Genomic DNA, 55,615 nt, shown 5'->3' on the forward strand with positions numbered 1-55,615 from the left:
ACATTAATTCTGCTAATGCTAAAGCACCGTGCCAACATAACAATTAGTCTAGTGGAAGCTAAAGCTAATGAGCTAATTTCAAGTTAACTGCTATCTGCCCATGAAAAACTACAAACCGTGCGTTCAAATTTAATTTTTACATAATTTTAGATGTTCTAGTTAAATTTGTGTCTTTTTCTCCACAACTGTCTATTTTTTAGTTTGTTCCTGTAAGTTTTAAATAAAGTTGTTTTAAAAGAAGGAGGGGACATGGAGCTGCTGCGTTGTCTTCGCCCACTTCATAATAAGAGCATGAATGTCTAACTACTTGAAGAATTTTTAACCAAATGACCAAAGCTTCAACACAGATGCTGAACTATATTCAACAGAAATGTTTACAAATCAACCAATTAATTTAGCGCTTTAGAATATAGCCGCAAACATAAGCTAGCTGTGCTAAACGGATCCCAAGTTAACAAAAATGCTAAAGCTCGAAGCAAAACAATTAGCTTTGCTATCAGTGCACAGCGCTCAACGCTGATGTTGAGATTTGTGTTTATAACGTGACAAAATGTGAAAAGGTTCTAGTGGAATGAAATCCTTTGCAGGTTTTATTCAATGAAAATGAGCAAAAAACCAGAACTTTCTGGACTTTTCCTCCTCCTGCTGAGACGAATGGAACAGATTATTACTTCGTTTTGCTGCAGGCTACAACTCTGAGAGGTCACTTTCAGGCACAACTCTCCTTCCTCCCTGTTCTCTTAATGCTCCTATTGGCGTGACCCATGAATAGAGACCGGACACATTAAGGATTTATATACTAATGTGTCTGAATGGATGCCGTCAAGATGATTAAACCTGGAGAACGACCCCGAGGCCGACCTACCTAGAGCTTTTAGGATTTGATTGGGCCTAATTGCTTTTACACCACAATTAGGCATCCTGGGAGGACAGCGGCGCAGCTGACGGTGCTTTGGAGATCTAAATCACTTTCAGGACGAGATGAAGGGAGAAAGATGCAAAAGGAGCAAAAGGAATCCCCGTCGGCCAGCACCTTCCCAGCTCCTCCTTCTCCGTGACAGTGCATTAGCAGATCCGCTTCCCCTCGAGGTCAAGCTGTTGTCGGAACACAGCCGAGCTGATTAAGATGGATGCGTACGGCCGGGATGAGGCAGGAAGTGCCCCGCGGTCGCCCTCCCGCGTCTCCGGCCTGACAGCTGTCTATAACGCTGCGCCTTCTACCTGTAAATTACACTAATGCAGACCGACAGGCAGCCTGCCCCGACTGGGCCGCAGCGATGACACTGATGACATAACTGCTGGGGCTCCACGCGACACAAGAGGAAGAAAGCCTCGCGAGCCACACACGCTAGCTCCACAATCCCTGGCACGACCATCTTTGGCTCTCTCCTGTGAATATAAAGTCCACTCCGCCCGCCTGAGGCTTCCAAGAAATGAACCCTCTTCAAGGCCAGATCGATGGGCAATGGCAGACATGCATAATTTAAAAAAAAAAAACAAAAAAAAAACTCCTACGCTCACACAGTTTGGATAAGCACCTGCTCAAGGTTGGACGTCTGAAGGTCTGCTTATGTTAACGGGAAAAAGGCCAGAAGGGCCCCCAATTAAAAAGAAACAAACATCCATCCTAAAAATAAAACTAAATGTTTAGATTTGGCCAAACAGCAGCTTGTTTTTGCCTTATTAAAACTTGGGAGTTTTAATAATGCATTGTTAGCTTTAGATTTTTCGCCTGCTTTTAGAGAACAAGGGGATGTGTTTAGGACCTGACATGTGACGTGGTTTTCCATTAGGATGCTGCTGGAATGCTAACGTTTCCCTTCCCAGGTTTCCAAATCAATCTGAAGCTAAAACTTTCCACCAGACTTTGAAACTCAGCAGAACAAAAGAGCTCAATTTCATTAATTTTCTTGTTGTTTTTGACATTTTAGTGGCAGATTCTGGCAAGTGTTTTTCCCATTTCCAACTCTATGTTCACTAATACGGATACATTGTCTTTTTATTGTGTTTCTGGTTTGGGATATAAATTTCATCCAGAGATCTCTTACAATGTCAGATATGCCCCAGTACAGTTGAAGCTAGCTAGTAACAAAACTTTAGCTTTATTTCCACACATGATGGGCAGTTATTTTGGGTGGAGAGCCAATCGCGTACATGAAAAATAGTGTGCCAAATAGCATTGAACGATTATATTTCAGCAATCTCCTTTGAGTATTACAGATATGCTCTACAAAAAAAAATCTTGAATCCACTGTAGCTCCAAAATATTGACAAGTTTTAACCCCTCCACAGGCTTGGAAAAGAAATGATGACAGAAAGAGAAGACGATGCAGCAGAGACAGACTCAGCTCTTACCTCTGTCTCTAGGAAGCGTCTCAAGGCTCTCTTCTTCTTGATGCTTTTGCGTCGAACGTAAACGGCCACGCTGAGCGCCAGGATGACGATGATGAACAGCCCACCAATGATACCAGCTGCTATCAGCGGCGTCCTGGAAAGAGAACAGTAAAAACTGTTGAAGCAGTCTGACATATTCAAATGAAGTTCAACTAGGGTCAACTTATTCTGCGGATAAAGACCCAAATCTAAATTTCTGTTTCTGTCAGTGCTGGTTGTTTGAGAAGCAGGAACAAGTCAGAGTCCAAAACATGTTTCTGCTCTTTGTTGTGCTAATTTCTGATGTAGAAATACTTCCTACTCTATTTAACTCTGCAAGCGAATCATTTAGAATTAGATTCTCGTGGAGATTCAAAGGGGGTTTTTTTTGTGCGTCTTGTTAGAAACTTGTTGAGAAATTGTTTTGTGCTGAAAAGCCAATTCCCCAAAGGCCTTAAAAACACGCCATTAATATTTAAAGTGAGTTTAATATTTTTCCTTTTAGTCTTTTAAGAATTCAAACAAAGATTAAAAAAAAAAGCAAATGGAGCACAAAGGGAAAGCTAAGGCAGCACAGCCCTATGGCAAGAATCCACCAGCTTGTAAACATTGTTTGCAGCAGCAAAAAGTCCTTCAGATCCGGTTGTGACGGTCGGGTTTGTTCCGCCTGCAGACGGATTCGGGTTCACAGGATCCTGGACCAAACGTACGCCTCCTTTGATTCTCAGCCTAAATCAAAAAGACTCCCTGAGTAGTTTGCTTTTTGACTGTAGTTTATCAGTTAATGTGCATTCAATCTGATGTTTCAGAGAAAAGAAACGTGTTTGAAAAGGACTTTTTAATCTTATGTTTTGGTTTTATTTTGTCCAGTTTTTGTCTACAAACGTCTTAAAACAAACAACTCCACAAGCTGTTCTATTAGTTTTTTTCAGTTTCTTTTAATCTTTGGTTGTGTATGGTAAAGTGTAGACAAGGTTATTTATTTTCAAGCCTCATAAAACCTTTGACTGAAACTTTTTTTTTTAATAATTACTGATATATCCTACAATAAACAACTGAGCTTCAAGATTCAGTTCTATCACTATGGTGAGAAGCTGGTAGATAAATCCTAAACATTTGATCAAAGTCATATAGTTTTAGGGCAATGGTACCAATTATTAATGAAGTGTAATTAATTAAACTTTTTATTTTGAACAAATAAAAAATATTAATTTAAAAATAGCAAACTGAACAAATTTTGATGACCATAATTGACCTAAAACAGGAAAAGTTTATTCTGATTTCACATCAAAGTTTGTGAAAAAAAATAAAAAATCCATACTGCAATAGAAGTTTGCATGCACTACATAGTGCATGCAAACTCCTGGTTTACATACGTTCCCTACAGAAAACTATATAAATTATTATTGCTTAACAGTAAATCAGACTAAATGTTTCCTGTTAAAATAAAGATGAACAGTTTTTGCCATTTGTCTTTGAGTCCAGACTTTATAAAAGTGAAAGAAAATCTTACATATTCTCACAATTTAAACTGTAAGACTCCTGAAAAACTCTTACGATTTGGCGACACACACTGAGGCCAAACAGAGGGCCACAGGTCACCAAAAGGTGTTTGATGCTGTGTGTTTCTTGTTCCTTCGTCCACAGAGGAGGTGCAGCTTTTATTACCCCGGCCTACCCCTCTTCACGACTTAATCAATACCAGGAAACGTTGAGAGTTAAAACTTAAACTTCAGTCATTTTTCTTTCCCTCAGCTGGAGAAACATTCTAATAATTCAGTAATCAAAAATACCTTTCCTTCTCAAAATGCTTTCCCACCATCCGAGGAAGAACCAGCTGTAGGGAAGAGTAAAAGGTTGGGTGCTAAAAGCTCTCTCTCATCCCTAATGACACCGCTAATGCGTTTGCCATTTATATAGCAACTGCACTTGTAGATACTGTTAAGCTACCATTAATTTCCACCCTTGTATTACTCTTTGTCCCGGCGATTCCCCTTCGCTTCCTCCTGTTTGCTCCACATTCACCCCTTTCCGATGCCAGAACTTTCCCTGCTTTGATACTTGAAGTTCAAAAGTCTATCAGCTGTAAAAGCCATTAGCAGCTAATGGAAGACCGGGGTCCTGCTTTGGTACGGCGGAGCAAGGTGCAGCCGCATGCGCCTCGTTGATTGTGACAGACTTAAGGAAGGTGGAGCCTGAAATTTAGAAAGAGGCTCTGAGTTTGGACAAAATTACACAGACGCAGCGATGTGCTGAATAGTAATGCTGAAGTTTGAGGGAATTGATTTGAAAGGAGAATTTTCCAAAACGCAAAATTGTCTGTAAAATCTAAGAGGGAAGAAACGGAAGAGTGGAAAGGGTTTCGGAGAGAAAACAACCTGAGCTGGCGTCAAGACGAATAACAGGTTGGGGCAGCGCTGGATGAGAGAACAGACTCCTTAAATTAGGAGGAAATGGTTTACAGCAGGAAGAGTGACACAGGGTCAGCGGATGAGACCGAGGGGATGATGGCGTTGGAGGAACTCAGAGAAAAGAGTTGCCATAAAATCAACCTCAGGAACAGTTCAACGGTCTGACTCCTGCTTTCTGTATTCATGACTGGCTCATGGCCTCCTGGAAGAGATTTACATATTTCAATCAATCTCACATAATGCCTTAAATTACTTCAGCTGTTACCGATTTATTTTTGACAATAGCAGTGTTTTCATTTGTGTCAATGTAGCAAAATGTAAAAGTTAGCAGGGCTAACTCTAAAGCACTAATCATGCACTACATCAGCATGGTATTTAGCAGAAGCTAATGCTAAAGCACTAACCACCATGTGTCAAGAGGAAAACATGAAGAGGTTCTCAGAACAATTAATACATTTTTGCATATATCTGTTTAATTAATTGTTCTGTATTCCTCATTTGTTTGTTTGTTGCCCACATATTAACAGAACTCCTGCGTCAACAATCTTCACCCATTTCAAAATAAAAGCATGCATGTAAACATTTAGCTATTTGAAAACATCTTAGCGGTCGACAACCTAAACTTCAACTCAGATGTCAAACTTTATTCTGAAAATATAGAAATAAGCCAAGTAAAATTAGCGCTGTAGATTTTATCTGGAAAAATTCACTTTGGGGAAGCTAGATGCGGCTAAGAGAACTCAAAGTTAGCAAAAATGCTAATGGGCTAAAGAAAAAACTCAATTTGCTTTGCTATAAGGTTAGCATTAGTGTTACTACAACAATACCACAAAGGTAATATGTTTTCTTTCGGTATGTAGCTCTAAAGAGCTACATACCGAAAGTTTAGTTAAAACTAAATGTCTTCGCTGTTGTCCATGATAGTGGTCACACAACTATCAGTTTCAACTTAATACTATATAATATTAACCCTTTACTGTCTCCTTTCAGGCTGTTTCTTAAATGGATTTATGGATACAGACATTTAAAGCCAACTTATGCAAAACTATGTTATATTAGGCAACCCGCATTTTTAAGAAGATCCATAAAAACTGTAAAGCAGAAGTCTGGAGGTGTTTTGGAAGAAGTTAATATTCCATCTTCATTGTATTGGATAATCCAAACTATCAGCATTATTACTACAACTGGAGAGGTGATCTATGTCAGTATACAGTATGTCTCTAGTTGGAGGTCATATTTCAAATTGTGAGAAATGATCAAATTTAGGAGACAACACTTGTGGAAGGACTGTTATTCAAAGAAAAGCTTGTTTTGAAAATGCAGAAAGACATCTACTTCCTAACTGGACCACAAGTTTGGTTCACACACACACACACACACACACACACACACACACACACACACACACACACACACACACACACACACACACACACACACACACACACACACACACACACACACAAAATTCTGGGTCACATCAGCCTCTTGTTAATGAGCATCTAGAGAAGCGGGTTTTAACAGGAACTTTAACAAGTTCTGGCAGAACCTGACGGTGGTCTCCCCCCCAGTCCCCGCTTCCCAAAATGCACCAGGAGACGGCTCACCTGTCCATCATTCCCACGCAGTCCTGGAGCCGCGGCCCGATGCACCTGCAGGGCAGAAAAACCAGAGAGAGTGTCTATTAAATCAGGGACAGGTTATGAGCAGACCTCATGTTGTCTTTCTTCCCCGTCAATCAGTCGTCTCCGTGTGGGGTGGGGGAGGCGCCTGGAAAATGGAAGCAGGGCTGACCACTTGTCAAGGTGTCAGGGAAGAGGTGTTTGGGCTGGAGGGCAATGCTTTTGTTTGGTGTGATGTTTGAAAGCTCGCGGTCACACAAGATTCAGTCAGCAAAGCAAAGCTACAGAACTAGAAGAAACAGAGGATGTCAATATCCTCCACAGCTACATGTACTTATGTAGAGAATTCAGAAATGAGGTGATATAATCCTCCTTTCCTGAAGAACAGGATTCAGGTTGAAAGATTCACAGTGTGAGGTTGTGTTGGAGGTGCAGACAGGTCAGTGTAGGTGGCATGGAGATTCATCTGTTCTGGTGTGATAGGGTTTACTGCAGCCTGCTGGCTGCCGCCGTTTTATTTAGCTCCTTTTACACCGTGCTTTATTAAACAACAATAATAAAACACAGAAACAATCGAGATTACACCCCACACAAAGCAAGAAAGTATTTTTAGTTTTTAATAAACACCAGAAGCTCTAAATCACTGTTTTATATTACTGAGTGACTACGCATGGCAACAGCAGATAAATCCACTCTCTCAGCTTTCCTCCTTCAAGTTCCCATAAATTCGGCTTCCAGTTCAAAGCTCACTGGAGACGTGAAGTCTTGTGTTTGCAGTGATTGGTTCTAAGTGTTTATGATGGCTGATTCTGATTGGCTTTTGGGTCAATCAGTGAATTTCATGTTCGTTTCCTGGTATTCAGGGATTTTATCTCAAAATGTCATACTTTTATAGACTCACATTTCCAGGCGTCAATTTATTTTAAAGTTAATTTAGAAATTGGGTTAAATACTAAAGTTTTGAATGTGGAGCATAGGAAAATTAGAGACTTGATGAAGGCTGCAAGACATTAGGAAAACATGCAACATAGTTGCAGAATGTCGTGACAATACGGCTAGAGATAAATCTAAAAATGACAAAAGTGTTACTGTCTTTTCTGCTTTAGCTTCACAGCAAACATAGACCTGAGATCTTGAGTCAACTATCAAGCTGCAAAAAACTAAAATAATAATTTCCATTTCAAACAGAAGGCTTTATCGAAAGAGTTCCAATAAACAACTTAGCTTGGTCGTTACCTTCTAAGAAACCAGTAACATAACGATCATTTTGCGTAATAGTCTACACCCCTAATGGATGGTCCAGTGTGTGGATAGATGAATTTTATTGTTGTGTTTTGTGTTTAATCTCTGTTAGAGGGTGAATTCCTATTGGACAATCTCAGCTAGTTTAGTCTTTAACCTAAGGATAATGAAATACATTAAATATTATATGAACAGTGAAGCATCAAATCATATTCCAACGTCATTAGCCAGTTACAGAGTATAACAATATTTTCATACAGTGCTCTTAAATACTCCCATGTTATACACTATTATCATTTTTCTGCCAGGTACCTTACATTTGCTGTTCAAACCATTTGAAGCTTTAAGGCGTGTTTAATGAGTGTTGCCAGGCAACTCTGACTACAGGTTAAGTTTCAATATTTCACAAGATGAAAGCGCTTGTTGTTTGGACAAACCTCTGCAGTTAACTCCAGTGTTTTGAACTTGTGTACATTTCAGGAAATGACCTTAAAGATGGTATACCCAAAAAGGAATGGATATTAAGAAGAATCTAAAGTAAATACAAAGTCCGTATTGATCAACTAGCAGAAGGAAGGAAGGAAATCCTCCAAATGAATGCTAATGAAAATTGAACTGGCAAATAATCAGCCTTTAAAAAAAAGCTGTTTTAATTTTAAAAAGTGTGCAGTGTGCATGTTATTTCCTATCTGTCTCAGCAACCTCTGCTGCTGGAGGGTAGTTCAGATGAAAGGTGTTTCAGTGGAAAGTGATGAGAACAGCAGGTGAGCAGGAAGTGATTAGAGCACACTCGTCACTGCTCATTAAATCCCGATCCGTGTGTTGTGGCTTTTGAGCAGCAGGGTAGACACAGGAGAAGATTTCCTGAATTACTGTGTTAGAGCACACAAAACACAACAAATTGGCCAGAAAATGAGGAGAGCTGGTTCAGTCTGGAATTAAACTGGTGACAACTGAGGCTCTGTCAGAGCTGCCTAGTCATCAAATAAACAGCCTAGCAATTGGCTAATTAGCTACAATTCATGTTGAAGAAAGCACTCTTCCTTCATTAATTACATTTTCAAGAAGCTAAGAACAATCTTTTGATTTGATCAACATTTTGTATAGTTTTATATAAATGTACAAGTGAAAAAGAATGCTTTAAGTGAAAAACATTTTTTAAGTAAAAAAAAAAATTTCTTAATTGTATATTTATCCGTAATGGCAGCAGAAAATACAACCTACATTGTGACGTTATCGCTTCCCGTTTCAACATTCAAAATTAAGTGAATGGTGTTTTTTCCATATCAACTTTGGATCATTTCCTATTATGAAAACTCCAGCCTTTGTCTTGAGCTCATCATCTTTATGCCTTTGGTCTAATCAGACCTTGTTGAGAGGATCAAAGCCTTAAGCTAGCATGTTGCAGAATAAATGTGGCATATTTATGAAAACAAGTAAGATAACATTTTACCTTTGAGTGCAGCACCAAGCTAACATACCATAGCACTAAGCTAGCATATCATAGCACAAAGCTAGCATACCATAGCACTAAGCTAGCATATCATAGCACAAAGCTAGCATACCATAGCACTAAGTTAGCATATCATAGGGCCAAGCTACCATACTATAACGCCAAGCTACCATACCATAGCACCAAGCTAGGTCATCTAAGCTAACAAATTCTACAACACAAATGTTTCATATGGTCTTCATCCAGCTAAACTTTGACAAGGTCACCAAAGACGATATTGAATTAATGTCAGAACTTTGGCCAGTGAAAATGAACCTCTGCTGGGAAAGAAGTGGATTTTTTTTTTTCTATATCAACAAACGGCTTCAAATGGCAATTTCAAAATACCAAAGACAATATCCACACTGAATTGGGAATTTTTAACGTTGTTGGTATTCTAAAAAACAAAAGGATGTGTTGTGAGACATGGACATAGACTACTACAATGTTTCAGTGGCTCAGAAGACCATAAATGTGGCTTGACGTCACACACAAGACTTCCTTTTTAGTATTCTGGTGCAACCAGAAAATAGTTTGTCTTCTCTATAAGAAATGAGTCCTGCAGCAACAATAACACCTGATAATGAGCTAAATCTGACCAGTCTGAACCGAATGAATGCAGCTCATGTTCAATTGTCCCTTTGCTTTATTTATCTGCAGCCAGCCGTCTGCCAGTTCATATCTCCTCCTCCTCCTGCTGTTTGTCTGCAACCTGCCCCTTCACTAACAGTTGATCTGCTTTTGCTCCATTAAGGTCAACGGAGCAAAAGCACTTCCCTTTTGTAACGTCTTGAAAGGTTGGGGCAACATATTGAGAGTGACTAGCAGTTGAACAGATAAGAGAAACGGATAAACTTTCAGACATATGAAGCCAATCTTCACGCATCCTTCCCTCTCTTACCCCTGGGTGCAGTTGGTGTGGCAGGGATGACACTCGTTGTTGGCCTTGGCGTATTTGAAAATGAAGCTGTTGGCGCCCTGCAGTCCGTCGGGGCACTTCTCCACACAGTTGGGCCCGTCTTTGAAGTGAAGGCATTTTACACACTGGTCTGGGCCCTGGGAGTTTTGAAGAAGAAGAAACAGGGAGATGAGAAGATGAGTCACGACGAGGAGGAAGGAGGAGGTAGTGGACAAGGGGCGAATGAAGAGCAAAGAGGTGACGCATACAGTAACAGGATTAGTGGGCCAATCGAACAAAGAAAGGCAAGCTGAGAAAAACGATACATGAAGAGGTAACACCGAAAAAAAGAATAGAAAAAGGGAAATAGAATGAGAAATGAGCGGAGAGAATAAAATTGAGCAAAATCGAATTCAAAACCTGGCAAATTGTGTCAGCTTTGCTCACTTCCTATTGCGGCTAATTTAGCCCGGCAGAACCCGCATGAATTCCATCCGGCGATTTATAATGTGCAGAGCAAAATTACCCAGAGTGTATTCTGAGGCAGCCTCGCTAAAATTGCCAAAATGCATGAAAAATCAGGTCATGTCAAAAAGCAGTGCGTGGTGAAAGTGATGGAGGAGATGACAAACGGTAACTGAGCAAAAAGCTCAGCTGCAGCCGCATCATGAATAAGTAAGATGGCTAGTGAAGTGTGAGCAGGGATAAAAGTGCGGAAAAAACCCAGACTGTACTCTTTGTGTGTTTACGCGTCTGAAGGAAAGAAGGTGTCGGGGAATCGAATAAAAAAAAACAAAAACAAAAAAAAAAAAAACTGACTTATAATTCTAGGGAGGCAGTGGAGTTTGTATACGTATGCTCAAGCCGTTGTCTGGAAGAAGTTCAGGGAGTTTTGGCACCACGCTCTGCTGCTAATGACTACCACAGTGACCTGATGGACAGCCTTTCCAAGTCTGACAAATCCGGCCACACGCCATCAATAAACATTATTCTCACATTGCATGTTTGTACGCATGCATGTGCGTGTTGGCGCGAGTGCGGGTGCATACAGATGTCTCAATGTAGTCGGATACGTATGTATGTTTGAGCGGGCACGGATGATCGACTCTGGTGTTATTTACTACTCAGATGTGAGCAGCATCTCAAAGTCGGTGGCATGCGTGCATCGTTGAAGAGTCGCTCTCTTTTCCGTCTCTTGTTCCTCACGGGGCGGCCAGAAAAGGTTAGTCACACAATCACTTTATTCACCCAAATCAGCCATGCAGGACATTGGGTTCTTTTCCCCGAAATGCAACTTTGCAAATATGAACCTGGGCATTGTGTATATAAACATATCATATCCACATTTGGTGTACTATGAACAATATGTTGCACTGATTCTTCTAAAAAACGTTGTGAGTAGCTGAGAATCGAGGAGGAAACTGCTGAAGGTTCTTATTTTTTGTACTGCCCAGGTGGGGCAGCTGGATACAAATGTTTGTGAATTGAAACAAAGCTCAAACTTTCTAATAAATACATCAAAAATACATATATTCTTAATTAATAATGATTCAGTGATCAACAGTTCACTGATTTATATAAATGTATCCAATGACTCAGTCTAGACGGCTAAAAGTAAGGCATTTGTTACTTAATGGCTTAGTCTGGTAGCCATTAGCTAAAATAATGTAAAACTGGTTCTTGAAAAAAATGTAAACTGTAGTGGGGTGATGTGGTGGCGCAGGAGTTAAGCACAACCCACATAAGGAGGACGTAGCCCTCAACTTGGCTGTCGCAGGTTTGATTCCCGGCCAGGTGACCTTTGGCGCATGTCTTCCCTCTCTCTCATTACCTACTTTTCTGTCTGAGCACTTTGAAATAAAGGCCACTAGAGCTAAAAAAATAAAAATAAAAAATAACTTTAGTCATCCAGTGGCTCAACTTAGTTGTCAAAAGTGAAAATAAATGGCAGTCTAGAAGCCGCAAGCTAATATTTAGCCAGTAGTTAAACAATGGCTGCATTAGCGAAAACAAAGCAAACAGCTAGCTAATGGTTCAGTTTGGAGGTCCTTAAAAGATGTAAATTGTAGTTATCCAGTGGCTCAGTCTAGTTCCTACTAGTTAAAATGAAGTTTCTGGTTAATAGTGAGCAGTTAATCAATGGTTGCATTAGCTAAAACGAAGCCAAAAGCTACCTAAGGGTTTCATTTAGATGTCACGAGCTAATGGTTACAAACAGTTGACCCATGATTTACTCTTGAAAACATCAGCTAATGGTTACCAACAACTACTTCACAAAGGAAAGTATAAGTTAACCATTAGGTCACTATAGTCATCAGCAAATAGCTAAACAATGACTAAGAATCAATTCTTTAAGTCATCGGCTAACATTTGCCAAAAAAAAAACAACCTTCTGTTAATATTAGATGTCATCAAGTAAATGTAACACACAATGGATCTTGTGTTTTAAACATTTTGACATTCGGGCCAAAATAGTTGAAATGAAAGTGAATGGAGGCCACAAATAATATGTCATGAAATGTTAGACTTTAGCAGGACAAAAACAAACAAAACAGTCCGATGTTGCCAAAACAGACACAAGTAAATCATCACAGATGTAAAATTACACTTTTTTTAGAAGAAAGAGAAATGTCTACTACTTCCTTTTATTATAGGTGGTTAATTTTTTTTTTCATTTTGTAAAAGAACAAAAATTGTCTATGCTGAGCAACATAAACAGACAATGTGATACTTTACTGTCCTGTTTTGTAAAGTTGAACGTGTGGAGGGTGGAGAGGTGGGGTTAGGACGGACTTCCTGGTTAGGGGCTTGGAACCCGATGAAAACTGCAGTTCTAGTTTGACATTGTAACACATTTCCACGCTTCCCTTTTGTAAACTCTGCCTGGTAACTTTCTCAGTGCAGGAAGAAGCTTTTACACAAGTCTCTAAAGGTTACTTTATATGAAGGTTAGGACATAATCGTTTTTGTTGCTTGTGTCGAATGTGTATGTGCGCCTGCTGGAGCTAAACAGGAGTGGTAGTTCATCATTTCTCCCATTACCTTCCATTCACCTTTGCAAACAGCACCTACACTTACTCAAACCCCATGCACAAAACAGATAGGCTCCAACAAAATAAGTTCACTTCAGAAGATATGAAACTAACTTGCACAGACAAATGAGAGGAGTCTATTTCCGCATTCCTCAAGTGTGTTCGGAGAAAAAAAATAAGGCGGTTTGGTTCGATCCGGCGGGTCTTACCGGGCCAAGACACGTTAGGCTGTTTCCGTCCATCTTCTCGCATTGGCTGTCGCAGTCCAGGCACACGGATCCATTGGCAAATTCCCGCACTTCCCTGATGGAAGGCAAGAAGATCAAAACAGAGATGCATGGATTATAGATCTGAGTGTACTCACACTGAAATATTGATCAGGAGAACACTACAGTAGGCTATATGAAGACTGTTACATCAGTATCAGCCTGGCTTGTTCACTGGAGTAGCAGCTGTGTATTCTGCCATCAACTTGTCTTTTTCTGGCAGTTTCACTTGCAACAATTTGGTCAGCCTGGATGCTTATTTTAACAGACATCCATAAAGACAAGACTGATGAATAAAAAAACTGTTTTTTTGGGGGGTAGGGGGGGGTTACAGTCATGAGACTCATAGATGAAGAAATACGCTTTGGAGAGAGTGAAAAGGAATGAACAAAGCGAGTGCATTAGGATGAGATAACGAGGTTTGAAAATGTAGACTAAAAGTGAAAACATGTTTGCTTCTTTATCCCGCTATGAAAGGATTGTTACTGTTTTCTGCAGATTGTAGCAGATCTGCCAGAGCCTTTGTTCAGCCAGTTAAAGCAATATAGTTGGTTTTGTTTTCATCTAAAGGAGAAGACAGTAAACAATAGAGCTCAATATTGGGTACATACACTGCAATTACAGTGGCAGGAGCTCAGCACTGCCTCAGGCCACAGTGTTCAGCCCCGTGTGTGTGTACGGCGGGTTGTGGGAGTGTGTGCTGGCATCCGATCTATACGTTTCTGACTGTTTTTCTCACTGGCCGAATCAGCGAATTATCATGCCTGTTTGAAGCGAGGCGTCTCCGGCGGATGGAGGACGCCCGCTGTCAATAGCAACCGCTACCGATCAAAACCGCTTTTCACATCAGAGGGATCGATCGGCCGACGTGGACAACGGATGCCCTCGGAGGAGGATTCGCCCAGCACCAGGTGGACCCTCTTTGGGATAATGAGTCGGTTTGTTTTTGTTAGCTTGCAGTTTTAGTGACGGAACCTGGACGCAACGGATTCCGCCTCATGATCCGGTTTTATACAATTGGACACAGAGAACATTCCATCTCCTGCGGGCATTTGGGTTTTATGCATTTTCGTGCGGTGAATATATGTGAAAATCTTTTTGACGTAGTACCTCTAAAAGCTACCAAAAAAGAAAAGAGACATTCTGACACTCCCTGGTTCAGCGGGATCATATTAAAGGATGATAAAAGTGAAGATAAAATCCCAGTGTTCCTTTTTGCTGAGCTTTGATGTCAGATTGTCTTTTCTTTAAGCCATCCTCACTGGTTCGTTTTAAGCGGGGCAGTTTGTTTCAAACATCCACATGTACAGATTCTATTACTGAAAATGTTTACACAGGACTCAAAAGCAGACTATCAGTGCAGTTCTCCTTTGTCTTTCTTTACCCCATTTCCAAAATAAATTAGATGTGTCTCCCAGACGCTGTGTCCAGGGGAATCATTTAAAAGAAGGCCAGGCGGTGGACAGATATCTTTTTTTGCTGGCTGAATGGGGAAAGAAACACAGAGGATGGGTGAGAGACAAAGACCACTGTGGAGGCGCTCTCCAGGGTCATTTCCATTCCGTCAAAGCCGTTCCTCCTGATTGGCCCTCTTCACGGCTGAAAGTGTGTGCCAGAGCCCCATTGGGGGATGACCTGATGGGGGATTATCCCTGCTTTAGCAGGAATTTAAGCAGGACTGTGGCCCCGACCATTCAGACCTCAAAACATCCAGCGAGCCAGAGCATGGTCAACCCACCAGAGCAACTTTTTTAATTAAGCACTTTCAGCGCCTCCCTTTACCCAGTACCTCCCTCCTTCGCTAACCCCCAGTGGACACCATCTCAAGTCTTTTTCTTTTCCCCTCTCGCGCACGCCTTTGCTCTGCCTTTGTTTTATTCAACAGACTTATAAACTGAGGGGAATTAGCGCCTTTGCTCATTAAGAATGGATATACAGAACAAGAGCGGAATGAGGAATCTTAAGATTTAAAATCACCAACCTGAAAACATTTTTAATGAGCTTGTGCTAAATTCTTCAGAGATATAGACTTCTGCAGCCCCAGAACTAACTAAGATATTAAACCAATCTAAAGTGAACTCAGTATAACCTAAAATAGTGGTGTTAAATCCAGGAAAATGGCAATTAAGAGATAGAAAGATTGAGATTAAAACTGGTAATATAGACAAAGAACAACAAGGAATGGCTAAATCTGGATTCGTCTTTATGCAGATGATACAATATTCGGACAAATATGTTTTTAAGAATAATACATCAGCTGTATTTGCAATCACTATTTTTTCCCATTTGTTTTAAGTCATTTACTTGTCTCTGAAGGGGGCGTGACCATGACAATTGTGTCCTACTGACTCAGACTTAGATCTTACAAAGGCTTAGGCTTAATATAGCAATGACAAAAAAATAATGAACTCTTACACAATAATCTCATGTTTTAAGATGTATCTGAACGGTATACGGTCATCAGCACAAAGCCACTCATGTTGCCTGGATGCTGCATATGAAAATGAGCTTCATTCCATATCTAGTCATTTTTCTGTCATCAGGTGTTTGTTGATTTTAGATTGGACATATTTTAATCAGACTGTTCAGGCCAGTGACACAAATCAACAAGCAGACATTGTGAATATTCCTGGCAGTATCGTGCGTAGACTGTATTTACAGTAAAGGAAACAAGCGTGCTTCAGAAGCTCCCAGCCACGAGCCTCTCCCTCGTCTTCTTCAAAGCTTCGCTCTGAGCTGTTTTTCCCCCCGGCGACTTCAAAGCCTCCCTCCCACAAACGGCAGCGGAAAAGGACCAGCAACAAGTCAACATGACCGAGGGTTGCATGCTCTCATAAACCCTCTCTAGAGGGAAACACAGGCCTGACATCACCGCTTTTGCCTCGGTGAAAAGAAAAAAAAAAAAGGCTGATTTATCTCTCGGTAGGCACTGCTGGTGCAGCTTTATTTTAGACGGATGGTTCTGAGAGACCCGATGCAAAACATTCCTTCACTCAGCCAGGATTCATTCAAGGGGAACATCTAGAACAGCAGGTTTGGTTGGTGCACAGACGTGTTTGCTCTCTTGTAACTAAAAAGAACGCCAAACCAACCTGGCTGCTTAAGGAAAAAAAAAAGCAATAGTGAATCAGGAATCACCTGTAATAAATATAATTCTCTGGTTCGTTTGTTTGGTCAGATTCCAATCAAGAAATCCCTCCTGACAGCATGAGGCAGGTCAAAAGATCCCAGAACTCTTCTGATCTGCACTCCTCATCAGGTATGCAGATGTTTCGTACTCATCTCAGTTAAAGATGAGTACGAAATCTTCGACATCTGTTAGTGTTAAAAACCATTTAGAAATGTTTGAGATCAGTGGTTGGCCCCAGATAGCTAAACACGCTAACTTTAAAGCACTAATCATAAATATTAGTTCTGCTAACTCTGCAGTGCTGTACCAGCATGGTATTTAGCAAAAGTTAATGCTAAAGCACTAACTTAAGTTCAAATTATATCTGCCCTTGGTAAAACTACACGAACTCCAATTTTATTTTTACACTATTATATAATGTGACTCTATAAAGTGCTTAGATATCGTATTTATGTTTATATCTTATTGTATGTTTTATTTTGTTCTTGGATGCTTCTTGTTTGAAATGAAGTTACTGGAGGGAAAAAGAGAACATGAGGAGAGGAAACTGATGCCAAATCAGTCTTCACCCACTTCAAAATAAGAGCATGAATATAAATGTCTAACTGCTTGAAGTCCTTAACCAAAACTTCAACACAAATGTCGAACTTTATTTAACTGAAAGGTTACAAGTAAATTAGCACCTTAGAATTTAGGGGAAGCTAACTGTGGAAAGCATTTTCAAAGTTAGCAAAAACGCTAAAGCGCTAAGCCAAAAATAGCACATTAGCAGAAGCGTGCCTGCCATGTAGAGCACCGTATCTAGGAACATGATCCAAACAACAAACAATAAGTAAATGTGTTTCAGATTCTTTAAGGCAGCCTTAAACAGACACAAAATCCAAAAAGTCTGAGAACATTTAAATGAGCAGAACAGACACAAACCAGTCAGTTCTTCACTGCCTTTCAGTCAGCCTTCAGCTCAGAACTGTAAACATTCGTTCAGTCAGTCCAAATGGGACATTTTCAATCTAATCCTTCAACAATACATTTCAATTGATTTTAGTGGATGGCTGTAACATCCTGCCAAATGCTCCTTTGACAGTTCACACTGTGAAATTCCTTATTGGCTCACTTCATTACATCCACACCAATCTGCAATTAGACGTTCCTCCTCCAGAGCCCTTGAGAATGTTTTAGTTTTATTGTTGGTGTATTAAAGCAGCTTAAACCGACTTAAGCTTCTTGTTGCACGCTGAGAGAAATTAATGTGGCTTCATAAACCATAATGGTCGGCTGCTGATGATCTACGCAGTTGACTCTCTGAGCGTTTTGGACTCTTTTCTCACCCGTCAAACAGGTTGCAGGACTCCACGCAGGTGCGGCCTCGTTTGAAGTAGCGGCAGGAGAGGCACTGGTCGGGGCCCGGGCCCCAACAGCCGTCGTCCGAACACATGCGGTCGCACACCATCCGGTGCTGAGCTGTTGAGGAGGAAAGACATGAAGGAGTCATTTTTCTGCCTAACAGTGTGGGATTCATCGGTATTCCCAACACCTCTGCCTGCAGAGAGTGTCTAATCCAGAAACCTTGGCCTCCCGTTTCTTCTTCCCTGTCAAACTGCAGCAATCAATGCACCTCATTGGACTCACTTGTCCCCCCATCCGGTGAGTGACATAAGAAGTCCCTGGGGACCACCTGGAGGGGGGCCAGACCCTCTGTCAACAGCAGAGCAGTCAATGACAGACAGTAGGGCTGAGCCTAATAAAGAGGGCCTGTATTAGCTCCAATCGATCAAACCCTAACACACACACTGGACTCATTAACCTATTAATGAGTCCAGTTTTAAGATTAACTTTGAAACAGGAAGCCAAGATTTTTAAACTTTTCTGAAGATTTTCTAGATGTCTCCGTTTCTGTGCAAGACATTGGTTTGTTGGATTTTCTCATCTGCTAAAGCCAGCTTATATTTCAGCAGTGTAGTAAAGGCTGTTTGTGATTATGAGTCACAAAATTCAAATAAATAATCCTCTGGTTAAGATGCTGCTTCACTCAGCATCTAAACCAAACGCAGAACTCAAGGAACTCTGGGTCGAGTTTTCAAACCCAGACGGAAATGATCTGCCGGATCCATAACATCTAACTCTTGTTTATCTAGAGTAGATTACAATCAAATCAAACAATGTAGCAGCGTGCTAGAATACTCACAGAAACCGTTGGTCAGAAAAAAGAGAAATAACTGAACCCACCTCAGGGCTTTAATGTCACAATGAAGCTGAACAAGGCCTTTCACAGCCAGGTTGTAAGAGTCGAAAACTGACACTGTTGCCATGGACACAGGCATTTCAGTTTGTATTTGTGCTTGACAAAAATGTAGGTTTCAACTTAATCAGAACACAGTGTATCATTTTCATCCGAGGTCAAGGTCACATTTATTTATAAAGCCCGTTTCCAACAGCAGAGGCTGCAACAAAGTGCTTTACAAGGAAACAACCACAACACTAAAAGGCATCAAAAACCAAACTATAGACAGAGTGAAGAGCTCAAAAGGCTGTTAGACTAAGAAAGACAACTGGGACGGGAAAAGACACAATACAAAAAGACACACACACACACACACACACACACACACACACACACACACACACACACACACTCCTCATATTAAAGAGTGAGCAGCAGATTTTTGTAAATTAAGTATTTAAAGCAACTGGTACTGAACCCAAAACTCCAAGATGCCACAAATTAGTTTTTGCACTAAAACTCACTGTTTTAGTGCAAAAACAGTGAGTTTTTGCACTAAATGCCCCCCATATTCTTCTACCAGAGACAGAGGTGCAGAGATACATTTTCATGTCTGTGTATGAGTACACATAGTAAACAGTGTTCACATCTTCACCCTGTAGAAATGTTTAAAAAGATTAAAAAAAAATAAATTCATCTTTTATCACAGTAGATGGTCCACAATGAAACAGAAAAGGAGAAGCGCCCACACCTCCAAATTGCACATAAACCCCTTATTATAACTGTTATTGGGAAAGCGAAGGAAGTTTAAAAATCCTTTTCTAATTTCAATACATTTATTCAAGTTGAGATGTCAATGATTAAAATGATGAGAATGAGTCTACCATGTGAAGAGGCTACAGTCTCTGCACGTCTCCATGACGATTTATGGGATATCTGGCTTTTGCACACATCTCCAGCAGGGGTTAGTCTTAAAAGTTCAGTCGGTTACTATCTTTACTTTCCTATTTTTTTCCATCCTATTCAGGGCTGAGTAAAGATCAAAGTTATTAAAACGTTCATTTCAATATATAAAAAAAATCTGAATTAGCCAGACCTTCTCTTTTCCTTCCTCATACCTGTAGTTTATATTGATACAGAGACGGGAAACAAACCCCTTCCTCTCTGACCACTTTAATAACCTTTGAATGAATGTTAATTGGCTGCAGAGTTTCTGAGGAAAGTTCATTAAAGCAGCTGTTTATCAGAGAATGCTTTAAACAAGTTTAAGGAACCAATTGGCTTATAATTTCCTCCAGGTTTAATAAAGCGAGGAGCGGCTGCCTTCAGTTTTACTCCCAAAGAAAATTGGTTTTAATGTTGACAGCGAAACCCGTCTGCTGTGGGGAGTACCCAGTCAGAAGAGGCTAACTGTGATGGTCACAAAACAGAATTCCATTCATTTAGATTAAATGTCGTTATTTCAGAAGATAGGAACATAGAACTATTAATACTTATCCACTGCTTCCATTGTCAATACTTTCCAGAGTTGGGTAGTAACTAGTTACATTTACTCAGTTAAATTTACTTAAGTAACTTTATGGAAAAAAAATAAATACTACTTTTAGGAGTCATTTTACTACACTGTATTTTTTTCCTCTTGAGTAAATTTTTCTGGATTCTCTACCCACTGAATGAAAAACAAAAATGTTTTAATAAAAAACTCACCAGATACAAACAGGAACACACCTGCAGTTTTTGTTGAAGTCTCATACGTTTTTATTGAAAAAAGACGTGATTGTTAAAAAAAATATATTTTGTCTAATTTTGTTATTTTTTTGTTAATTATATAAATTAATGTCATTTTTGGTCCTTACAATACCAAAATTTGCACTTCACTTTATATTTTTTTTGTCCATCTGATGATGTAATGTTTAAATATTAAATGATTGATCATTTGTTCACATTAATGAGTACTTCTGTAGACTGTTTACCAAATACTTTTTTACTATTACATTTACGTGGTGCTGCTCTTTGCTTGAGTACAAGTTTTGGGTAGTGTGCCCACCTCTGATACTTTCATTCAGATGTGGCTATTCTTTTCTATAAGAAAAACTTATATAATCTAAGCTAGTAATGGTGGACACACTTCCACAATTTTCCTACCATAAAATTATTCAACTATTGTAGCTCTAAAAACCATTTTCAAACCTTGAAGGCTCCCAGATGTAACATCCGCAGCTACTCACTGCACTCCTTGGGGTCCCGGTTGTTGCGGACGACGACCTTTTGGTTGGAGGTCCTGAAGAGCGACGTCCAGTTGACGGTGTTGTAGAAGCAGAGGCGGGTGTTGTTCATGATGTAGACGTTTCCAGCACTGATCTCGTTCAGAGACTGGAAGTGGAGGGCGGAGATCCAGAGCTGCTTCAGGATCAGCAGAGAAATGCCGGTCCCACTGCAAGAGGAGAGAATGGCTCATGGTTGTGTTGGTCACTCTGGTATCATCATCATCATCATCATCATTCAGGCACATGAGCCAAATCTGGATCACTATAACTTTTAATATATTCATCAAGACTCTAAAGCAGGGGTCCCCAAACTTTTTCCTGCGAGGGCCACATAGCTGTTCCTTTCTGTGGTCGGGGGGGGGGGGGGTTGGGGGGGGGGGGGGTGCTGGTTGGTTGTTCTGTATTTGAAACTGTTGAGCGGGGGGGGGGGGGGGGGGGGGGGGGACGACGACGACACATTCGCGGTTTTAGATATATTTTTACCCAGAATGCAAATGGAAAAAACCGTGAGTGAAACGGTGACTGGGACTGATGAGTATATATTCCATTGAGGGAAAGTAAGTTTCACATTTGCTCAAAAGCCCCCTGGTGGTTGAAGAAAAATCCACATATAAACCGGAAAATACAATATATGAAAAAAAAACACTGAATGCTCTCTGGTATGAGCAGGCGGGCCGGATCCGGCATTGTTCAGGGGGCCGGACCAAATGACGTGGCGGGCCGGATCCGGCCCGCGGGCCGTAGTTTGGGGACCCCTGCTCTAAAGGGACATATAAATCGAACCACTAAGATAACAGTCTGCTTAAATATTATTTTATCAATCAAATCAAAGCAGTTTTGCTGTAAGGGTTCTACAGAGTCGAGGTCAGTACTTCAAGCAAACAAACAGGCCCAAACAGGGACATCTGAACATTTTTTTCAGTCGCTCGATTGTTTTCCATTCTCTTTATCGAGATTTTGTCAGATGCATTGCAAAGAAGCATTGTTACCACAAAGAACAACTAAATTATAAGAAAACTTTACTTTTTGTGCTAATTTTGTTTTTGTTGCATAACCAATGAGCAGAGAGTAAGTAATACCAGGTACCACCAGAACCTGGTTCGCCACTCTGAATGTGTGTCATGCTTCCACCTGCATCAGTTGAATCCTACCTGTAAAGGGATCTGCCTCCGATGGTCGCCAAGTTGGAGAAAACGCTCAGATCCGTCATGTTTTCAGGCCAGGACTGGATGTTCAGGTACCCTGAGAACACACCACATGGACTTTGACTTTACACGTTCCTCAGATGTTCACTGCTGCTTTTTCTTTTTTGTTGTTTTTATAAGAGGATGATGAAAGGGGAAATAGAAGAAGGGTTTATTTCTTAGGTGGAGACAAAGAGAGAAAGCAGCCTGCACTAATTAAAAGAATAGATTTCATACTTTGGACATTCAGTCTGGTTGCACTTGCCGTTTAATGACAGATTATATCAGATCAGCCTCTATGGAAATGACATTAACAGGGATGGAACAGGAAATGGCGGGGGATGGAGTGGCCATTGCTCTTTTTTATTGCTGGTGTTTTCATAATGAAAATGCAGTTTCACTCCATTAGCCGTTTGGTTCAACTGCAAGTCGCTGTTTAATATGAAGAAAAGCGGTTTGTAGACAGGCCCCTTTAGGGCTGTAACAGCTAATGCATAAACATACACACTCAAACACACACACTCTAAAAGTCTGTTGAACCATCACACACACATACCAGTAAACACAAACCAAATGGGTCACCTGTGATCTCCTTGACAGTGCGGAAGACACTGAGACGCTCCGGGTCCAAAGGTCCGATGCCGTGGTACATGTCCCTATGAAACACACAGCAATCACTTCAGAGACCATCACTTCATTCAAGACAAACTCAACGATTGTATTCCTCTGCCACCGTGCTTGGCAGCTGGTACGCTGTGGTTCTGACCAAACATTGTCTACCCTGGTCTGCAACTTCCCCACTGATATAAACCTATAAATAAAGTATAATCCAGGTCTACTGGTCAATCAGGTAGAAATCTCTCTGTCTTCTACTAGATCCAGTTCTAGAGATCAAAGGTCCAGAAGGGAAAGCCAATGTTCCAAAGTGTTTCAAGGTCAAAAGGGAAATAGTTTCTCACCGCTGCCTAAGTTCTGGGTCTCCATTCGGATTTTCTTTTAGCGGCAAACAGAAATGTTCAAAGCACCCTGTTCTATAAAGTAAGTACACCCTAAGGTTCAACAGCCTTAAGGAATGATCTGAACCCTCTCACAGAGAACTTCATGGCTCTAGCTGCAAAAACAAATCCAAAGCATCACTGTGCTTGATCATTTGGATGGGTTTTGTTTTTCTTGTGTGGCTGGTATTCTGTTTGGTTTCTCTGCATTCCGGTCATATATTTCTAAATGACTGATCTTGATACTCACCCTTTGATGCCGGTGATGAGAAAGATGAGATTGCCATTGATTTTGGTGCAGTTGACAAACTTGTCTATGTTGCTGGCGTCCACAGTCTGAGCCGTCTGCAGGCTGCCCGTCCCGATGCCGTCGCACACTGACAACGCAAACACAGTCGCACGTCAATCTGGCAGTTAGTGTTGTCGTGGCGAGGTGTCCAAGGTGTCCTTGTAAGAACCTCTAGAAGCCATTTTTCTTCCCCTTTGCAATGTTTTCCCTCCCATCCTCTTTCATCAAAATAAAGTCCTTTGGTGCTCCGGCGGGGCCGTGGCCCCGCTCCACGCATTTGAATTCTTTTGATGAAAGCACGGGCCAATCTCCATCCATTCCCTCTCCATAATGAATTCATTACATCTGCATTAATTACACTCAACCCGGCGCGAGCCAAGTGTTTCTGACACGGGCAGAAGGGAGGGATGATGAATAAGGCTGGCATTAAGTGGTGTAACCACTTTCTGATAGTGATTTATACCGGCCAATTCCATATCTGAAATGTTAATTTGTTATCATTTCCCACAGTTCCTTGGGCTATCCCTCATTAACCCGTCCCGGTGACGTGACGATGTAATCAGGGGATCGGCCAATCGGCTGATGGCGCGGCCGCGGCGCGCCGCCTGGAGGAAAACATTATTGCCGTCCTCTCTGAAGAGAAAGGGCAGATCGGTTACCTTTGTGGAGAACAACCTGATGAAGAGGATAATCTTCACTACTGAGCTAATGCCGCTTAATTCCACGACAGGCATTTTGGGCCGTTAGCTGACGTCTCTGTAGCAAAACGACTTCAGGTAGCCACTTCTCATTAAGAGGCTATTTTCTCTTAATTAACATTCCGACTGATGTCGGGATCAAACGTCTGACCTTCATTGACGCCGCATTTCTCCTCCGGAGAGGAACGTTCACCGGAAACAATTTTCAGATCACAGAAAGCAAAACTCCAGAATTGGATTTACTGTGAACACGGATGACAACACGACTCACCTTTAGGGCAGATGTCGGTGCATGGGATGCACATTTTGATGCGGTTCTCCTCCACCTCCATCTTGTTGCTGGGACACGCTCTGACGCAGGAGCTGTGGTCCACCACGAAGTTATCTGACAGAAACGAGAAGCCATGAACACAGACGCTCCCTCTGACGATGCAAACCCAGAGCTGAGGGATGATAAATCTCATCTGATGATCAGTGGATTCGGAATATGCAATCTGTCGCCTGACTTTTAATTCACGCTGGGCTAATTGCTCCTGCACTGCAGACCCTCCACAGCCGAGAACGGAGAACTGCTCTTTGCTTCTTTGCCGACATCAGTCCAAGCAGATGGTGCGGCAACTTAGCTAATTGAGATACACCATTTGTTTAGGCTGGAGCCACTTATCTTGCCTCGCAATAATCGTCTGGAGTCTAATTTCGGCGGAGATTAGAGCATGCTCGCTTCTTCTGGAAGACTTCATTAACACCTTTATGAGCGTCAACAGCGCCTCGGACTTACGGGGGCATTTCTTCACGCAGAAGGCTCCGTAGGTGTACTTGGCTCGGGGGTTGGGCTCCAGCTGGAAGGAGGTGGGGTTGTAGACAAACGGCTGGGGGCACTGGGTGACACAGGCGCCGCTGTTGTTGAAGTTGGTGCAGGCCTGCAAGATAATACAGGAGTAACAATATAGTCACTGTGATCTACTGGCAGCAGTGGATGTTACGACATCATAATACAATCATAAAATCCGACTCTCTATGTCACGTATGTCAAACTCAAGGCCCGTGGGCTGCATCTGGCCCGCTGTAGCTTTTTATGTGGCCCTCTGGATTGTAGACTAAACAATAAGTGTGCTTAAATATTATGTTCAATCAAATCAATGCAGTTTTTATTTGTTTACTGCTAAATTATGTCCTTCAGTCCCTCCGGTTTCTTGAGAATTATCGTGGAAATTCACGTAAAAATCAACAAATTGCACTAACAATTGGGAGTTTATTGCAAATGTTTCTCAAAAATTGTCAAGAGCTTTCTTACTTGTACTAAACAGCTGCCTCAGCTTTAATTGATGTCAGATTACAGACAATAATCTATACAGCAAGTAATTAAAAAGTCACATTTGCCATCATAAATAAGCACAAACATGGCAAATATTTCCCAACACTTTGATTTTTATTGCAAAAAAAAAAAAAAAAAAAAAAATCACACAAAGAATCAGAAAATCCTGGAGGGATTTTAAGGATTCATTGATATTTTAACAGTTTGTGAACAGGTTTTATCAATACATTTTGGTACAACCAGCCCTTTAAGAGCATTAGTGTTCTTGATTTGGCCTAAAACGAAAATGAGTTTGACACCCCTGCTCTATGTTGACAAAAACATGGAAGACAGAAATAAATGCAAATATTCACTCCTCACCTTACACAGTGAATGCTTATCAGTTTTTGTATGTTTATGCCGAGTCTGTTATCATCAGCAGTGATAGCAGTGCATATGCACATAACACAATGGGAGCGCTAACTTTACATCCATAGAATATCCAGTATAAGACGATTCAACAATACTTTTTCTCCCAAAAGAAGAAGCAGTCAGTCTTGCATCGAATCTGAAGAAGCCTCTGACTGAAGACCTGCTCTATAACCGTCTCATAACCAGCATGACATACTAACAGTTCAGTATCCAGGTAGCAGAGACGAGATTCCACAGCAACACGTCCTGATGGACATCATCAGCTGTTAGTTACTACTGCTAATCCACACCCTTTGCTGCTCCTGTTTCCATTTCGGTCTAGTCGCATGAATAGAAAGCCGGCAGAGAGATGCTGGAGGAAATTATTCTTCATCCATGAAGCTTCCTTTTTAACTTTTCTGGGATTCGGGGTCGTAGTTCAAGGAATATTTAAGTTTAGAAAATGTTAATTAGCTGCTCCCAGAAGCAAAAACAATACCTTGTTGCTATGGTTACACACCAAAAACAGCTGTCCAAAAGGTAAAAAAGAAAGAGAAGAAGAATAAAAAACTTCTTCAGGGAAGTTAAACGTTATAATTATAAATCTAATACACATGTACGCCCTTTTTAATGCTGCCCTTGGCAAATGTCAATAGCCCACTTTTAACTGAGCTTATGTTTTTGGATATAACTAAAGACATTAGTTATGAATTGGTGCAAAATAGAATTTAAATTAAATATTTCAATCTGTATTTTTAATTTTTAGTGCGATGAACATTTGTGGCTTCTTCCAGAAAAAAATAAATAAATAAATGAATAAGCCCAAACTTTAAATGCTTGCATCTCCTCCCATAAAGGTGTGGAGTTGCTGTTGAGGTGAGAGACATCAGTCACAGTGAGGGAAGGAGAATTACAGCAGCACATCATTTTTACGCCGCATTCCAACATGCGAATCATGCGGCTGCTTCCCGTCTCTGCGGATGCCAAATGGGAGAAAAATTGAAGCCATTGATCCAAGGCCATGATGTAAACGGCGTAATGTTCTCCCATAAAGCCCCCTTTAAGCGTCTTGACGTCCATGGCCATCGGTAATTGAGTTGGACGGGCCTTTAGGTGAGTTACAGCAGCAATATCCACTTCGTCGACGTGCAAGTTTGCAAAACAAGAAGAAGTTGGGGTGATAAAAACGGTCATAATTGGAACGCCAAATCCCAAATTTGATAACAGTGAGCTTTTACAAGCCTGTAAAATGGTTTGTCAACAGGCACAGAGCGTTGGAAAGTCCCTTTTTACCATTTTATCACATTACAACCACAAACTGGTTTAATTTTAATCTGAAGAAATGACAGAAAGTAGAGCAGAACTGACATATGGCTGCAATTAAAGCTGAATGTCTTAGATGGAGATTGTGTGTGTTGACGTACATTTTCGAGATATGCCATGAATTCTCAGTTAGATCTAGAACTGGACTCTGACTGGTCCATTCTAACAGAGGACTAGCGGTATTAGTGGGCGTTATGGGAGGGGGTTCTCGGTAGACTCAAAGTGGGCAGTTCACCACAGACACTGCTTGGCTAGTTTCGGCAGCAGAAATATTACAGAAATTATATTCCCTTACTTTTCTTAATACTCGTGTCAGTTTCGCATTATTTCAGGAAACAAAATGGATTTTTCTTAAATGTAGTGGCAAGGTATAAAGATTTAGCCCTCCCTACTTATAAACATCTCTAAAAAAATCCCTACTGTTAATTATTTAAACAGTAGGGACATAAAAGCATATGCTGATGCTTTTATTTTGAAATGTGACAGGAAGTTCTGTGTTAACTGAGGCGGAAAGAAAAGTTATGAAGACGTCACTAATGTTAGACTAGCTAACACAGTCTGCCAGTCTAAGTGCTTAATAAGTTACAACAGCTAGCTGGTAAACACCTACTTCACCTACTTCACCAGCTTGATGAATTAGGTGTCTGCAGTCATACATACTTGGTTGGTGAATAGCTAATATCCTCTAAAAATGCTTCTGGCTGCCTATTTTAATAGCTCAAACACCATACATACCTTAATATTCCTTCATTCACGCAGTAGAAAGGGTCTTAGGGCTACCAAAGAAGCTAACATTTACAGTCTCCCTTATGTTGGCTATTGGGTTCAGCCAGTCGGCGCAAAGGAAAATGAAAGGTATTCCCGAATATGCTGGTTTGCTAACACCAGCCAATAGTGCATCAAGTAGCTTATTGGCTGCTTGATGTCAATAGCTACGACAAGCTAGCTTAGCTTCGTAAGCTGCATTTTTGGAATATTTTTGATATGCTAACAAAAAAAAAAAAAGGAAATAGTTAATTTTGTGTGAATAGTCCCTCAAAAATGATGCTACCACCACCAAAGTGCTTTTGGAAAATTTGCAGTGGACGTTCTTTCGGCAGCGTCTTTTTTAAAGCCTTCCTTTCCCATAAAGGTCAGATTTTTGGAGCGTTGCACTGTCGAGGTGGACCTCCATGTTTCTGTGGGATATCATTTTAACCTTCTGCACAACTTTCTCCCTGACCTGTCTGCTGCTGTTCTTGAACTTCATGAGGTTGTTTTTTGTTTTATAACTTTCATAACTTTTGAAGGAAATTTGTTGCAGTAGATTTCATTCGATGAATTCCAACATAATTAATGGAAGTTGGTGGTTTTAACCCAATAAAATGTGGGGAAAAATTCAACAAGGTTACACTTTAGTAAAAGCATTAGAAGCAAAGGGGATCGTTTCAAAAGTTAAAGAAGAGAAATCAAAGAGCAGACTCACAAAGCAGTCGGTGTCCTTGGGGCCAGAGCAGCCGCCGGCGCATTCTCGATGGCAGCAGTCGCTGACGTAAGGCCCGAAGCAGCGACCGTCACACTGCTCTGCACACACCGATTTTGTCACTGCCCAAGAAGTGAGAAGACCGAATTTTAAAAGGTCTGACACACACACACACACACGCACGCACACACACACACACACACACACACACACCCACATTCCTAAAAGAGACAATATACCACCACCCTCAGCCTTCGCGACCGTTATGTGACACGAATGAAATGAAAGGTTTCTGCTTCCTAAAGGTCGAGACAAGTGGATTTGTGAGCACATACTTACAGAGTTAGACAGACGTAAAGAGAAAAAAAAAAAAAAACGTGAAGCGCCCTCTGGTTCACGCAACACCTGCCAGAGAGACTCTCCTCCTCCAGCCTGAGCTCAGAGCCAAGCAGCTGAAAATTGTGCTTGGCAGGTACGAATCAGAGGTGCCATGTCGGAGGTGCAGGGAAAAGCAGCAGCTTCTCCCGAGAAAGGGAAAGAAAAGATTTCCGTTTGCCATTAAAAAAAAAAAACCAACAAGAAAAAAAAACTGTATTTATCTGCTGCCATAATAGTTCTAAAGCTCAGTTATTTATTTTCTTTTTCTATTTTCCATTTTTTTCTTTTTCTATTTAAAGCAATGTTGCCAAAAACGTTTGTTGCTAAGTATCTGGAAACCCTGTGAGAATGTGACTATAAAATGTTCTTTAAATAATAATAATGGTCTGATTGTATTATCTTATAGAAAATGTAACCAGTTTTTATTCATTAAATAAAAAAAACCCCAGCAAAAATATATTTTATTGCAGAGGAAAATATCAATATCTTCCTACACTTTAGCTCACTCCTAGCTGTGAGGTTAGAGGGATGCACTCCACTTCATCTCAGTGGTGCCAAAACTAACTTTGACTAGGCCAGGATTTTCCATTTCATTGTTTTTCATCCAATTATTGCAAGAATTCAAAGTTTTATACCTTAGTTTATTCTTTATCTTTTATTAAGTTTTATATCAGTCCTCAAAAAAGTTTCTCAGTATTGCTAAAATTGTGTCCTAATTTTTATACATTACGGTTCTCTTAAAGCCGTTTTCTTTTTTGCATTGGAGCTAAGACGCAGATTTACACACCAAGCAGAACGTAGCAGCCAGCAATCAGAAGGTTGGAGGAATTAATAACTGCTGGGCTGCCAACATAACACTACAGATGTGGAACAACAACAAGCCTCTGTGGTTCATTAATCTGTGAAAAACAGCATTCATTCTACAAACTGCTAACACTCGCATGGGTTCACTTCTTGAACATTCTGCCTGTTTATTGTTCCACAGCTTGTTGGTTTATTAAATTATCAGCTTTTACTAATTCAATAAGAGCAGCAAGAAAATCCTCTCTAAAACAGCTGTTTGTTTTTTTTCTGAGCTCCTCCTTGATTTAGATGTCGACACCAATGATTGTGCCAACAGATACATTTTCTTATTTATATGAAAATCAAAAATCAAACATAGTGAAGTATGGGGCGTTTATATGAAATGCTCTAAGAAAGTGAGACCAATGAGACATTGGCTCATAATGACTTAGTTTCAAAGGTTTGAACTAACTTAACTCTATGGAAAAATGGGAACCCAATCCATCTGGGTCTTAGATGTGTTGCACAATTACAACAGATTTAATCAAGAATGACTAATAACCCCACTTGGCCCTACGTGTCATGTAGAACTGGTTGTGCCAGTATCGGCTCCATTTTAAGCGGTTCCTCCCCATTTTTTGGAACCCCTTGGCTATTTGACTGACAGCAGACGCGTTCAGTGATTGGCCAGCAGTAATTGGTGAAACGGCGAGCTAAAAATCAATAACTCTATGGTCAAACCTTGAGATCCAAAAACTTTAATTAATTGTGGTGAAGGATTGCATCCAAAGCAACCTGCAATTCACAAATATGGCAAGAGAATTTGGAGAAACTGTCCTCCCAATAACTGTCCGCATGCGCAAAATGACATCACAGGAGCGTTGACCACAGCTCCGGTTATGGTCATCACATAGTGATAAACAATGGAGACACACCCAACCAAGCTAGAACCAAACCAGACTTTAACTGGCAGTGAGACTTGACAACAAATAAGAGGTTTTAGTTGGGGGCAAGACAAGAAGAACAAGAACCCTATTCTGATGCCAGGCAACGTTTTCCCACCTGACGTCTTCATTTGCTCTAGGGTGTATTTAGGTACAACCTAGAACAGCCCCATCCTAAATAGGCTCCATACACCCCGTCCTAAATGCCTTTAAGGTTTGCTCTCCATGTAGTTATTTCAGTTCATTTCCATAAGACCTATATGAGACCCAGCTAAGGCTAAAGGTTCCCGAAAGGGTTTTCTAGTATGTAATGGAACCCAAATAGGTCCCACACCGAAACTAACGTCAACTCATCCTGAAAATGATTCACATAGGATTCACATACACATGCTAGTTTCTAAACATTTGCTTATGGGGGCCATGTGGGTATGAAATAGTGATAAAAATAGGCCCTCATATTGTGTTCGGTCACATTTGATGCTCATCATCTCTGGATAAGGAGTAGGAGCCACTTTAAACTGATCCTCCTAATACCGGTATGAGAGCCAGATAATACCTACATAGGGTGTCTAATGAGTTTTCCAGATAGCGGTTGTGTTTGGTCTACTTGGCAGACTGTGACTCAGTGGGTAAGTTAAAACTTTTGAAAGGCAGAAAGTCTAGAGAGCTAATGGTAAATACCATAAATGTGCATCGAGTCTTTTCTCGTTGGGTTAAAGCTATTTAAAAAATTGGCTAAAAAGCCAAAGCAGATTAGTAATAACCAGGTCTGGGGTTGCCATGGAGAAGATCCAGATACAAACTGTCCACACTCACATGTTTGACACTGGCTTTCCTGAGGACCCCAGCAGCGTCCGATGCAGGAGCGATGGCAGCGCCTGCCTGGAAAACAAAGCAAACACGTCAGACAAACTCCAATGAAACCGACACGTCGCAGCGAGCGGGACGCCAAAACTTTCTCCTGACTGGTGACAGGGACACAATTGTGGAAACTCCTGAGCTGACGAGACAATAGAGTGGTTGTGGTTGGTGAGGAAGAAGAGCGTGAAAACAGGGCCTCTACTCCCTTTCTGTCAGGGAAAGTGGGACCTGACAGCGCTCATCTGGCTGTGGCCCATCATCAAGACTTAATTGACTATGGGTTAATTACACAGTGAGTGGAACAACGCCGCCGATTGTCACCCGGCCCCTTCAGCCACTCCCACCACAGGTCCCAATGTTAAATACTGTCTACATCTTGGCAACGGGCGCCAATTTGGCAACCTCCACTCCCACGCACTCTCTTGTCATTTTTGTTGGCCCACCTCCTCCACACTTTAGTGCTTTACCCCCCCCCCCCCACCACCACCACCACCACCACCACCACTCTCTTCCTCCATCAGCACCATCTAATCAACAAAATAACAATGTTTCACACATTTTGCATCTAAAGGTCTCTCCCAAAATGTTTTTCTTGGTCTTTCAGTAACCTGCTCTCCATGAGGTCTGGTTTGCTACGGTTTCAAGTTAATTTCCCTTTGAGACTTGAATAAACCTGAAGCTTGGCAACTTCTTCCGATGTTTTTCACTCATGACTAATCTCTCTCACTCCAAAGTGTTTTAAAGCCCCTTCCATATTGATGTGCAGCAACATTTCCTTGGAGTTAGCATTGTGTTAACTCCAGTTTGTCTCAAACTTCCAGAGCACCAGCCTCTATAGAGGTGGTCACAGCAGTGAGGATAATTTATTCAAGTTAAATTCACAAATTGTCTAGACAAACCTCATAATGTATCCTTTCAACTCACCCAAAGGTTGAGATACACACACAGAAAAGTTTGCAAGAGTCTGTCTTCAACCGCCAGTTCGTCTGACACCAAATGTCCACCGGACAGAGAGGGAACCGCGCCACTTCAAACTAGCTGTCAGCTTTATTGAGATTTACAAAGAGCCCAGCCGACAGCAGTTCCATGGGCTTTGCTGCAAAAGCCATGCTGGTTTCAACTCCACTGGAAAGGTTCGCATGTTGATCTAACACCAAGTGATTTCGCTTCCAAATACCCAGCAGGCAAACAGAATGAAATAAAAGCGATAGGTCATGAATGTTCATGCGTGGGTCCGTACGGACGCTGGGAGATTGGGGGGAAAAGGGGTGCTTTTGGACTTTACTCACATCCGTTGTTGCTGTTGTTGGACGGAACCACCAGCAGCTCCGCCTGGGGGTTCTTGATAATGTCGCGCCAGTGGATGGTGTCGGCGTGGCACAGGAACTTGTTCTGGTCCACGTACACGCCGCCGCTCAGTATCTCTGCACGGGGAGAGAAAAGTTGGAGGGAGACAGGAAGAAAAATGAACAGAGAGCCATGGATTTATGGCGGATTTATGGCACATGTACACCGTGGCAGGAAATCAATACTTCAAGGTTAACTCTTATGGTTCTTTTGTGTGGAAGCCCCGCATTGCAAACGGCATTCCCTTGAAGCGCGTCTGAGCATGAAGGTAAATGCTATTGACAAATGTGCACCGTAATTCAATGCCACGTCCACAAGCACTGATGGCTGGAATAAAGAGACTAATCAACTAAAGGCTGCTGGATGGATTTCACATGCAAACTTAACAAAAGCTTTTAAGGAGAATATATTGTGTAATTTTAAAATTAAGTGATTTCATTTAGCTGCAGATTTCCTCAGTCTGGAAGGCAAACAACAGGCTGAGACAGGAGACTGATGCATTTAGAGTATCTGCTGACTTTTATCTGAAAGTGAACTTGAATCATCAAACACACTCGACTTCTGTCAACTGGTTCTTCTTTCAGATTGCGTCTTTTCATATTTTTTTTCAGATGCCCAACCACTCAAACACATTTTATTGAAATTTTGTAGACTAGACCGACTCTAGTGTTGTGAGTAGAAATGATCCGATTTCAGTTTCTTGATGATCGCCGATCATCTTTTGTTGCTTTTGTTTAAGATGACCTGACAACTGAGGAAAATTTACCAATTATAAAAATTAATTAGTTATTTTAGTTGCTAAGCAATGACTTAAAGACATCATATATTAATGAAACAAGTAGAATAGTCTGATTTCTGTGCCTGCATCACTTCCTGAGTTGGCAAACCAAATTTATGCCATTCTTAAGTTGTCATCAAGGGCCGCACAAAATCATTCCAAGGGCTGCAAACGGCCCCTGACCTACACTTTCAACACCCCTCTAAAAGGGTTTCCAGAGGTTGGTTTCTGTACTGGATTTTGCTTTGAGATATATTTCACATTAATATAAAAACTTCTTCTTTTCCCCTGGCATAAAATCCCATTAGAACACATGAAGGTTTGTGTCTGCGGCTCAGAACAACAACAGCTGCTTAATGAAATCGGATTTCTGAACCATGTGACTTTACAGGAAGGTTAGCGGCGCCGCCGTAAAGGCAGGATCCCCATACCGAGCAGGCTGTAACAGCAAAAATATGTTTTTCTCAAGGACCGGTGGCCTTAACAGATGCCAGAGTAGGATAATAAAGCCTAATCCCTCTCTATGTTACTAATCCAGGTTTTGGACACAGACTCTGACTATAATGATGCGGCGGTAATCCACCTCCCTCCCGAGCCGTGACCTACGGCGGCAGATCCACCACCGCCGCTGCTGCTTCCTCTGCAGCTGCAGCCCGGTGCATCACTAAACCTCCAGAGGAGGGTGGAGGGAGGGGATTTAGATGCAATCACCTCGCATTCCCCTGTATCCTCCAACATGAAGCCTTATTCCAGGAAAGCACTTGTCATAATAAATTAAATTTAATTTAAAATAAGTTGGAATGCGGCTCAGATTAGAGACGGATAAGCTCAGAAAGAAAAGAAGGGCATTGTCTCTCCGGGCAGATTATTAACAGCGTATGAATTATGCGGACGCCTCGGCAACTCGGGAAGCCACACACAGGAAGCTAATCATTACCATCCGACACCCTGATTAAGGAAGTGGGCCTTGGTGGCGACAGGGACATTCATTCACGGCCTCTTTAGAGGTGACATGGCGCTTCGTCTGCCTGCTGAACGGCCTGCAGCACCCGGTTTATGTAATCATGTTCCCGTCAGCGCGGCGCATCCATCACCGCACGCCCCCGTTCACAAGCAGAAACATTCGCGAGCTCCCTTCAAAAGTGACGCAAAGAACGCTCTTAAAAGAGACAATGCAGGGTGAGACGGATGGGTGACCTGAGGTGACCTTGGTCCGACCTCAGCCCAGATCCTGCAGCGCTGTGACGAATGCGGAGAAATGAACACCGGACTGTAACCAACCAAGGCGGCCCGTCGCTCGGTAACGGCGGCCGGCCTTGAGCTTCTGAATGATGTCTGAGTTTAGGAGGAACTCTAAACTCAGCAGATGTTCCCGGTGGGCCTGGAGAGGTTGAGGGGATTTATGGTTAAGTCAATGCAGCATCCGGACACTCAGGTTCTGTCACTTCATCCACATTACTGCACAAATACTTAATATTTTATTAAACTAATGTTTTTCTGCACTCTATCATAGTTTTTCCACTTCTAAGCACTGGACCCAGCTCCCACTGCACTGAAGAAAACCAAATGAAATCTCTCCAATTCCTTTTATTTAAATTGAATATTTATTACGTTTTATTAAATAAAAAAAAGATTCTGTGACATACGTTCTTGTAGTAAAACAGATGAACCAATAAATATATGGAGATGATTTACAGGCCCAGCCACTGTCCAGTGGTTATAGGGACATTATTGACTTAACACAAGTGCTGGAGAGGCTTCACGTTCCCAAGACAACCAAAAAGGTAAATAGCAGAAAAAGTCAAAAATGACAAACTGAACTACCTTTTCCACCTGGGACCTTTGGGTAATGGCAGATATAATGGATTTTGATACTTTCTGGAGAGCCGTCCCTCTGTCAGGGCCCGACTCGGCCCCCAGATGTTCCTGTAAATGCCAGCGGCCGCACTCCAGCACACAAATTGCTGTCCATCCAAGCAGGGGCGCTAACTCTTCCAGCACCGGGGATGACAAGCCTGGACCAGGTGGCCATTCATTACTGGGGCCGCGGGCACCTGCTGCACTCCAGCAGCGCCGATGACTCCATAACTCCAGGTTTCCATCAGGAAGCCGCAGAGGACGGATCGGCTTCCCTTTTGATTCACAGGTCATCGTAAAAACTAGTTCTCCGCATCGCTGGTGGATGCTCAGGGTCTGTACAGGCACAGGAAGTGGTTTAACAGCTGTTCTCAAATGAATGTCAAACTAATTGCTGCTCTACGGAAGGCCTGACATGCAAAAAAAAGATATGAAAAACACAAAAAAATACACGGATAAAATGAACAATGGTTTTAAAATTGTTTCTATAACATTTCAGAGCAACACACACAAAAAAACGAAACTAACTCCAAATGTTATTTTTCATAAATTTTAAATAGAATTTAATTTGATATTTAATTTGAAATAAAAATAAAAACTGTGCAAAACTCAAGAAAAAAAGCAATGTGTTATTCCGTTTAAACAACAGTTGGGGTTTACAAGTAATCATTAAAGCTAACTTTTTTCGTTATTTCCAGCTGTCAGCATTGCTTCGGTGTGGAGTGCTTTACATACTATTTTGGCCTTTGGTGCATGTTAGTGTACTTATCTAGAAAAATTAAGCATTTTGAAAATATGACAACTTTTTTTGTTATATTTTGTGAAATTTGTGGAAATAAGGCAGATTTTTGAGAACCATTTAAATATTACACATCATGATATGTGTAGAATTTCACCAGTTTTTAATTTGTCTGATGTTCTGCTTAATGTCTAAATATCAGTTATTAAATCACACCACATTATTACGATACAATTTATCACTAAAATGTTTAAAAATGTGAAATTAAAACTATTAAAAGGAATGCTAAATTTTTTTATTTGATTTTTTTTTTTTATTCTAAAAAATATATGTAATTTCTGATTTATGTATAAGTGGAGGGCAATATGTTAGTGTAAAAGTTCAAATGTTACAAAATTCAAAACAAGAAAATTTTCCTGAAACATGAAACCTGGAATTAAAAACAAATAAACCATGGTCAGTGCAGCGGGGATTCCAAAAGTAAAATTATTCAAAGATGTTAAATAAAAAGGTTTAAACATTTTCTTAATGAACTGCAAAAATGACTAGAACTAAAATAATTGAACTTGGCAGTTTGGCTGCTGAGTCTAGCAATATTTTGAATAGTAACTTATTTTAGGCTGAACATTTTGAGATTCACAGATACAGAATTCAATATGATATAATTAGTTATTTTACTTCAAGATGCTGCGTTCTTTCAGTATTTGTTTACTTGTTTTATATTTTTTGCAAGCTTCACATAAGTTTGCCAGGAAATTCTTGATTTCAATCAGAGCTTGGCTACATTTTACAAGTGGACCCCAATCTGGAGCCTTTATCTCCTGTTTCTGGTATTCTGTATGTTCCTGTCGCTCGGTGCCACCGGGCGCTGTGCTCCCCGTGAAGCCGTTTTATGTGCGCACAAGGCCGCCGAGGTCCCCCCTGCCATATGGTCAGGTCATGTTTAGCTTCTGGTGTAACGTTTTTGCTACAGATCTCTTGGCACTGGAAGAAAAAATAAAACAAAGAAGCTCTCAGCGTAATGGAGGAGTAAGATTCTTGGCGAGCGGAGGTTGAAGTGTCGGGTTGAATCAGAAATACGAGCCAAGGCGTGCGGTGGAACACGATGTGGGCTGGGATTGGGAGAATTTCTCAAAATATATATATACAAAATTTTAATTAATACCCTCATTGTATTAAAATGAGGTATTTATCCATTTCTTCTGGATTATGGAGAGATGTGGGTCAGCTAAATACAAAATCCCCAATGCTTTCCTTTGGTCTTAACCTGCTTTTTCATTTAATTTCTATCCAGTGCTTGAATTTTGAGGAAGACGCATAGAATAGGCCTGACACTTGATCCTCAGTTACATTCTTTCAAATACTTCAGGGTTTTTGTTGTTGTTAAATTTATGAAAATAAATTGTTGCAGTGGTTCCTCTGGGAGGCGTAAGAAGTCTTGAAATATCTCTCTACCAAACCCATTTTTGAGTTAATTCCACCATTAACTAAAAATAGACTAATTACCCAGAAAAAGTCTTTATATCCTTGTAGAAAGTTTCTTTGGAAGTGAACAGATTTGGAGGAGATTTCTAAGGCAGAGGGTTAGGGTAGCCTAACCCTACCCCTACGGATGAATGATATTATCGGCATGTATCGGCCGATATTAGCTGTAAAATTTAATATCAACATTAACCATTCTGTTGATAACCGACATTGACATTGTTTTTATATGACAAACCAGTGACAATGATACCTGCAGCACAGCACATTGTCAAATTTGCTCTTTTTGAGTGTTGTCATTGTCTTAGAGCAGGGGTGTTCAAAGTGGGTCCTCGAGGGCCGGCATCCTGCATGTTTTAGTCATCTCCCCTCACAACCTCCTCAGCAGGTCTATATTCCTCTTAGGGCTTCTAACGAGCCATCGTTTGATCCAAGTGTGCTAAACCAGGGAGAGAACTAAAACATGCAGGATGCCGGCCCTCGAGGACAGCCCTGTCTTAGAGGGAGCAGATGTCATTAATAAGTTTGACATTAAACATAATGCAATTTGAACATTTTTACATCATTTTCAGCCTCCTTTTTAGCATTTAGTAGGCTAAATTGACAAAGATAATACAGCATTTTAATGCCACAGCAGAGAAAGCCATATAGTTTCAATAAGTATCTATAGGAAAAAAATATCGGTATTGATAATCGACCAAATGAGTTGTAGTATATTGGCGTATTGGATACCGACCAAAAATACAATATCGTGCGTCCCTACTTTTATCTTATGCACAATGAGTGTTTGGTTCTGATCTCCATGGAGACCAGTCGAACAAAGGAACCCAAAATCCAAAGGAACAGGTGAGGAGTGGAAGTTACACATGCCTTTAGTATTTCAAAGCTCTGCTTTGAAAACCTGGTTGTTTCATGCGTACCAAACACAAATCCATTTCTTCCATCGTCGTAAGATTTTACACAACAGTGTACAAGAACTAGATGAGAAAATAGGCAAAAAAGCAAAGAAAATCCTTAAAATACTGGCAGAATACTTTAAAGACTAGTTGTGTTTCAGTTGAAGACTTAAACCAGGAAGTCTGAGTGTCCTGACAGCGTCACCATGACTTTTCATTGAATATTACTGTTAAACCAAAATAGGCAGCAGCATTGGCTTTCTTCACAACATTCATCTGTACAGCAACATTCCCAGAATGGGGAAAAGACTCTTAGTGAAAGTGAAAACCATTTCCATCCCCGTCTGCCTTTATAAGCCAATTAAACCCATTTCATAGGCATTCAGCTGAGCACAGTCCTTTATTTTGAAGTAGTTTCCAGGCAATGATAGTCAAAGCACCAATCAGTGACCGCAGCTCTGAACGAAGCCTGCTGATGAGCTTTCATCAGTGCTGCTAGCCACTTGTCCTGCATCTCTTCCTCTGCCTAATTACACTGATGAATAAGGCTGCGACAGCGATCCGTCCTCCGCTGATGAGTCCGTGCGTTTACCCTTATTGTCTCGTCTTAGCGGCAGGCGTGTCGCTTTTCACACAGCTAAAGTGGCGCGCGCCCAGGGCATCCGCCCTCTGCTCTTCTTCATTAGGAACCACCTAAAGCTCATCCTTCAGAAACACTCAACCCCGATTCTCACCCGCTCTCCTGATGTCGTTCTTATTTGAGTCGAACTCAGCGAAAAGCAACAGGAGTCAGCTCACATGCGCAGCTCTGACACCATACCTGGTTTGACGTTTTGGGTGTCCTCCACTGGCCTGTGTGAAAACTCACAATCAGAAACAGTGCATGACAAACTCTGTATATTTATGGCTTTTATTTTGAAGGCGAAGTCTCCACCCCAACCTAAGCATCCTTCCAAACAATGCTAATTCCTATAAGGAACCTTTGGGTAAAAATGTTCTAAGAGGAAAATTGACACAAAATAAAGAAGATGTATCAATAAATATATTTTAAATTTCCTCCTAAGTTAAATTGCTATGATCTGTTTGTGAGGATTTAAATGAACAGACTATATTGTTGCTTATTTTTGTGAATATGTTTTGTTGTAGATGATATCCACAGTTAATGGATATTTTATATTGGAATCATTTTTTATCTGGTGATCCAAAATTGTGTAAACTTTGTGTTGATGTTTTCACTACATATTTGAGTCACTGACTTTCATTCTCTGGGGTTAAAATCCATACAAATGTTACGTTTTCACACCAGGCGAAGGTAAGTTACAGAACGTCTCTACTCCTGTAGCTAGTGGTTCTGGTACCAAGTTGTGAAAATTATTTTGGTTCTGTTTTATCAGAGTAACAGAGTCGGTGTGTGAGTCAACATTATTAACTTCATTAGGATGTTTTTTTGTGTTGAAGAGACGTAGATAACACGAAGCGACTTTACAGAAACCCTAAAATATTCAACAGTTCTTGTGAAATATTGACGTATTGTAGCTAATTTTATTTTGTAACAAACAGAATATTATATTCTGTACAAGACACTGCCTCTTTTTTTTACTACATTTTGCAGAAAACTTTAAAGGTCAGTATGTTTTATTGCTCCACTTTTATTGTGCTAAAGTTGGCCCATTGCTCCTTTTTTTGTTATATTCTAAAAAAAAAGAGAAAAACTGTGATAGAGAAAAAATATGTATATATTTATTCAGGGGATTCGACATTTATGAAACTAATATGGACTGTGTGAGTTCAGATCTTCCAAGGACTTTACAGAAGAAGTCAGTTCTCTGCTGTGATTGGACGGCTTGCTAACCAGCAGAATGTAACAAAGTGAGCTAAATGTAAAGAGAAGTTCCCCAACGGTTCATGTTTGTACGAGATCTCCGCTCGTTTCCGTCCATCTGCACGTTCTCGGACACAGACCTGTCAGACGGCGTGACAGAAGGCGGCGAACTGTGTGGGGGAACGAAACAAATGGCCTTCATTTTCTTTGAGTGCAGACCCTCTTCAGGGAGCGTGACACGAGCGCAGCAAATCCGCAACTCTGGTAAAAATGGCGACTCGCATGAGAGCGAGAGCGAGGCGGCGGGAGCCGGAAGCGCCGACGTGTTCAGGAAAATTATGTTCAAATTCCAACTACCTGGGGGAAGAATTAGAAATGAAAACGATTGCAGAGGCGCAAAACTGCAAAACTAGATTTTTGGTGAAAAATACAACATTTCTGCTCTTAAGAGAATGTTTAGCCAGATGGATAAAACATTTTAGACTCTTTTTTTCTCCGATTGATGTAAGCTAAATTAGTTTTAAACATTTAATGATTCCATATTTCTTTCTTCAATGCTGTTATTTATTTCAACAAAAGGTGAATCTATAATATTTTCTTAAATGCTAAGTGATTCCATAACAATTTCCCTAACATTTAGGTTTTCTGTCAGATGTAACTCAGTGTTTTTCTTTAGTGAGTAATTCCACAGCTTTGAATTATTTCATAAAACAATTTTCATCATTTTGTCCTTCAACATATTGTTTCCCCTCAAAATTATATGATGCTTATCCTCAGTGCTTGGTGATTCTGAAATAGCTGGACTTTAAAATAAAGTCCAGCTATTTTCTTAAAATGTAACCAACTTGAAGTATTGATTATATATATATATATTTGCCAGAGGTTATAAAATTAAAAATAACTTTTTTATGGAGAAACATTTTAACACAGATGTGATATGCAAGCTCCTAAAAACAGTTCAAAATTAAATTAAAGTTTTGTATTTCCTTTACAAAGAAAACTCCTGACTCTTCTGTAAAACAAGCACCAGTCCCCGAGGTGGCCCTCCTTTTCCCCCCAGCGCCTCAAAGTGTGTTTACATTAAAGTGGGCTGTTGAGAAAGAGGCTACATAAGTGAAAACGACTTCCCAAATTCTATGAATAAGTGTTTCGCCTCCCACCTGCAGCCGAGTCGGCCGGATAAACGGCTGCTGATTGCCAAGATCATGCAGGCAGAAAACAGGAGCCGGTTCGCCGTCAGGCAGGTGGAGGAGAGAAGCTCTGCTGTTGTAGTGACCAAAATGAAATCAAGCTCCTAAAGGTGCGAGTTAGGAAGTTAAGAGGGAAAGGTCGGAGGCACTGAATTAGTCACATGCCTAAAAAGCTGCCAAAGTTGTTTGTGCTCCGTTTTATAAACGATACAATTTTTCCAAGTGAGATCCTCTGACTTCAGAGGAACCGCCTCTGCGCCATGCAGGCGGAGGCGGCTCTCCCGAGTCCCGTTTCCCCTCTTCTCCATTATTAGCCCTGCCAGCCAAGGAGATATTACGGCGGGTGACGAATGGGTGAGGGGCGACAGAGCGGGGGAGGTCCAACCCCATCTCTCTGACTTAGCCCCGCCCTCCAGAAGCTGGCCGCCGCGGCCCTTCAGATAACCATAATCGGGTTTTAAAGCCCCCAGATTAAATTTAGCAGTCTGGACTGATATTGTTTTGCAGTGAATCCTGATGAAAAATGCTTCACCTTAGGAGATTATGGATGCTGCGTAGGTGGGAGGGTGGAGATAGCACCCCCCTCCCCCACCACCACCACCTTAAAGCTTCAATGGACGCTAAATGAATCCCTGCCATCACTTTCCTCTCCCCCTGCCACCTCCATCTGAATACTGCTTGATGAGCAGCCATGTTTACAAAAGATCTGGGTGTCACTCTACCTTTGGTGATGAGAGGTTGAGGAGGGGGGTATTTCTTTAATTATTATTATTATTTTTTAGGGGTGACACAAAATGCAATCACGGCAAACCAGAAGCCGGTAAATTCAATAAAAGAGGCAAATGAAAATGGAGCTGGAGACACGGCGCATTTAAAGGGCCGGATGGGCTCCAGTCCTAATAGATCCTCTTCCTGCATTCAGATGAAGTCGAGGCAGAGGCCGTCCAATCAGCATGGGGAAACAAAAGAGGGGAGGAGGGTGAGGATCCTAATAAAGGTTAAATGTCAGATCAAAGTTCTTGATCACTGCTGTCTGTTACATCAGTCAATTCATACATAAATATGTTGAAAACATTGAATACTTAGATTTCCTCTGATTACCGGCGCAGTCACCAACATTGTGAAATAACTCCAGGGGTTTGAAGAGGTTTTCACTTTTCCTCGTCCAGGATCCAGCTTGAAAATCCAGATGACAAAGTCAGAAATCAGTAATAAAAAATATAAGTTTTGTTTTTTGAGGTTTTTACCCCATTTTTTAATAGCTCCCTCTGACCCCTGGGTCAAGCAACTCACTCATCAAATAAATTGCCACTCTCGTTGCTCAACAACCCTCCGAGAAATTGCTGCGCCGTGTTTTTTTTTTTTTTTTTTTTTTTTTTTTCTGCAACGGCAGTGACAGGCTGTTTTACAGCGGAGTTACCCCCGACAAGCCGGGGTCCGCTCGGAGATTGAGCTGGAAATTGTGTTTGGGTACAATTGTTCAAGATTGCGACATCAAACTGAAATTTAAAGGGCACCGCGAACGAGCCATGGGGGAGCCGTGACGGCGGGGAGAAAACTGCTGAGCCGCCGGCCTCAGAACTTGAAATGTAGCTCTTATTATGTGCTTGCACGCAGAAAGAAAGTTTCCTGTGTGTGTTTTGCCGTCTGTGGATCGGAAACATGCACACACTTCTGCCCTGACACGGATTTTGTAATTCAAGCTAAACCATATTCCATGTTTTTACCCTGCAGAATGGTTAGCAAGTGCTGAAACAGACCTAACCCCTCTGCATTAAAATTGACACTTACAATGGGCTAAATGGGCAATTTGTCATTCTCTGGCAAAGAGCTGCTGCACTCATCCCTCCGCTTGGATAATTTGGAGCACACAGACGCGCACACACACCAACAAACCAACTCGGAACGATAAATTGCCTCCATCTGGCTCTACAGAATATTTAACATGACTTTTGATGAGTTTTTCCCAACAAGAATTCATGTCTTTTTGTTTTGGCCATCTCTGGTTTATGACTTCTCCAGATGTGCAGCATACATTATTATTCATCAGTGATAGAGACTGGACGTGCTTGATTAGTGTTTGGAGAGGCAGACGGGCTCGGAGAACCCAAAGACATCATCAACGTGCGTCGGAGTCAAAGTGTCCGGAGACCCTGGAGCACAACTCTGTTTTCACCCGGACCCTAAATCATGCAAATGGGAGGCAATGTCAGAGCGTGGACGCCTCCGAGAGCAGAACGATCAGCCGGTCTCAATGTAATTACTGTCAAATGGACACTTCCGGTCATCAGAAGGCCTGGTCTCAAGCACTGTTTACTGAAGGACAAAGTCAACTTTTGACCCTGGTAGTTTAATGAACATAAATGTACCAAAAGTGGTTTTTATTTATACTTTACTTTGTTTAATTGAGGGCTGCACAGTGACACAGTTGGTAGAGCTGTTGCCTTGCAGCAAGAAGGTTCTGGGTTCAATTCCCAGCCTGGGGTCTTTCTGCATGGAGTTTGCATGTTCTCCCTGTGCATGGTGGGTTCTCTCCAGGTAATCAGGTTTCCTCCCACAGTCCAAAAACATGACTGTCAGCTGAATTGGTCTCTCCAAATTCTCTCTAGGTGTGAGTGTGTGTGACTGGTTGCTTGTCCCGTCTGTCTCTGTGTTGCCCTGCGACAGACTGGTGACCTGACCAAGGTGACCTCACCTCTCGTGCGGAACATTACCTGGAGATAGGCACCAGCACCTCCTGACCCCACTAAGGGACAGGGGTGAAAGAAGATGGATGGATTGTTTAATTGGTCAAAATATCTCTCAAATGGAAGTAAATAAAAACTTTTTAGAGGAAACTGTTTAAGAACTGCAGCATACAGATGTCCATAAATACCATTAGGAGGTTTCTACATGTTAACCATAGGTTTGCTAAAGAGGTGCTGTTTGTTCCTCTACAGGCAAAATTTGTGTGCATGGAACAGAGTCTGCTTTCAAGAGAAGGAAGTGGACTAAAGCGCCTGGCATTGTGGGTAATTGCAACCAAAACAAAGGCACGAGTTTAACGCTAGCAGGAGAAACGGCTCAAAAGAGAAACTCCACAACCGCTATAACCTGATGCTACTCTATTTTAGCTTGCATTTAGTTTATGGTTGCGCTCAGTGTCTTCGTCAGAGGTTTTCATGTAGTTTCCTTCAGTGGTTCTTGGTGCAGCGCCCCCACAGACGAGGAGGGGAACGGGTTGCTTAAGTGTGTGGTTGGTTTGACTCAGTGCCATAGCAGCTGGAAATGGAACAAATGTTGCAGTTTTGGTCTCTAACTGACCAAAAACAGATTATCAGGTGGGAAAACAGCTTTAGATCAAAGTTTTCAAGAAGGAAATGCTTCTGGCAAATATTTTTTTTTGTCTTTAGCCAAAAAAATGGTCAGCAGATTTAGGGACACAAGCTGTTTCACATCTGTTGAACCCCAGTAGCCCATACTCTGTAGGGCTACATTTTGTCATCAAGGTTAGTGGAGAGTGCTTCCACCGGAGCGATGACTCATTCTCCTCCAGCCAAAGAGTATTGAATCCCAAAGTTTTGAGAAATGATCCGGAAGGCTGAGTTTATAGGTGATATTAGACAATTTATTGGAGCAAAAGTCAGAGTTGCTAACTAAGGTGATGTAAGGTGCGGAGTCGGTTCACTCAGCCGGAGTCGAGTAACCTTAACGTCCAGGATCATCGTACAGGGCGGCGGACATACTGCCCTCAGAGGACTGCTTCCGATCCATTAGAGATCATTTATTCCTCCTTCCATGAGTGTTACAGCCCCTAATGGAGACAAACCAGGGGCCCCTTGGCTCTCCCTGTCAATGGACTTAAAAGACTCCCGCCGCAGCACAACAATAAGCCTGAGCACAAGCGTTGCATGACAATGACTGCTTGGTTGCAGAAATCAAGCCAAAGGTGAAGCTTTGCATTCTCCTGAGCATGAATACTAACGAAAGATAATTTGGTAGGACTGGTCTTCAGTCTGAGTAGTGATTAGTCTTCTCCATCAAGAACATTTAAAGGTTCTCGTATTGGAACTGTCTACATCCAGTCGACATAACATAGTCGTCTCAAGAAGCTGCGGCAAAGACGATTTACACCAACTTGGTGTAAAAGTTCATATCATTGAGACGTCTGTGCAGATTTATGGGATGCGTTACATCACACCGAACTGGAGCTGTATTTTTGTTTTCAAAAAGGAATGTTGGTACTTTGGTGTTTTGCCCCTCCAAAAAGGAACTGGAAGAGATGAAAGAAAAAAAAAGAAAAAAAAAAGAGCAAAACTTTATTTCACAAGCAGACTGAAGGGTTCTCTTGCTTTGCAGATTCACAACTGCAGCATTTCCTAGGATGGCAAAGCAGCGTTTGAAGCTGGGAGATATGTTTTAATCATCTGGTGCCTTAATGATGACACTGGATTCATTATTAATGGGCCCCAACTCTCTTCTCTCTCCCTCTTTCCTCTAACGGTCCAGATCGAGAGTGCGTATTAGCATTAGCCGCTTTTGCTCTATTTGATCTTCCTGTAATTACACCACTTTCTGGAGATCACACCACAGGCTTTATGTTAAGTAAAGAGGCAATGGAGGGAGAATTTTTTGCCTAAACAAACTCCAAACGCAATTACGGCGGCTGCTTTTGCTCCTCCATGTTCTTCCATCAGGAAAGGCTGTGTGATTTCTGAAAGCATCTGGCGAAACGCGTAAAGAAGTGATTAGTGAAGGTCCAGCGCTTGACTGCCAATCTGTGCAACAGCTGCACTTTCACTTGATGGCTTCACTACTTGGCTGAAATTTGACATGCGTTTAGATAAAACTGCTAAGACGCTCAACTAAAACCTTTACTCAAGAAAAAAAAAATATTACAGAGCAGATCCCATCTTTGATGTGGAAACTCAAGGACCGTTGTGTTCCTCAGACATCGGCGTTGCATAACGTGCTTATCATGCATAATGTGTGATGCACCAAGATTGAACGATAATGAGAAGAAAATCTGAGAAAAAGACCAGAAAATAAAAAGTTTTGGACGATGTAAAACCTTCACAATCGCTAAACCAGTTTCAGCTTCATACTCCAACAAGGGTTTGGGTTAGACAGAACAGTTTGATCTATAAGAAAACATGAAGGCCAAAAAGAGAACAGAGAAAAGTTTGTAAGAAAAGAAATGTAAATAAAGATCACAACTTTGGAATTTCTTTTTTTTTTCTTCCCTTTTTTTGATCTGAGTAAGTTTGAATTATTTGTGGAAGACCTGGAGGAATGTAGTGCCAACATACTTGACATTCCCCAACATACAGCTTTAACATAAAGCGCAGTCTTTTCCACAAGAACACACCTTCCATATCTGGGCTTCCACTGCCTTGGAGCCCTTTCAATGATTCGTCCTTTTATTTCTTGTTTGGTCTCTTCCAGCGTTAGACTCTGGCTCAGAAATCAAATGCCTCAAAATCTGCCTGTTATCAGAGATTACATAGCTTCATAAACTGAGGTATTTTTCTTGCTCGATACGTGTGGTATAGATGGAGAAGCAGCATTCAGCTTCTATGCACCGCAAATCTGGAATGAACTTCAGAAACAATGAGATCCTTTAAATCTAGATTTAGGTTCACCTGTTTAGAGAGACTTTTGAAACATAATCAATGAAACATTAATCAACATTCTGATGTGGAATGACAAAACTTGAAAAACTTTATCGTTTCAATTGTTGACCTTATTTTTGTGTTTTTATGATGTAAAGCACTTTGAACTGCCTTGTTGCTGAAACGTGAAATACAAATTTGATTGATTGATTGATTGATTGATTGATTGATTGATTGATTGATTGATTGATTGATTGACCCTGCTGATTTTTGTGCCCAGGTTTTACTTTTGGAGCAGACAGACATTGGATATTTTAAAGAATTTGGGATATTTGTCCACTTTTTCATTTGCTACACTTAGTGCCACAGTATGATACCTCCGCCTCCCCGCTTGACACCTAGTACAATGATTATCTGGTAACACTTTGACGGGGTAACACTGTCATAAATGTGATGTAACACCTGACATGAATTTTACGACTGCTGTCATGAAGTGTGATTCTGTAAATAACGACACTTTTAATGCAAGGTTGCATTAAAAGTCCATTAAAATGATCAACTTTGCATTGAAAGTGTCATTATTTTATTTTTAAATTTGCAGCTCTCTTCTGCGTAAGTTCTATTTTTTCCTTTCATAACAGAAAAAAATGTTTGGTTTCCTCATTTATGCTCAATTTGTTTTTAAAATGAGGGAAATTCTGAGATTTTTCTGTTGACTGGGCAGAAGCGTGTGACCCACGGAATCAATAGTCATGCTCTCGCAAATGAAGATGCACATGGGGTTAATTATAACGAGGCCTATTAATCAATTTATCTCAGCGGCAACTGCTGTTGGTAATTTGGCCTAAATACCTGCAAAATGCCCACACAAATGCTGCAATTAGTGCGACACGATTAGCTTCCAATCGGGGGAGGAAGCCGCAGCCCCGGTGAGCCTCAGTGGAAGCAATTTACATGAAAGAACAGAGAAATGATAAAGGAGGGAAGGGAAGACAGCTACCTGGGTTCTGGACGTAGGAATATGGGAGCATATCTACCAGAGAATTTGGTTTATATCCATATGGACGGAAAAAAGGACAATTAAACAAAAAAGTGTCAGGAACAGGATCAGAGCGTTTCAAACACAGCACTTCATCAGTTCTGATGGCTTTTAAGATCCGACGGTTATTACGCCTGCTGCTGCTCAACGTGGGGTAATTAGCTCCGTGGTAACGCGCTAAAGTGTGTACACAGTTCATATGGCTGCAGCGGCGTCAGAGTTCAAGCTGAACAAGCTGCTGGTTTGACGCCTGCACAGCTGACTGCAGTCAGTCTGCAGACTGTCTGCAGACTGACTGCAGACTGACTGCAGCACAACTCAACTGAAATCCATCAGCGAAGGATTTCACAGCCCAGAGTCTGCAGGACGGAGCAGCTGGAACTTCTCATGGATTCGTACGAGTCATCAAGTTAACTGGATCCTCATTAACATTCCGGAAGGAACAAGATGGAGTAAGAGAGAAAAACATGGCAGCCCAGGAGATTTAGAGGGACCAGTGCTGACCCAGAAGCTTTACTGGTTCTGCTTTAACTGCAGCACTGGACTGGGATAAAGCCTGGGGATCTGAGGAAGGCGGAGCGCCGGAAACGCAGGCAGCTGTGGAAACACATTCAGGCTCTGAATGCGTCTTTAACATCTGAACTGGCAACCAGAAATAAACACACTGCAAAGAAACAAAATCTCACCATGTATTTTCATCTAGTTCCTAAGGTAAATATCTTAGTACACTTCTAATAAGATAAAACTAACTTACATGTTTTCAGCAAGATATAGGAGATTGCTTTAAGTTAATTTCTTAATATTGATAAGAAAGTACTAGTTATATTGGCAGATTATTTCACTAATAACATGGGGAAAATATCATGTTATTAGTGAAATAATCTGTTAATGGAACTGGCATTTTTTTTTAATCAAAACTAAGAAATTGTTGCCTTAAAACCAGCTCCAATTTCTTGGTGGAAAGTTACTTATTTCAATGGCACTAAGATATTCCTACTAGAAATTAGAGAAAAATACTTGCTAAGGCTTTGCGTTGCGTTTTTTCAGTGCAGTGCTGATGCTAATCTTACACATCCACTGAGCTGCTGAGCGAAACGCGTCTCCTGCCGGTTTACTTTGAGAGTCCTTGGGGTTGGTAAAAATAAAGGAAAACCTCATTTATTTGCAAAAAGCAGCATTTTCCTGCTTCTTTTGTGTTATTTGTGGAGCAGAACTTGTGAGTCATCCAGGGATGAAGGTGCATTTAGGCTTTCCTTCCCTGGTTGGGGCTGTCAAACAGGTGCCTCCCTCCCAACCCGACATCCGGCGCCGGTACAGCAGCGGGGGGCTGCTGTACCGGCGCCGGATGTCAACACGCCCTTACAGCTCTCAGGAGTGCCTTATCACGGAATTCAGACTCCATAAAATGCTGCTTATCACAATAAATCTGGGGCCTAATATGGATCACTGTTTGCTCCCCGACCATCAATCTCTAAAGCGGTGCTGCAAAGTCAATACGACACGGGCCTGCAGTAAATTCCTGCTGGGAAACTTTTTCTGCACCGCTAGCTGTTCTCTTCCATGTGGCAGCTAGCTTTGAATAGAAACACGCAGCAATGTGTTTGTTGTTTTTTTTTTTTATCATGACAAATACAGTTTAGTACCTCAGTGTGTGCCGATGAACAGGAAGTGGCCGTTTCTGACGCATTCCTCTTTGTTCTTTGGCGACAGTTCTGAGGACGGACGTGTTGGACGGGATTCGTACTCCCTGGCCGCGCTAATGTGCACCGAAGCTTTTCAGTTTCAATTCATCCTGGAAGCTCAACAATGAATGTGGTGAGGGGTTTTCCTTTCTTTTTTTTTTGTAGTTTTTTTTCCCAGCCATCAAGACATCCAACACATTTCCTCCAAAAACCAACAAGATTAAAGACAAAGTAACTGCTGTTTGGAGACCAGAAATGATTCCCCCCACCTTTCTCTAAGGATTGTCAGCAAGCAGGAAAAAAAAACCCCCAAAATAAACTACGTCCCGTTTGTTGGATTCCTTCGATTACAAGAAGGAGGAAAACTGGAGGAAGCAAATAGAAGCAGATGCTCAGACAATGTGGATCCCAAACTATTTCCTTTAGTCAAGTTTCCATTTTGTCATCTGGTTCCAGATTTACAGCTTTTTGCATAATAAGAATTAAATAAACAATAAAAAAATTAAATGAAAAAGTAAAATAAATAAATACATATATAAATAAATAAATGTATTGTATTCATTTCATTTTACTTTTTATTGAAAAAGTTATATATATATAAATAAAAATTATATATAACATATATAAATAATATATAACTAAAATACATAAATAAGTAAAAATTTATCAATAACCTATGCAAATAAATAAATAAAACAAAAAATACAGAAATATAGTTAATAAACACAAAATAAATAAACATCTGATAGATATTATAGCATAATAAAATGTGTATACATACATACAATGCATAAGGTTTAAAACTTTCAGATAACCATTTAACTGTCACGTCAAAACACTTACATGCAAAAGTCAATAGGTCCATGAAAACACTAGTGTCGTCATGGCAATTAAGGGGTTAAACTAATTGATTCATCAGTTAATTTTATGTTCAGTTAAATTGAGATGTTACAGTGTTTCCAAGTGCTGATCTGTGTGTAATTCTGCAGCTGTTTCTTACAGTGCAAATCATATAAATCCAGTATAAATCAACTTTTGCTGCTTTTTCTGAACTCAACCAGGGAGAACGTCAAACTCTTTTAAACGTACGAAGTGAAGACAGGAAGACGGTGAAGCAGGGCAATTATTTTGAAGGATCTACCATGAGGCAGCTTCCTGTTTCAGACATAACCACCATTAAATGTTCCTTTAACAAATGGCTGCTGCTTAGCGTCGCGCTCCCGCATGGCCCAAACAAAGCCCAACACAGCAGCTGTTATGTAAAACATCGATGCAACCTGCCTCCAAAGCCTTTTTTCTTCTGACAGGGGGGGAAAAAATCAAGTTGAGGGGAAAATCTCTCATTATTGAGCCCAACATTCCTAATTCAGCAGCTTATTTACAAAGTTCCACTTCTGTGACTTACAGCTTTTAAACCCGCAATAAATCTGCTTGTGTGTGTGTGGGAGGGGAAAAAAAAGAAAAAAAAATTAATTCAAACCGGCATTTTTTTTAGAGCAGAAAATGTGCTGGAAGCACAAATTAAAAAAGAGCCCATAATTCATTGTGAGGGGGAGTTTAAACGGCTAAATATTACATTTACTGCCTCTGATTTATCGCAAAGACGATCAAATCCATTTGATTCGTTCGGCCGCTCAGGCTTTGGAGAAGTTTCCTTTTTTTTTGTTTTAGTTCTCACCTCAGAAAGGATTTCAAACACACACTTTCTTCACCAGATCCGAGAGGAGGGAGGGAGGAAGGAAGGAAAGAAGGACAATAGAAATATATGAAAGGAAAAGAAAAGGAAAAAATTTAACAAGAAAAAATAAAAAAAGGAGAGAAGTAAGGATAGAAAATCGAAGGAAAGAAAGTGAAGACATCAGGGAGGTGAGCAAGGAAAGAAGGACATGACAGAGGGAAGAAGGGAAAGAAAAAAGAAAAGACACATGGAAGAAAGGCAGGAGTCAAGAAGGAAAGAAAAGCAAAAGGAGAGGAAGAAAGAAGTGTAAAGCATTGGAATAAAGGAAGAACAAAAAGGACAGAAAAATGGAAGAAGGAAATAAAATGTGAAGAACATAAGGAGGAAAGGAAGATTAAAGGACAAATGGAAGAATGGAATGATTTAAGAAAGAGACAAAGGAGAGAAGAAAGGGAGGATATTGGAATAAAAAACTGAAAGGATGAAGGGTTTGAATGAAGGAATGACACTGTGGAGGCAAAAACAGGAAGCAGAGAGGAGGAAGGAAGGAGAGCATGTTTGGACAGAAGGAAGAAAAGATGAGGAAAAGAAGTAAGAGCAGAAGGAAGAGAGAACGGAAAGACGTGACAGAGGAATGAAGGACAATGGAACTGCAATGAAGAATGGAAACACTAACATCTCTTTATTTTTCTTTACACCTTGCAGCTACTGATTTCACACTCTCTTCCAGATGTTTCTGTGCAGTCAGACCGCGGCCCGTCTTACCCGTCAGGTTGCGTAGGCCCAGCTGCCTCAAGCCGTAGAAGCCGTCCCGCCTGTAGTTGAGGAAGATGGCCAGAGCGTAGCGGCTCTCGTACAGCTTGGTGCCTCGGATGATCCGTAGGTTCTCCAGCGGCAGGTACTCGAACTGATTCAGTGCCACCAACACGTAGCCTGTCACTTCTCTTATGGACTGGATGGAAAAGGAAAGAACAGGTAAAGGAATTAAACTTGAAGATAACCCAAAAGGAGAGAACAGAAACCTGTAAAAGCAGAGTGGAGAAAGCTTCAAGTGACAAGAAGGTCAACATGCTACAACGCTAGCTATGCTAACCCAAAGGACTAATCATAAACATGCTGCTAATGCTAATGCCAAAATGCTATACCAACATGGTGTTTAGAGGACGCTAATGCTAAGTGCTAAAGCACTAAATTCAACCATGTTAAAACAATTCCTGTATATGGTTTTTTCTTTAACACCCCTTGTTTGTTAATGTGAGTTTATTCTTCCTCATTTGTTTACTTGTCGTTTGCCAGCCATTTGTTCAATACAGTTTAGTGAAAAAACAAAAAGAAGAATGTAGGAAGAGGAAATGGAACTGCTACATTTACAGCTTTTCAAAAGAAGAGCATCTATCTATCTGAATTATTCTTAGCAGTTGACTTCAACTTGAACTGAAAGTTTACAAAGCAGCAAAGTAAATTAGCGCTTTAGAATTGATCCAGAAAAATAAATTAGGGGGAAGGATAACACTTTATTTGAAGGGGGGTGAATAAGACTGACATGACACTTTCATAAACCTGTCATGTTTACTGATATAAATTTGTTTTAAAAGTATTACTGATTGCACTTTAAACATTAGGTAACTTTATGTTATTAAAGGTAAAGTTTAAACAATAATGATTTCTTGGTTAATGTCAAGTTGTCATAATAACGACATTTTGAATAATGTCAACTTTGTATTAAAAGTGTCATAATTTACCGAATGACGCTTTATGACAACAGTTATAAATATTCATGAAGACTTATTCATGTTCATGACATGTGTTATGACATGTTTATGACAGTGTCATGTCAGTCTTATTCACCCCCCCTTCAAATAAAGTGTTACCGGGGGGAGCTAAGTGTTTTCAAAGTTAGCAAAAATGCTTAAGTGCTAAATGAAAAATCAGCTCCTGGCCTGACTCTTAAAAACTCTGCAAAAAGAATCACGTAATAAACCCCTATGAAAGCTGTGAAAGATTTTCAAAGAAAGTTGAAAAGTTTGCCTGTTTCAATGCAAAATACGTAGGAGTGAACGATGCTTAAGTTTTTTTAAACAATGCTCAACAGAGAACTTTTCATTTTTAACTAAGTTTTGGCTGCAGCTTTCTGATTCATTACCTGTGAGGTGCCTCTGCATTCCTTTCATTTCCTGTCTTCAAATTTGCATTTTAAAATGTCAAGCTTATGAAATATTTGGATGTTGAGAGAAAAATGATAGAAATGTCACCTCAGTCACTGCCTGTTTAAACTTCCACAGCCTGAGTTCCTCCGTTGTTTTTAAAGAGAATCTCTAATAACTACTGAAAACATCTACTTCAAATTAAAAGTCCATGTGGTTTACTTAGCTTTTATTTTATTCATGTTGAGCAAAAGAAAAAAAGCCAGGAAAATTATTTGGCTTTAATTCAAGTTGAAGTAATCGGTCTTAACAGATTGGAAGACCTCGACCATCTGCCTCTTCGTGTAGCAACTGACCTTCTCAGAAGTCACTATAAAAATCAAGCTGATTATCTCTGTATTTTGGACTTGATGAGGCGAATTAATTCAGCTGCAGAGTCAGCCTGAAGGACCGGGAGCAAAATGAGCGAGCGCTTTGGATTTTTTTAAGATATCCTCATTTGAATTCTCAAGAAGAGTGGTAGTACTCAACCTTGGGTCACCACTAAATAAACGCAATGAATAAATGTAAAAAAAATAATAAAAAAAAGAGCAACTTATTGGTCAACTGTGCACAGAATTTTGACGCCGTTTGGCTTGAAGCTCTTTCAATATTCATATACAACATAAAAACAGCCAGAATTAGCTACCCTGACCAAGAAACAAGCATTGAAATTGCTCAAAAAGCAGCCTGATTTTTGTTCAGTCTTTGACATTGCTGGTAAATGGATGATAAACACATTGAAGCAAACAGTACAATACAACCAAAAAGCACCTTTTACCTCTGTTTTCTCAACCATTTCTTCATTTTTATTAATCGCGGAGTAAGTTTTTTATATACTGCTCAAAAAAATAAAGGGAACATTTCACTTTAATTTTGTGTGTGGCTCCAAATCCAGGCCTCCATTGGTTAATAAATTTGATTTCCATTGATGATTTTTGTGTGATTTTGTTGTCATCACATTCAACTTTGTACAGAACAAAGTATTCAATGAGAATATTTCATTCATTCAGATCTAGGATGTGTTATTTGAATGTTCCCTTTATTTTTTTGAGCAGTGTATTTTCTTTTCATCTTTGAGTTGGTCAGATGTAGGACACAAAACTGGCATTGAACTCAATGGTTTCAAGAAGTCAAAGTAAAATGTTCCTCTAAGTTAATTATGTTAATTTAAGTTAGTTAGATTTGTAACTTTTAAGTTAAGTGAACACAAATAAGTAATTTGTCATCACAAAACCAAATGAATTAAGTGAGATTAATGTAAATATGTCCATAAAATGAACTAAAGACAAAAACACTTAAGAGTGTATTGAACATCCACGTGAGGGAATGTGAATTAAACATTTTGATAAATTTACTTGCAAACAGTACTGAAAGATGTAGCTGAAATAGACACTTTTCATCATGCAAAGAAACGTCAAGGTCCTTTGAAGGTTTCTTCAGCGGTCCTGATGTGTTTCTTTGACTTGGAGAAGATTTAGGTGATTCCCTTCAGAAGAAGGTGTGAGGATGTGGATTTCTGTGTGTGTTTTTGGTTAATTTAGCCTAAAAACATCCCAGAGAGATGTTATTTCATCCATATAAAACTAATGTGAGAAGGTGGGTTGTATTGTCGCAATGTATTCCAAGTAAATTTTTTGATTTTCTAGACGCCACCACTAACTGAATCATTACAAGTTCTGTTCTCCAGGACTCTGGAATGCATTCCTGTTTCTTGGTTCAAGTGGTCATTCTGGTCTCATCATGTGGACGTCT

At 40.7% G+C, this 55,615-nt stretch overlaps 3 protein-coding genes across 3 annotated transcripts in view; all 3 read right to left on the minus strand.

Annotated features, from left to right (window-relative positions):
- Window positions 1-1,960: 1,960 nt before the first annotated feature.
- Window positions 1,961-22,077, minus strand: LOC148160772 (receptor tyrosine-protein kinase erbB-4-like). The gene is made up of 7 exons (XM_088008195.1): window positions 22,034-22,077; window positions 20,916-21,121; window positions 17,795-17,927; window positions 13,280-13,373; window positions 10,042-10,196; window positions 6,392-6,436; window positions 1,961-2,488 (listed from the first exon to the last, which is right to left on the minus strand). The coding sequence occupies exons 1-7, from the start codon at window positions 22,075-22,077 to the stop codon at window positions 2,278-2,280; spliced, it is 888 nt and encodes a 295-aa protein (XP_087864321.1). The 3' UTR covers window positions 1,961-2,277.
- Window positions 22,078-23,349: 1,272 nt separating this feature from the next.
- On the minus strand, window positions 23,350-30,065 carry LOC148160773 (receptor tyrosine-protein kinase erbB-4-like). The gene is made up of 4 exons (XM_088014885.1): window positions 28,614-30,065; window positions 24,899-25,040; window positions 24,392-24,505; window positions 23,350-23,510 (listed from the first exon to the last, which is right to left on the minus strand). The coding sequence occupies exons 1-4, from the start codon at window positions 28,941-28,943 to the stop codon at window positions 23,380-23,382; spliced, it is 717 nt and encodes a 238-aa protein (XP_087871011.1). The 5' UTR covers window positions 28,944-30,065; the 3' UTR covers window positions 23,350-23,379.
- A 19,599-nt stretch (window positions 30,066-49,664) lies between these two features.
- The window catches only part of LOC148160774 (receptor tyrosine-protein kinase erbB-4-like), a 109,810-nt gene continuing 103,859 nt past the window's right edge, over window positions 49,665-55,615 (minus strand). Inside the window, exon 4 of the mRNA XM_088008199.1 lies at window positions 49,665-52,629. Within this exon, the coding sequence (XP_087864325.1) occupies window positions 52,360-52,629 (270 nt within the window). The 3' untranslated portion in view covers window positions 49,665-52,359. The remainder of the gene's footprint in view (window positions 52,630-55,615) is intronic.

The sequence above is a fragment of the Poecilia mexicana genome, unplaced genomic scaffold (genome assembly GCF_051168715.1).
Source record: "Poecilia mexicana isolate PSO_F unplaced genomic scaffold, ASM5116871v1 scaffold_2, whole genome shotgun sequence".
Classification (NCBI taxonomy): domain Eukaryota; kingdom Metazoa; phylum Chordata; class Actinopteri; order Cyprinodontiformes; family Poeciliidae; genus Poecilia; species Poecilia mexicana.

Excerpts from the sequence above, each read along its gene's own strand:
- LOC148160772 (XM_088008195.1), bottom strand. The coding sequence starts at position 22,077 with ATGACACACATTCAGAGTGGCGAACCAGGTTCTGGTGGTACCTG. Across the intron at positions 10,197-13,279 it reads GCCTAACGTGTCTTGGCCCG|GGCCCAGACCAGTGTGTAAA; the intron begins GTAAGACCCGCC and ends CAAAACTCCCAG. Across the intron at positions 6,437-10,041 it reads CACACCAACTGCACCCAGGG|GTGCATCGGGCCGCGGCTCC; the intron begins GTAAGAGAGGGA and ends TCTGCCCTGCAG.
- LOC148160773 (XM_088014885.1), bottom strand. The coding sequence starts at position 28,943 with ATGTGCTCACAAATCCACTTGTCTCGACCTTTAGGAAGCAGAAACCTT. Across the intron at positions 25,041-28,613 it reads CCAAGGACACCGACTGCTTT|GCCTGCACCAACTTCAACAA; the intron begins GTGAGTCTGCTC and ends ATTATCTTGCAG. Across the intron at positions 23,511-24,391 it reads CACCGACATCTGCCCTAAAG|TGTGCGACGGCATCGGGACG; the intron begins GTGAGTCGTGTT and ends TTGCGTTGTCAG.